At 44.4% G+C, this 71,743-nt stretch overlaps 1 protein-coding gene across 3 annotated transcripts; it reads right to left on the bottom strand.

Annotated features, from left to right (window-relative positions):
- Positions 1–15,918: 15,918 nt before the first annotated feature.
- Positions 15,919–31,448, bottom strand: LOC110219719 (cell adhesion molecule CEACAM21-like). Of its 3 annotated transcripts, none has more exons than XM_021003311.2 (7): positions 31,138–31,448; positions 29,874–30,230; positions 26,171–26,279; positions 24,207–24,271; positions 21,193–21,254; positions 18,706–18,747; positions 15,919–18,074 (listed from the first exon to the last, which is right to left on the bottom strand). In XM_021003311.2, the coding sequence occupies exons 1-7, from the start codon at positions 31,199–31,201 to the stop codon at positions 17,982–17,984; spliced, it is 792 nt and encodes a 263-aa protein (XP_020858970.1). In that variant the 5' UTR covers positions 31,202–31,448; the 3' UTR covers positions 15,919–17,981. The 3 variants fall into 3 exon arrangements, with proteins under 3 accessions (XP_020858970.1, XP_020858969.1, XP_020858972.1); XM_021003310.2 differs by having other exon boundaries at positions 26,171–26,282; positions 31,138–31,447; XM_021003313.2 differs by lacking the exons at positions 15,919–18,074; positions 18,706–18,747 and adding an exon at positions 18,805–20,176 and having other exon boundaries at positions 26,171–26,282.
- Between the last annotated feature and the right edge of the window lie 40,295 nt (positions 31,449–71,743).

Consider the following 71,743-nt stretch of genomic DNA (forward strand, 5'->3'; position numbering starts at 1 on the left):
GCTTTTCTGTTTCTGCCACCTGAGGTGGGCCATGAATGTGGATTTGGGGCAGGGAACATATGGGCCCTAGGTAGCAGCAGGCTGTGAGCGTGAGATGGGTAACCAGGATAACCAAGAAAAACCAAGAGTGGAGAAAGCAGAAGGAAGATCTTGAAGAGAAGGCAGGTATGAAGTCTCATCACCAGGGTGGGGGCCTGCTGCGAGTCATTTGGACTACACTTAAAAGACGAGTCTTCTGACTTCAGGCCCCACGCTCTGTCCACTGCACCACCTAGCTGCTCCATGCTTGGCACGGGGGCGTGGGGAGATGCAAACCAGGTAAGAAGCAGTTCTTGCACTCATGTTTTGGTGCAAATTTTGATTTAAATTAGATGTTAGGTGTTTATTTTATTTGGGGAAAAGCACTGTTTCATCCTTTAGTACTAATTAAAAAAAACCTTCTGGGGAAAATCCCAGAGGGCTTTTGACTCCCTGCATGTGTGCTGTGTTCAGGGTGAGCGGAGTGGGGGGATTCAATCTTGGTAACTTCTTTGAAAAAAGATATCCTTCATGAAATCATTGCAGGAATGGAGCTAGACAGACAAAGGGTCAGGGAGAGAATCTACACTGATTTTTTTTCTTCCTTTTGCACACCCACACCCCCAGCATTTTGATGTACAGAGACAACCGATAGAGAAGTAATGAGGATGCCATTGTGAACTTTCTTAGATCCAGTTTTTCAAATGCATGTTAAATGTAGCGTGATCACAACCACACCATGCTGTTTGCTTGGGCCCTTTTCTACTTCCTTCTGCCTGCTGCTCCCCACACCCCCTACCGTTTCACTGGTTTCTTCTTTCTTTTCTTCTTCCAGTTCCTTTGAATCACCATCGATAGCTACCAACTTCTTCCCACAGCTGGCTCCCTCACCAAAAAACAAAAACTCTCCTTTATACCAAATGGAGTAGGCAAACAAAACAAAATAAACGCCAACAGGTAATATGTGAATTATTATTCATATGTGCCATCCGTTCCTTATTCCAAAGCATCGATTTAAACGTTTGTGTCGAGAACACCCTGTTACTTCCCACATGCAGGGGACAAGAGACTTTGGACCTCATAATCTGCCAGTTAGAGAGTTGATTTCAGGGTTATGATGATTTTACTGGTGTTGCCTGAGGTCTGGCCCATTGGGGCTGATGGGCTTCAGCCCCTAAATTAGTTGTGTGTGAGGGCTATACAAAGTGGGTACATTTTTGTATCAGGAGGAGTTTGTTGTTGGGAAGAATTTCTCTCAATACAAGGTAGAAGTTTTTATTAGATACCTATATGGTGCAAAGGCACTGTCCTATGTGCAAGAGGGTGTACAAAGACAAAAGCAAAAAATGTTTTTGTGCTGGCCCCAGCCTTTACATTCCAGGAGAATGTTAGCTCCCTCTCCTTCTAGGGAACAAAGGGATTTCTGAGTCCTGTTTTTACCTTGGAGGACACTCTGGCAAACAGCCCCAATTTTGGACATCTTTTCTTTTCTTTTTGGTTTGTGAATTGGAATTCTTCACAAGCATAATTTTGTTAAATTTGGATTTGGTGCACTAGAAATTAAAAAAGATGGAAACTGGGTTTTGCAGGAGCATAGATTTAGAGTGAAGGGACCTTTAAAGTCATCTAGTCCAACCCCTTACATCTTATAGATAAGGAAACTGAGGTATAGAGAGGTGAATGATGTACTTGAGATTGCAGAGCTAGTCAAGTGTGGAGCCAGAATTTGAACCCAGGTCCTCTGACTCCAAATCCCTAGTGCTTTCCACTCTATTGGGCTGCCTTAAGTGGATTTTAATTGAATCTATTTATTCAGAATTAACATTGGTTCTGGATGCCATTGGTTGAATTACTACTGATGAGGAAAGAGGCATCCATTTCTTCAGAGACAGAACATATAACAATGTTCTTTCTTGTGGTAGGTTTCTGGCTGTTTCCCCCAAGAACTGTCAAATTATCAGACACAGGCACAGGACAGTTAGGACACATGGTTCTAGAATGCCGTGGGATTTATTGAGGGAATGAATCCAGGATCCCCGCTGGCTCTACTTGCAGATTTCTTAGATTCCATTCAGCTAAGGGCAGAGATTTGGGGGGCGTGGCATAGTGGGATGCCTGGTGCTTCCTGGTGGATTCTGGATGGAGTAGATAAGGGACTTGTGGGGGAACTAGTGGCAGATGTACGTGGGAAGTAACAGGGTATTCTTGACACACACATTTTTAATCAATGCTCTGGATTAAGACACAGATGGCATGCAGATCCAACGTATAGATTTCAAGGTGTCTTGAAGCAGTGATTGTTGTTTGCCTTTCTTTGTATCTCCAGCACTTAGCACAGTGCCTGACACATAGGACATACCTAATAAATGTTTGAAAACTGGCTGATTGACTTTAAGGGGGTGCCCAGGATATGGTAAGATCAATGAATTTTATGAGATGAGATTAAGGAGAAAGTTAAGGCCACAGAGTGCAGTTACCTGACCATGACCGTGTACGTAGGGATTTTCCCCAAAGGCTCTAGCCCAGGAATGGGAAGGAAGGGTGACATTGATTGCCAATGGGCTGTGGGCCAGCCCAGTGACATGTGAGAGGCATCCTGCTTCTGGTTGAGAAAAGATAATCCCACTTCTCAAGAGGATGTCACAGGACTGGTGGAGAGGAGATTTTTTCCTGTTGTTCGGTCATGTCTGAGTTTTTGTGACCCAGTTCAGTGTTTTCTTGGCAAAGATACTGAAGTGTTTTGCCATTTCCTTCTCCAGCTCATTTTACAGATGAAGAAACTGAAGCAAGCAGGGTTAAGTGACTTGCTCAGGGTCACATAGCTAGTAAGAGTCTGAGGCCAGATTTGAACTCACTTAACTTCAGGCCAGGCACTCTATCCACTGGATCACCTACTTGGCCCTGGAGAGGGGATGGGCCAGTCATATATAAAGTATTTTGTATCCACTGAAAGGCTCAAGCAGCATAACATAGAGAAGTCAGGAAGACCTTGGTTTAAATCTTACCTTTTGGCTATGAGACATGTCAAGTTATTTAAATAACAGTACCTTTGGTGTCCCAGGCAGCTCTCTAAGGCTGTTGAGTGCAGGTTCTGATCTGCATTGGTGGAGGGAGTTTCCACACTGGGAGTTCTTTGCAACGAAATCACTGACCTGTTCAAAAATAATACTTAAGGTCTTTAAGGGGGGGAGGTTGATCAAGGGACCTCGCCCTTATCAATTTGAGGAAGTGATAGGGCTTGGATCTTTGTTAGACAAGCTTCTGTAGTGCTTACCAGAGCTATGCTAAGAAGGCACAGGGAATGACTTTCAGAGCAGCTTCTCTTGCCAGCTGCCACTGTCGACTCCTCTCTACATTTCAGGCTGTACATCCAAAATAGAGAAAACCTGGGAAAAGAAATGAGATTTGGGGTTTCACAGCTCCCTTTTATAGACCAAGGGGAAGAGATTAGCTCTTCCCAGAAGAGTCTAACAGTTCTCCCTCCCCTCCCAGCTATCATAGGCCATTCCAGTACCTGGTGACCAACCAGTTGAGTTCCCTGCATCCTCTCAGCAAAGCATTGGGGCTCATTTCTACCTCCATGAGCGGTGTTGTTCAGACAAGGGTCCACATCCTGTAATTTTGTTGAGTAGATGAACCAAGTTGACCAACACTTTCTCCTCACACTCACCTGAAGTCACATCACTCACTGATAAATTACAGGGCCAAGATTCCAACCTAGAACTTTAATCCACATCCCTCCGACAAGGTGTCAAAAGTAAGCTGAAAGACCCTCTGGGGTATTTGCTATGAGCTTGTTAGCTTTGTTTTAAGGACAATGCAGCTAGATCTGGACCATGATTGTGGAACTTTGTATGGACTATTAGACTCTGCTCATTCCTTAGTTTTACTGAACAGCTCTCTCTTTATTTCTGTTTTTCTCTGTCTCTCTCACATCTTCGTTACAAAGGATGGTTGGCTCTCTGGGTAGGGGAGGGGACAGAGATATATTTGGAAATGAAAGTAATCTAAAAATAAAGTAAGTCCATACTTTTTTTATAAAAAAATAGCACACTGCTGCTAGCCTGTAATCTCAAGGATACAGGGGAAGACCTGATAGAATGGGGGTCGTTGGCAGTTGTAGGTGAGGTGACTCAATAGGATTTAGGATAGAACCCAGAAGAAAGTGGGCACAGTCCTAAGAAGCATGCAGGAAAGCAGAACCATTAAGGTCAGATCAAGATAACCCAAAGATGAGCCAATGTACTGAGAGGACCAGGATGGGGAAGTTACCAGAACAACAGAAGAATCCCCTCCTCCCTTCCCATCCTTCAACTCCACCATTGACACTTATCCTTCCATGACCTTTAGACATCATGCCCTTCAGTTTCTTCACCTGTAAAATAGGGACATTAACTGTGTACCTACCTCATAATGTGGTTACGAGGCTTGAACAGAGAATGTCTGCAAGGTGCTTTGCAAATTTTAAAGCCTTTTATACAGGTCAGTTGTGCAGCTACATGGCACAGTGGATAGAGTGCCACGCCTGGAGTCAGGAAGACTCATCATCTTTAGTTCAAGTCTGGCCTCAGATACTTACTAGCCATGAGACAATGAGCAAGTGACTAAACCCTGTTTGCCCCAGTTTCGTCATCTGTAAAATGGGCTGGAGAAGGAAGTGGTAAACCACTCCAATATCTTTGTGAAGAAAACCTCAAAATGGCATCATGAAGATTTGGACATGACTGAAACAACAAAATACAGGTCACTTATCATGGTCTGTCAATTACTGGTGACAAGGTAAGAAAATTAAATTGGCTTTTATTAATTATAAAATAAACTTCACAATTCTTTAGAATTTTGTGAATTTTTTTTAGCATCAATATGCTTTTTTTTTTTGCAATCATTTATTTCACACAATCTGACATTGACTTCCCAAGATTTTGACATGGGTTCTTCAGCTCTTCATCATGAAGCCACATTTTTATCACATTAGATATTAGGTGTACCTTTGATGTACAATCCATTTGCCTAGATCTAGTTTTGATTATTGCCTATAGCATGTCAAGGGAGTTCAAATAGTTTTCAGATCACCAAAATATGTTTATCGCCATCTCTTGAATAGCTTTTCATGATATGCAGCATGGAGCTAGGGTGTATCAGGTATCCCTCTATTACCGTCACTCAGAAAGTTCTCCTACTCAGTCCATATCTGCTTCCCAATCAAGACTCTGGTAGCTGTTGTCTAAAGGCCTCCAGGACAGCCTTCTGTTCAATGAGTCTAGTCTCTGGCTCATAGTCTTTCTCTTCTCCCCAATTCCTGCCCTCACACTTCGATATATATTGATACTATCCCAAATACCCTAATCTCACTATCCCTCTACCTCATTTTCCATGATCTAGTCCTTTTTTTTTTTTGGGCTAGGCAATGGGGTTAAGTGATATGATCTACTCCTAAACCATACACAAAGATGGCCACATCCTTGCTCTTGCCATATGCACAAATGCTCCACTTTCACGTCCATGAACTCTGACATTCCCTGGACCGATCATAGTCAATTGTCACCCCATTACTCCTTCCGCTTTGCAACCGCAACCTTGTTTTTCCTCCAAACCGTGACCTCCATGTTCTTGACTCCTCTTTTCTTCCCCAAGTCATTACCTCTGCACTAACCACACTTTCCTCTTTCCACATTCTACCTGGACCCCTTAGTGAACCCATCTACGCTGTCCTCTGCTCTGGAGTCCTTGGCTCTTTTATCTTATCTAAGATCTTATCTGTCAAACCTCAGTCTTGAATCACTCCCACCACCCACTGCCTTAACTCTTCTACACATACTGTTGAACAAAACTGAAGAAAATCACCTAACTGTTCTGACTGGGTCCACTACAGGTTATATTACACAGCCTCAAATAGGCCCTTACTGCTGCAAGGCAATTCTTTTACATCTCTCTAACACACTATCTGATTCACCATAGTGGCTCTTCCAAACCTTTTCATCCCTCCTCAAATTCTCCTAGCTCCCCCTCCCTCCACCCTCTCAGCTATGAGATTTGCCCTGTATTTCACAGAAAAAATAGAGGCAATTCTCTAAGTGGTCCCTTTTCTCTCCTTCTCTTCATCTTCAAAAATCCTCATTTGAATCATACATCCCCAATAGCCACCATTCCACATCTCTCTCCTCCCTTTTCTCCTAGACAGAATACTGTCTATAATCTAGCCCTCCAATTCCTTTTATCTCAATCTTTTCTCATCTCTGTGCAGTCTGACTTCTTACTTCAGCATTCAATAGAAACCACTCTCTTCAAAGTTACCGATGATCTCTTAGTTGCCAAATCCAATGGCTTTTTTTCAGTTCTCATTCTCCTTGACCTTTCTGCAGCCTTTGGCACTGTTTATCACTCTCTTCCTTGATACTCTCTTCTCACTAGTTTTTCATGACGCTGCTTTCTGCTGGCTATGCTTCTACCTATCTGACCATTCTTTTGTCTCATTTTTAGTCTCCTTTACAAGTGAAGACATCAGACTCCTGATGTCATTGGTCGTCTTCAAGAAATGAAGGACAAGCATCAATCTGAGTAGTAGTAGCTGCCCTCCAGGGAGGGGAGGATCAAACAGGCCAGTTCCAGTTGGGCAATACTGCTATTTCTTTCTCCTCCTCCATCCATGTGGGGAGTCTTACCCTATCCAAAGCAATATAAATTTTGATTGCTTATACTTCCCAAGATATCCTGGGGTCTGGGGACTAGAGGTTTTCCTCCTTACTTATTTATTCTATCATTAAAAAAAAGTGGAGGCAATCAACTCTTTTGTCTCATGTAGTTTTCAGCTATGATTTCTTGAAATATAGCTTTGAAAAACCAGGCTTTGATCAAACCCATTGGGATTCAAATGGAGCTACTTGACTATACCTTTAAACCCAAATCACTCTGGTTCTCACTGACTGGCCAATAGTAAGTTCCAGCCCAAGCCTCACTTGCTCATTGTTTGGGTTTTGATGGTTCAGAGTGAGCATAAATAGCAATTGTTTCTGTTCTGGCCAGAAACCCCGAGAGTCTTCCCCTCCCAGACTGATTCTTCCGTGAAGGCAAACTAGGTCATCTTTTTACCTTATTTCTTTTCTTTTCTTTTTTCTGCTAGGCAATGGGGTTAAGTGAGTTGCCCAGGGTCACGCAGCTAGTAAGTGTTATGTGTCTGAGGCCGGATTTGAATTCAGGTCCTCCTGACTCCAGAGCTGGTGCTCTATCCAGTGTGCCACCTAGCTGCCCCTTCACCTTATTTCTTACCTAGCCTTGAATCACTGAATGGGTGTTGCCTCAGACAAACGGAGACCTGGGAAAGACCTTAGCTTAAAAAGGCCAAGGTCTACATCTGGGGCCATTGCCCTCAGTCCTGACCTATGTCTTACCATTGGACTCAAATGACTCTGGAGGAGAGAGGGAAGCTGGTGACTGCAGAGCCCTTCCTCACTTAAATCCAATTCCCTTTCAAGTCAAGACATCACCCTCCTTATGTCATTGATCCTCTTTGAGAATGAAGGACAGACAACAACAGCAGGTCTCCTTGACTGGATCTTCATCTAGATGTCAGATACCTGTGGATGTCCCACAAAACTCTCTCCTGGGACTTCTTCTCTTCTCCCTGTATGCTGTTTCACTTGGTGATCTCAACAGTTTCATGGATTTAATTATCATCTCTCTTCTGATGCCTATGTATACTTACCCTTCCCTAACCTCTTTGCTGGCCTCCATTCTCACGTCTCCAGCTGCATATTGGGTATGTCAAACTAGATGTGCCAACTCAACATGTCCAAAACTAACCTTGTTATCTCTGTTCCCAAACTTTTTCCTCTTGCAAGCTTCCCTATTAATATTAGGGCACCACCATCTCCCCCCATTTCCCAAGCTTGAAACCTAAATGTCATTCCCAGCTCCTCGCTGTTACCTCCCCCCCCATATCAAATCTGTCGCCAACACCTGTTTTTGCCTTCACATCGTCTGGTACGGCCCCTTCTCTCTTCTGAAATTGCTGCCACTCCGATGTAGACCCCCCACCGTGTCACCCCTGGATGATTGCAACCGCCTGGTGGTTGGTCTCCCTTCAAATCTCTCCTCGCCGCAGTCCATATTCTACTCAGCTGTTGATGTGAAGCACAGGTCTGACCACATCGTCCCCATTTCTATTCAGTAAGCTCCAGTGGTTCCTTCTTATCTCTAGGGTCAAAAATAAAATTTTCTGTTTGACACTGCCTTCAAAATCGGCACCCCCCAGCCCACGCTTTTCCAGTATTTTGACAACTTGCACTCCTCCTGGCCATCGATACGGTTCTTAAGTATAAATGCAGCGACACTGGCCTCCTTGGTGTTCCTCATACAAGGTACCCCATTTACCAAGTGCAGGCATTTTCATGGGCATGGGGCTGTCCCCCAAGCTTGTAATGTTCTCCTTCCTCATCCTCACCTCCTGGTTTCCTTAAACTCCCACTAAAATCCCACCTTCTCCAGTAAGCCTTGCCCATTCTCTCTTAATTCTTGTGATTTAACTTTACTGATTAACCCCTTATCAGTGTATCCTGTATGTAGCTTGTTTGTAGCTAGTTGGTGTTGTCTCTCCCATGTTGACTGTGAGTTCCTTGAGGGCAGGCACTGTCTTTTGCCTTTCTTCATATCCCTTAAACTTAGCATAATGCCAGGAACATGGTAGACGTTTAATGAATGTTTATGACTGGCCAGTGGACAGATGTGTGGCAGTATTCCATCTCCACTTGGGAATTTCTGCAATACCAAGACGATTCTATTCAGCTAGGTGGTGAAGTGGATAGAGCGCTGGCCCTGGAGTCAGGGAGCCCTGGCTTCAGATATGATTTCTGTCGCTTATGAGCTGTGTGACTCTGGGCAAGTCACTTAACCTCTGCCTGCCTTAGTTTTCTCATCTGTAAAATGAGGATAATAACAGCACCTACCTCCTAAACTGTTGTGTGGACCAAATGAGATTATATGTATATGGGTGTGCGTGTATATGCATGCATGTATGTATGTATGTATGTATGTATCTATACACACATATGTATACATATACATACATATATAATACATCATATATAACATATACATATAATATAAAACATGCTTTGTAAATCTTACAGCACTATATAAAAGCTGACCATCATTATCATCATAATCAATTCTACTTCTCAGTATATCAATGGGTTCATCAATGGGGACAAGATTTCTTGGCCTGTTGGAAGCAAAAAAAACAAAAACAAAAACAAAAAACTTCGAACCATTTTGGGGGTGGATATTTTATAGAAACAAAGATACTCAAATTTCACGTGCTTACCCGGACTTCTGAAAACAGTTCCGGCATAGCCCTGTTTGGAAACAGTGTTTCGTTAGTAAAAGGGAGATTGTTTCTCAAGCCAGCAAATGGCAGAGCTGGGATTCAAACTCGGAACGTCTGACCCCACACCTCACACTCTTTCTCCAGCACTGAGTTGCCTCCTGTCTGCTCCCTGGCGCCATTAGTCTTCTCACTGCCCTCTGAGACGCCTGGAGCACTGACCACCCCGAGACCCTGCTGTGTCAAAATTCACAGGCATGGAGCCCATTGCTACCTGGAGAACAACGGTGTGGGCAGAACCAACCATGTACAGTGCAATGTGGAGCAACTTGGGCTCCTTGGGAGCACCCCAGGACTTGCCAAGTTCCGTCCAGCTTGACCTCCTCCTCCTCTCCCCCTCCTCTTCCTCCTTGCTGCTCCTCTTCCTTTTCCCTCTTTCCTCTTCTTCTTCTTTCTACCCTAACTCTTCTTCTTTTCCCTCCTCTCCTCCCTCCTCCCCTCCTCTCCTCCTCTGTCACTCCTGGCTTCTTTGCCTCCTCCTCTTCCTCCTTCTCCTCCTCCTCCTCCCCCCTTCTCCACCACCTCTTCCACTTGGGGCCAACCTGTCGAGGTGAGCTTCTATAGGAAAACAATGCCTCCACTTCACACACTTGCTGCAATGCTTTGGCCCCCATGATCTTGCTGGATCCTTCAAGAGAAACAGGGCAGAGCTGGTTCTCTTCCACCCTTCTTCCCATTTTCCAGGCAGGGGAAATAAAGGGGCAGCTGGTACAACAGACAAAGAGGTTTTGTTCCATGGAGACTCTGCTAAGAGGAAGACAAACCCTGAAGGGCTGGGCAGGGGGAGGCAATCTGGGAGGCCGAGGAAACTGAGACCAGAAGGGGACCTTGACCATCAGAGCCTCATTCTATTGTCCTGTGGCCTGGGCAGCCTCTCTCTGCTGTAACACTGCCAGCACATGGGCTGTCTGCTGCTGCCTGGCCCCTCCTCCCCATCCCCAGCTAAGCTGAGGTTTCTCTTTGAGAGAATAATAGTCATAGAATATTAAGATTTTGAAAGAGGGTCACAGGCAGCTGGTCTTCTTGCTGAATACAACTATAAAAAGTATAAGAAAAGCCATCCTGTGGCATTTTAATTTTTAAAAGGAAATTTTGTGAGAGAAGCAATGTATTATGATTTCCAGTAAAATCTAAAATATTGAAGCTGGGAAGGCCCTTAGAACGGGGGATGTCAGGGCTGGAGGAACCTTAGGGAAGATACTTGGTTTAAAGAAACACTTCACCAGCAGCAAAGATGAAGAGGTTAGCCAAGTCAACCATTCATGTGAGCTAGATTTGAGGTGATGGCATCTTCTGGGCTGTGAGATCCATATGAATGAAGGAAGTCACAGCACCAAGAAGCAGCTGAGGCCTGCCAGGACTGCCCTGAGAGGCTCTGACCCCAGGCCTAGGAAGGAGATGATACCTCCATCCTCTGCCCAAGTAAGACTCCACCGAGAGTATTGGGTTTAGTTCTAGGTGCTCCATTTTAGTAAGGATATTGTCAAATTGGATAGTACCCCAAACAGAGGACTCAGGGCGGTGAGAGCACAAGGTCTCGGCTTTGAGGATGGGCTAATAACAGAGGAGTCCTCCAGCCACACCCCAGCAGTCCTTGGGACTTCCTTCAACTGTGGGAAGGCCTGTTGTTTATGTGGAAAGAATTAGATTCCCTCCCTGGCCCCGGAGGGCAAAGCTGGGAGCACTAGATAATCTTTTTCTTTATTTCATGGATTCTTTGTTCCTACCTGGCAGCCTCTAGTAGTGAAATTTGGGAGAATCCAGACAAGAGATGAACAGGTTGGGTAGGTGTGGATGAGATGCAGTGTATGTGCTTCACTGCAGGCAGCATTCAAATTGATGAGATCACCAATTCATTTCAGGGTTTGAGAAATATTGGTAGCTAGAATTTCAATGGAAGATGGCAGCTAGGTAGAGCAGTGGGTAACATGCTGGACTTGGAGGCAGGAAGACCTGAGTTCAAATCTGGCCTCAGATACTAGCTGCATGACCTTGGGCAAATCACTTAACTCTGTTTGTCTCAGTTTCCTCAGCTGTAAAATGAGCTGGAGAAGGAAATGGCAAACCACTCCCGTATCTCTGCCAAGAAAACCCCCAATGGGGTCATGAAGAGTCAGGCATGGCTGAAAAGGACTGAAAAACAAAGATGAAAGATACAGATTTAGGCAGAAACTGGAAACAAAAATCTTCCTAGCAGTCAGATTATTCCACAGTAAAACGGGCTGCCTTGGGAAGTGGTGGGATGCTTGGTTCTAGATGTCTCCTAGCAAAGGCTAGACCATCAATTTTGGGGGAGAAGTAGGAGGGATTCTTGATCAGGAATGGGTTGAATTCAGCAGAAGCCAGAAGAGGTGGCGAGTAGCAGAGTGCATAGAGTGCTGGAGTAGGAGTCAGGAGGTTCTGAGCTCAAATCCACCCTGATGCTGACCAGCTTTGTGACCCTGAGCAGGTCAGTCACCTTTGTCTGCCTCAGTTTCCTCACCTTAAAATGGGGATAATAATACCATCCCCCAGGTTGTTGTGAAGATTACTTGACATAATACTTGTAAAGCTCTTTGAAAAACTTGAAATGCTATATAAATGCTGGCTATTATCCTTATCACTAGTATTATTCCATCTCTGACTCTAATAACAAAGCCCAACAGCTCAGTTAACTGATTGGATCTTCCTTATTTCTCCTTCTCTAAGTGATCACCACCCATCTGTTTAACAGCTCATTCCATGATCTTGCTGGGAATGGGTGCCAACCTCAATGGTTTAGCTTTTGTGGAATCCACCTTCCTCACCATTAGGAAAAAAAAAAAGAAATTACAGCAACAATTCCAAACATCTGGCTCCTCATCTCTTCTCTACTCTTCCTCCAAGATCACGCAAGGAGAGAAGTAACATGGCCTTGGATAGAGAGAGCCTGGGATTTGGAGTGAATATACCTGGGTTTGAAACCCAGTCCTGCTTTTTCTTGTTCCAATGACCTCAGGGAATTCACTTTTCCATCTCTGGGACTCAGTTTCCCCTTCTGTAATATGAGGGGATTAGTGTCATAGCCTCTGAAGTGCCTTCCAGTTCTAGTTTCTTAGCACCGAGGGCCATGGTCAGCTTCTTGGCTGTTTTTGGTGGCCAGGCAGATGGGCAGTGTGAAGACAAGTCATTTCAACTTTTAGGTTCTTAAGACTTGGATTCACTGAACATCATTAGGACTTCTCTTTCTCTCTCCTTCCTCAAAACTTCGTGTAATCACAGGTGGAAGGGATCTCTCTCGAGCATGCCTTTTTGTTCATGTTTATTGGCTCTCCTCTAGTAGAAAAATCATTCTTGTTGATAGAAAATAGAGAAGTAGAATGGGGCCCTGAGTCATTGTTTCCTCTAAATGTCTGTTAATGTTACACCATTGCCCCAAGCTGATAAGCCCTATTACTTCCTTGTTCTCTTCTAAAATATATGGCTTGTTATTTTAAGATTAATTTGTCATGGGCCACACTTCAGCCTTGGCTTTCCCAGTACAATCCAGTCTTTCAGACACTACAACAATCTCGACCTCAAAATGTAATTCTTCACAGATGGAATAAACCAAGGCTGACCTGCTCTGGTTCCATGCCTTTTCATCAGTCTCTCCAGGCTACATTGTAAGCTCCTCTAGGGCAGTGAGGGAATTAAAGGGCAAGTGATTAATTGTGGGAATTGAGTGAACCCCACCGACTCTATCTTATGACTCAATTCTGGATCTAGCTCAGTTCCCTTTTTATTCATTTATGGGTCTGGTCCAATTTATTCAATTATGGGAGTTGTGATAAAACTTTGATGCATTATTGATCTCAGCCCAGCATGGCTAGGAAGGAAGCTGGATCACCCTTACCTGCTGCTTAGGGACCCTTAACTAAGGACCTAGGTTATGCTGACCAGAAACCTGATCAGACCCAAAGACTGATGGAAGGAGTTTTCTCACAATTGTACATCTCAAGTAATCCATATGTCTTATTTGAAAACTGGTCCCATGCTGTTCAATCAGTTATTGTTTCCATGTTCCTTTGACTGTTCATGGACACTTGGGGGAGAGTGGGACACCTCACTCTCTGAATTCAGAGAATTGCACCTTTTTTGATCTCTACCTCCCACCTTGGAAAATCCCTAATCTTTCTTCCATTTAGAAGTCAGATTGCCTAATTTTGCATCTGGGTTAATTGTTTTCTTTTAATTAATTGATTTTATTTGATTGTTTTTAATACATAAAAATCTGTCTTATTCTGTATTCAGGGTCTTTGGACTAAGAGGGAGTCCATTGATCCATTTATTATGCCTATTTGGCTAATAAATCATGTAACTGATTGCTTCCTTAATTATTATGAATTATTCACAAGAGCAGGAACTATTCAGCTTTTGGATTTAAATCATCAAATCAAGTCAAAAGCATTTATTTATCTATTCATTCACTCATTTATTTATTACTTATTATTCATTCATTCATTTATTTATTCATATCCATTTATTATGCCTGTTTGGCTAATAAATCATGTAACTGATTGCTTCCTTAATTATTATGAATTATTCACAAGAGCAGGAACTATTCAGCTTTTGGATTTAAATCATCAAATCAAGTCAAAAGCATTTATTTATCTATTCATTTACTCATTTATTTATTACTTATTATTCATTCATTCATTCATTCATTCATTCATTTATTTATTTTTAGGCAATTGGGGTTAAGTGACTTGCCCAGGGTCACACAGCTAGTAAATGTCAAGTGTTTGGTCTGAGGCCAGATTTGAACTCATGTCCTCCTGACTTCAGGGCTGGTGCTCTCTCCACTGCACCACCTAGCTGCACCTACTATGTGCCAGGCACTGTGCTAAGCTCTTGGGTTACCAAGAAAGGCGAAATAAGCTCCTGCCCTCAAAGAGTTTATAGTATGATGTAAGAGACTGTATAAAGAAGACAGGGTAAAGTGGAAGTGCCTTGTAAATGCTGAGCACAGTGCATGGCACACAGTAAGCACTTAAATACTTGTTCACTGCAAACTGGAATGTGAAGCCAGAGACCTGGGTGCGAGGGTGACCTCTGTCACTGACCCATTGTTCGATGTTGAGGCCAAGTACCTTTTTCTCATTATTTCTTCATCTGTAAGATGCAGGGCTTGACGAAATGACCTTTGAGGTCCCCAGCACTTAGTACAGTGCCTGGCACATAGTAGGTGCTTAATAGAGGTTTGTTGACTGACTGTGAGTTAGTTTTTGTTAGTCTCTTCCAGTTGTCACATTCTGTGTTCTACATGCTAAGGCCCCTTCCAGGTCCGAAATCTTGTGTTCTATGTTCCAGTATGTTTCCCTCTGCTCTGACATTCTGTATTCTCCATTTGAAATATTCTAGGGTCCCTTCCCACTCTGATATCACATCCATCTGCTGCAGATTCAAAGACAGGAAAGATAGAAAAATGAAGGAGCCATGACTTGGTCATCCACTTCACTCTTGGAGAACAGCAGGTCCTTTCTGCCCCTTGAAAGTGACTGTTCTGGACTGGAATGTGGTCACTGTGAGGGACTGAAGCAGAGACATTGCCCTGGCCCCTCTGGCTTCACTTTGCCAGGATGCTGCCTTTTTCCCTTCGGCGCTTCTGTGCACAGGGAGTGTTCCTCCTTGGGGACAATGAATGGGGGGTGGAAGGTCCCTTGCAGCTGCTGGTCAGAGGAAGGGGTGAAATCTCCTTACACAGGTGGAGAGTGAGGAGATCTGGACTCCAGGGCCAGTGTGGGCCCTGACTCCTTGGAACTCTGGTCCCTTGTCTAGGTCTTTGTGGCTTCAGCAGTAAAATGAAGGAGTAAGGAAGGATGATTTCTCAGGTATCTTTGGATCAGACACACAGTGTTCGGAAGGCTTTGACCAGGAGGGAATAAGCATTTATGATACCACCTACAATGTGTCAGGCACTGTGCTAAATGCTTTTCAAATATTACCTCAATTTGATCTTCTAAATAACTCTGCAAGATAGGTGCTATTATTATCCCCATTTTACAGTTGAAGAAATTGAGGCAAAAAGTTTACGTGACTTGCCCAGTGTCATAAAGCTAGTAAGTGATTTGAACTCAGCTCTTGTTGATCCCAGGCCCATTGCTCTAACCACTGTGCCAACAGCGGTATCTGTTTCTTCAATATTCAGTATTTTATGTTCTAAGGCCCCTCCCAGCTCTGACATCCCCTGTTCTAAGGCCCCTCCCAGCTCTGACATTCCCTGTTCTCAGGTGTCTCCCATATTCTTAGGTTCTATGCCAGTAAGGAATCCACAGAATCACTCTCCCACAGTGTCCCCTTGGAGGCCAGTTCTCCAGCTTTTTCAGAACAGCCCATTTTCATGGCTCCATGGCAGAGCACATGAGCAAGGCAAGCCCCATGAATCATCAAAGGGCAGATATGAAAGGTATTTTAGGGACCATTTAGCCCCATGCTTATAAGTCAGAGCACCAGAGCCAGGGAGAGCATGGCCCCACAGCCAATCAACCAATCAATAAATAAACATTTTATTAAATGCTTCACTTATGCCCATTTCATTTCCCCCCAAGGGGGGGGGAGGGAGAATCCAAGGGAAAAAAATGAAATAGCTGCTACCTTTAAGCAGCCTGAATTCTCACATGGGAGAAATCATATACATTTTAAAGTATACTGTGGTCAGAATAAGTACAAGATATATACTTGGTAATTTGGGGAGGGAGGGCACCAACAGCTTGGTGGTGGAGGGAGGGCAGGGGATGCCAAGAAGGATTCCCAGTAAGCAAATGTCAGAGCTGGAGTTGAAGGCAGGGCTTTGGGCTCTTGGGCCAGAACCTTTTCCATTAAAATGGAATTCTTTCGACTCCACTCAATTTTCCCTTTATGGAGTGTGTGGTCAGACTAGGGCTTAGCTTGGGTCTGTTTCTTCTCATCTTGTCTTTAGTAGAAAGAGGGGCCAGCTAGCCATTTCTTCCCCCTCCCCCAACATTCTTCAGCCTCTTAGACATTTCCTCTTCATTTTTAAAGCTCCCAGATCTGGCTCCTGAGTGATGGGGTATCATCCAGAGCTTTGGAAACCATATCCAGATTTGCCCTCTTGTTTGGGGTGGTGGTGGTGGCAGACCATTTTTACCACTAACACCAATTTACCTGGAATTTGTCTAGATCCTTCGATGTACAATTCAGATACCACCTTCTCTGGGCAGCCTTCCCAGGAACTACTCCCTTTGGACCTCAGTAACACTTAATGTGATGAGTCAAGGATGGCTCTGAAGTTACAAACCTGGGTGCCTAGTAGGATAGAGTTGGCTTCAACAGAAACAGGGAAGCCTGTAGGAGGTACCAGCTTGGGGGGATGGGGAGGAGGTGGCAGAGGAAAGATGTTAGGTTCAGTTGAACAAATCATTTATATATTTTGTTTTCACATCACTGACATTTCTAAATCTCTCTCCTCATCCCCTACACAAGCCGCTGCTTGTAACAAAGAATAACAAGAAAGAATAAAAAAATGAGCAATACAGCAAAACTAACCAACATATTGAGTCTGACAACACATGCAGCATTCAACACCCATAGTCTCCCACCTCTACAAAGAAGGGAGGGTAGCGCATTCTTTCATACTCTCCCCAGGGACAGGCTTGGTTACTGTGCAGTTACTGTGCATGATTCCCCTCCCCCTTCTAAATATTACTTACTATGCTCTGTATCAGTTCAGGTAATTCTCATGTTTCTCTGCCCTTTTCATACTTATCATTTTCTTTGGGGCAGTAATTTTTCATTCTATTCACATTCCACAATTTGTTCATCCTTCTCCCAACTGATGAGGGCCTAATTTGTTCCCAGTTATTTGATTGGGGTGTGTGTGTGTGTGTGTGTGTGTTTTGCTAGGCAATGGAGTTAAATGACTTGCCTAGGGTCACGGAGCTAGTAAGTGTCAAATGTCTGAGGCCATATTTGAACTCAGTTTCTCCTGGCTCCAGGGCCAGTGTTCTATCCAGCCATCTAGCTGCCCCCATTCCCAGTTATCTGTGACCATAGAAAAGGGCTGAGATGAATATTTTGGTGTATGTGGGAATTGCTTTCTGTGACCTCCACAATGTAGATCACTAATAGTGGCATTTTTGAGTCAGAGGGTATAGGGATTTTAGAGGAAAATATAGAGGTGTTGATATTATTGGGTTCATGGAGCAAGGTTCCCTTGTCTGAAGTCCAGCCGCAGCGTGATTGGGCTTCCATCTGGCTCAGGCACCTGTAGTTATGGCCTCTTTCCTTTCTGGATGCCTCTCCTCTTCCCAGCCCTTACCCTTTTTTCTCTCTCTCTCTCCTGATGGGTTCCTCCTCGCCTCCAGTCTCCCAACTTTCTCCCCTGAAAGCTGCCTGTGAACCCCCACCCCCCTTTAGTGATGGGAACTGGTTAAGCTGTGAAAGCATCTCTAAGGACAGGTTAGAGGCAGAGAGGTATAGAGGATAGGGCACTGGATCCAGAGTGGAAGACCTGGATTCCAATCCAACCCAAGACACTTTGTAGCCATGCTCCTTGGGTTCTTTGTGTATAGAAACGAAGGGCTTGGATTCTAATGGCCTCTGAGATTTCTTCTAGCTCTACAGTCTAGGACTTGGTGATTTTCCCTTTTCCAGGGGCTGGAGGTTTCTGACAGGGCGTGATCGTGTCATAAACATCTGCTTCGATGATGTCCAGAGCCTGGGGTCAGGAGAGAGGAGATGTCAGGGACATCCAAAACCCCCCTCCTCTGTTTTGGACCTTCTGGACTTCAAAATTCTGCCTTTACTGCTGTCTCCCCCAGAAACTTTGCTCAGTATCTACTGCCTCCCTGCCCTGATCACACTCCCACCCATGAGGCCTGCTCATCATCCCTCCACAAGACCTGTTCCCCTTCTCCCATTCATGAGTCCTTCCTAGAGCCTACAGTTTGTGAAAGGGCACAGGCCCACTTGCCTTCGTTCCCCGTCTGGCCCTATTTCTGACCTTTTGGACTTCAAAACCATGCTCTCTTATTGGGTTACTTCCTTCCCTCCTATTCTTCCCTCCCTCCCTTATTTTCAGCTGAATGTAAACTCCTTGAGGACAGGGATGATTTTTTTGGGGGGGTCATATTTGTATCCCCACTGCTTAGCACAGGGCCTGGCACATAGTAGGTACTAAATCATTACTTGTTTCTTTTCTTCCAGGGAGGGAGGTAGGCACTGAGAGGGTCTATTTCCCCATTTATCTTCTTCCCTCCATGCTAGTCCTGTTCCTGGGCCCCATAATTAGCCAGCATTTTCTCCTCTCTTTCAGTCCCCAGGAGAGGCCTGGCCCCTGATAGATGTACCTGATAGATATCCTCAGAGGCAGCAGAGGAGGAGCCCTGGACCTGTGGAATAGGAAAAAGGACTTTAAGGAACTTCAGAGCTGGAAGGATACTTAGAACAGAAAATATCAGAACTGGGAGGGGCCTGAGAACAGGGAATGTCAGGGCTGGGAGGGCCCTCAGAACAGGGAATGACAGGGCTGGGAGGGCCCTCAGAAGAAGGGATGTCAGGGCTGGGAGGGCCCTTAGAACAGAGAATGTTAGAGTTAGGAGAGACCTTAGAACAGGGAATGTCAAGGCTGGGAGGGCCCTTAGAACAGAGAATGTCAGAGCTGGGAAGGCCCTTAGAACAGAGAATGTCAGAGTTAGGAGAGACCTTAGAACAGGGAATGTTAGAGCTGAGAGGGCCCTTAGATCATAGAATGTCAAAGCTGGGAGGGGCCTTAATCAATCCATCCACCAACCAGGCCACAAGCATTTATTAATCTCTTTCTATGTACCAACCGGCTCTAGGCACTATGGATACAATAACAATGATAGTCCCTGCTCTCGAAAAAGTTACATTGTAGCCATTACAGATTCACCGAGAGGAGTGTATCAAGAAAGCTGCCATGTTGGTATTTGAGTCCAGCCTGGAAGGGAGACAAGAGGCTGTGTGGAAGGGAAGTAGTGTATTCTGGGCATAGGGACTGCCAATACAAAGCCCTGGAGGCAGATGAGCAGTGAAGGGTAACAAAGTCAGTTTGGGAGAGCTGTTAGTGGTATAAAAGGGAGGAGTGTGTAATAGGATCGGAAAGGCTGTGTGGAGTCTACGTGAAGGACTTTGAAGACAGAGGAGTTTTTGTCTGATCCTTTCTCCCTCTTCCATTTGGCATCTTAGAAGACTCCCTTCTAAGCTCAGCCCTAGCACCAACTTTTGCAGGAAGGCTTTCTCACTCCTCTCCCCACCTCCACTTCTTGAGGTAATAGGGAGCCACTGAAGCTGCTTGAGCAGAGTTATATGGGCAGGGAAAATCACTTTGGTAGCTGTATGGAAGACTGATTTCAGAGCAAAGTGACAAGGCAGGGAGGCCAATTAGAAGGCCTTTATAATTGAGCAGGCCAGAGGGGATGAGGCTCTGAGTGACTGTGGTAGCTCCCTGGGTGGGAAGAAGTTACATGGGAGAGATTTTGTGAGGGCAGAAATGGCAAAACTTAGCAACTGACTATGTTGGGTGAGTGAGAATGAGGAGAGGACAGTGACCCCAGGGATGGGAGCCCTAGGACTGGGAGGGTGGTGGGACCCTCGACAGTAACTGGGAAGTTAGGAAGAGGGGAGAGTCTGGAAGGAAAGAGAATGAGGTCCGTTTTGGTTTTGTAGAGTATGACATGGCTACACAGCGTCCAGTTGGAGACGTCCATGAGTAGGTTAATGAGAGAGAGCTGGGTTTGTTGTTGTACGTCCTTCATTCTCAAAGAGGACCGATGACATCACAGGGCAACGTCTTGACTTCTGCATGGATTAGATGTGAGTGAGGTAGAGCTGTGCAAAGTCATCAGCTTCACTGTCTCCTCCAGAGCCATCGGAGTCCAGTGGCAAAAAAAAGCCCAGACAACTGGTGATGGCCCTGGAGACGGGGGCTATTATCTTCATTGAGATGATAACTGAGCTTAGAGCTGAGAGAGACCTCAGGACACAGACGATCATCAGAGCACAGAATGTCCGAGGTGGGAAGGACTTAGAACACAGATTGTCACAGATTAGAAATCACTTACCTCCAAGGAGGGGCAGGAACCTCTTCCCTACCAAGGCATCCCGTTCCACTTTCAGACACACCTAACAGGACTTTTTTTCTTCACATCAAGTCTACATTTCCTTCTCTACAACTGCACCTGTTACTACCAGTTATATGCCAGGGTGTATTCTTACCTCTGGGGCCAAGCAAAGGTGAATCCTGCTTCCATATGACCTGCCTTCAGCTAATCAAAGATGGCTGCCATATCTACTCCCAAACCAAGTGTTGTCTTCTCCGGGTTGTTGCCATAAGTTCTTTCCATTGATCTGTTCAGATGGCTTGGACTTGGGGCCTGTCCCCCTTCTGAAGACCCTTTACTGGATGCCTTAAGCTCATAGGCATTCTCCAGGGATTATCCCACCCAAACTCCCAGGGCCTTCAAGTGTCTCCAGTTCTGGGTGAAGGGCTCCCTTCCCACCCCATGACTGTTGTTATTGTTGTTGCTGAGTCATTTTCACCAATGCCAGACTCTTTGTGACCCTTGTTTTTGGGTTTTCTTGGCAAAGATGCTGGAGTGGCTTGTGATTTCCAGCTTGTTTTAAAGATGGCAGAAAGGGCTAAGTGACTTGCCCAAGGTCACACAGCTAATAAGTGCCTGAGGTCGGATCTGAACTTAGGTCTTCCTGACTCCAGGCCTGGCATTCTGTCTGCTGTGCCATTTAGCTGCCCCACCCTATGATAGACACTCAAAAATCCCTGAAAAAAGTGCCTGAAAGACACCCTCTGTCCCTACCTGTAGAAGCCGAGGGCAGCCTTGAAGCAAAGCATTATTCATGTACAGGGTGGAGTCATCACCTGGAGGGAAGGAAATCCAGACAGAAGATCTTGGTGTCTTGGAATGCCATGAGAGAATGACTAGGCAGAGAAGGAAGTGAGGGGAAGCTAGGTGGCACAATGGATAGGGGACTGGACCTGGAGTCAGAAAGATCTGAGTTCTAGCCTCAGAAACTTCACTGGCTGTGTAACCCTGAGCAAGTCCCTTAACCTTGATTTGTCTCAGTTTCCTCAACTGTAAAACGGGGGTAATAATGGCACCTATCTCCCAGAGTTGTTGTGAAGATCCAGTGAGTTAACTGTAAAATGCTTAGCACAGTGTTAGGCATACAGCTGGCACCAAGAAATGTTTGTTTCATGTATAACCTCTATAAAATTGCTTGCCTTCTCAATGAGGAGGGTGGGGAGAGAGGAAGACAATTTGGAACTCAAAGTTTTAAAAATGAGTGTTAAAAATTGCTTACATGTAATTGGGGAAAAATAAACTACCAAAAGAAAAAAAAAAGAAATGCTTGTTTCCTTTCTTCTTTCTTTCCTTACATTCCCTGCAGCTATCTGTAGCATATCTATAATAGAAGATTCCAAGGTGGGTCTCCAACAAGGTTTGTATGTCTATGGTTCTAGGAATCTCTGGGTGTAGCGTTTGTAGTTCTAGAGTCTATGGTCTGAGATTCCACGATGGGCCCTTCCTTAGCTCCTCCTCTCAGCTCTGAGTCCTCTTTCTAGAGAAACTCCAGAAAAACATAAACTCCTTAAGGGCAAGGACTGGGTCACTTTGATCGTAAAGTTCTATTCTGATGGGTGCCTCATCATGGCATGGAGGGAACCCTGAGTCCTACAAGGCTGTGCCTATGAGAAGAGCTTTCCAATACAATTCCAGTAAAAATCTGTACCTGTTTTCTGATGACCACCCTTGCTAAATAAGCACATCCAAAGAAATTATTGGGGAGATAATGAGCATTTCTGTACCTTCATTAGTTTCAGAGGATGAGAAGATTAAGAAATTCTACCAAGAACTCAATAAAACCTACCAAATTAAATCAATATCCACTTTCCGACTCAGTGACTTCAATGTTAAGAGCAGGATGAGGGAGGAAAACATGGTTTAGGAATAAGAAATAAAGAGGCTGTTTCTACTTTTCAGGAAGAGAATTGGGAGATATTTAGATATGATGAGCACCAAACAACATCACAAAATTGGAAATTGATTATATTCTAACGGAAAGGAAATGATTGGTTCCTAGTGCAGTCAGTGTACAGCCAGATCACAAATATGTTAGAGATAAACAGCAAAAGCAAATTAAAATAAAAAATAAAAATTGGAAGACATAGCATGCAATGGAGGTAACTCCAACCTGACCTTCTTAATGCAGCTATTGATGCTGAAACATGGGAAATGGATAAAAGAAATAACATCGACATCAATATGGAATGTTTCCTTTTTTTTTTTTTTTTGGTTTTTGGTGAGGCAATCAGGGTTAAGTGACTTGCCAGGGCCACACATTTAGTAAGTGTCAAGTGTCTGAGGCTGGATTTGAACTCAGGTCCTCCTGACTCCAAGGGGGGAGCTCTATCTACTGTGCCACCTAGCTGCCTCAAGAATATTGCCATTTTCTAATGGAATTTAAACAATGAAAATCAATTGCTACAAAGAGGAAGCTAAAGGAGCCTAGAAACCCTAGCAACAAATAGTGGCCAAAAAGAAAGTTAAGACAATAATGAAGTCTTCAACAAAAAAAAAAGAAGTGGGGCTCAATGAGAAAAAAGGGTTTAAAATATTAGAGAGGAACAACTTTTGTCAGGAAAAAGAAAAAAAATGGAAGGAAAAGAAAGAAAAGGACAAGTTTGCACTTAGAACTCAGATGAATGTTGAGCGCCAGAGATGAGGGCAGTAGCATTAGCCAACAATGAGTTCCATATGCACTATCAGCCAGGGAAGTGAAGATACTCTATCTTATAGGTCCCAAGTTTGCCTGGCAATGGTGATATCCAGGGAAGGGATGAAGACCATCTGTGACACATAGGCAGCTAGACTCCTATGGTTTGAGTGAAGTAGGGTCTGAAACTCCTCCAGGAAGAGGTATCGGGGGAAGCAAAATTGTAGCTCTTGCTGGATCTGTGCCGTGTTTAATCTTCAATGGCTAGTGGTAGGAGCACCTGCAGAATGAAGGCCTATATGAAGAGATATAAACCAAGAAAAGGGAAGACGATCCCCAGAAACTTTGACTTAGAAACATTCCTTAGAGGACACCTACTGTTCAGAGAGAGATAGAAGTTGGAGCAAAGTAATGAAGCCCTGGGCTGTACTGCAAGGATTCTAACTAAGGAAAGAGAAAACAACAGATAAGGTCCAAGGCAGGCTTCTCTTTTTTGTTTGTTTGTGATGAGGCAATTGGGGTTAAGTGACTTGCCCAGAGTCACACAGCTAGGAAGAATTATGCCTCTGAGGCCAGATTTGAACTCAGGTCTTCTTGACTCCAGGGCTGGTGCTCTATCCACTGCACCAGCTAGCTGCCCTGTGTAAAGAGATTCTATTGACTCAAGATGGTGGCAGGAAGTGTGAGACCTAAGTGTGAGACCTAAGCTCGAAGGAAAAGGCTGCTAGCACTAGCCCATGTAAGCACTCATTTTACACATAAGCAAACTGAGCCCCAGAGAGCTGAAGTGTTTTCCCAAAGGTCACACAGTTACTAAATGGAAACACTGAGTTTCCACTTTTGTGAAGGGGCAGCTCCAAGAAACTTCAGTGACGTGAGGATGAGAATGTAGGTCCTGCTGGTACGTCATACAGTATAAAATATCAGGGTAGAAAGGGCCCTCAGAGACTGTCTAATCCAACTGCTTAATTTTACATTTGACCTAATTGAGGCCTAAAGAAGGGTAGGGAGCAAAGTCATACAGTCAATCAATGACCAGTTGCCATTTCCCTATTTTTTCTGCAGCATCACACTGCCTATCAGGGGCCATACTCACCTTCTTTCTGGGCTTGACGAATCCTCCTTCCTAGAATTGGATTTCTTAGGATACCTTGAGAGGCCCTGAAACAGTGGGACAGAAGAGCCATGAATAGTTATCTTCCTTGGGGCCCCTTGGCTTGGGGGTAAGTGAAAGGGAGGTCCCTGGATATTTGGGAGGGTCCAATAGCCATGAGGAGGGGATGTTAACAGCCATGCCTTGAGACTCTGATATGTGCTACCACAATTTGCTGGCCATATTCTCCTAGATCAAGGTCCCAGCGGCTTCTTGGCCTCCTGAACTCACTATTTCCCCCAAGAATTTTGCCTCCATGCACACCCTCTCCCCCTCAACTTCCTTCTTTTTGCTGAAAATGCCATCATCCAGGCTGGTAACTGCAGGTCAGATCTTCTCTCTCCCTCGAGCTCCATCCAATTCTTGTTCTGCCAATTCTCTTGATCAGCCTCTGCTTTCCATTTGTGCAGTCCCTGCCCCAGTTTGGGGTCTCATCTCCCCGTCTAGACTTTTATAAGATCTTCCTGACTGCTCTCCCTACTCCGGTGTCTCCTCTCCAGTTCCATGCTTTCCACAGCTGATAAAAATTCTTCTAAGGCTCAAGTCTGTCCCCATCACTCCCTTGCTCAAGAACCCTCCAGGGTGTGCTGGCCTATAGGACAAAACACAAGCCTCCAAGACTGGCATTCAAAGCCCTTTTCTTCTAGATCTTGACAGTGGGACTGATGACTTGCTTCATTAGTGCTTCTCTTCATACAGCCCAAGATCACTGCAGGTTTTTCAGCTGCCATGTCAAACTATTGATTCCTACTGAGCTTTCAGTCCATGAAAACTCCTAGATTTTTTCAGATGAACCCATGTCTAGCCATATCTACGCCATCTTTTTCATTTGTGAGATTAACTTTTTGAACCCAATTGTAAGATTTTACGTTCAACCATATTAAAATTATTTCTTCTTTCCCTCCCTCCTTTCTTTTATTCCTCCTTTCTTTCCTCCTTCCCTCCCTCCCTCCCTCCCTTCCTTCCTTCCTTCCTTCCTCCTCCTCCCTCCCTCCCTCCCTTCCTCCCTTCTTTCCTTCCTTCCTCTTCCTCCCTTCCTTCCTTCCCTTCCTTCTCTTCCTTTCCTTCCTTCCTTCCTTCCTTCCTTCCTTCCTTCCTTCCTTCCTTCCTTCCTTCCTCCCCTCCCTCCCTCCCCTCTCTCCCTTCCTTCCTTCCTTCCTCCCTTCCTTCCTTCCTTCCTCCCTCCCTCCCTTCCTCTCCTTCCTTCCTTCCTTCCTTCCTTCCTTCCTTCCTTCCTTCCTTCCTTCCTTCCCTCCTTCCTGCTGCATCTCTGCCTTAGTGAACCTTGGCTCCTTTGTTTTGGGGAGGCAGGGTAGAGCTGGGACGATATCAAGGTCTCCTTCCCTACCTTTCCTCCACTGAGGAAGTGAGAGACTGGTTTTAAGAGATGATTAAGTGTGGGGGAGGAGAGGGGAAATGAAAAACCTAGAGAAGAGGAGAGGGAGACTCCAGAAGTGGGCCAGAGTGCAGAGAAACAGGAGTTTTGGGAAGGAAGTGAGGCCAAGACATAGAAGCTACTGCATAGAGCTGGGAGTGCATTTCTGTTACTAGGGAGGCTGAGGCTGGTGGATTGCTTGAGCTCCGGAGTCTGGAATGGCAGTGCCCTGAGTCAATTTCTTATATTTGTTTTCAGCACTATCCAGTGCTGAAGGAAGGCCCTTGGGGAGTGAGTGCCTTTCAGGCTGCTCCAGGCAGAGCAGACTGGCCCAGGTAGGAAATGGAGTTGGTTGAAGCTCTCCAAGTGGTCAGCCCATGTGTGGCTGTGGCACTTCCAGCCTGGGTGAGTTAGGGAGACCCAGTTTAAAAAAATAAATGAGGAGAGGGAGTGGAAAATAGTCCTGAGTTCTCTCCTCCAATTTGAGGAGAAGGTCTTGGAGAGAGGGAAAACCAAGGAAATCCCATCCTACCGTCCAATCTTTCTGATGCACAGGACGTAGATGAAGGCCCCAATTATGGCCACCTCAGTCACAGCTCCAACCAAAATGCCAGCTTTGATAATTCCTGTGGAATGCAGATCTGCTGCAGAAAGGGACAGAAAAAATGAATAAGCATTTATTATGCACCTACTATGTGTCAGGCACTGTGCTAAGCACTTTCACAAATATTATATAATTTCATCTTCACAACAACCCTGGGAGGTAGGTGCTGTTGTGATCCTCATCTTATAGGTGAAGAAACTGAGGCAGACAGGTTAAGTGACTTTTCTGGGGTAATACAGCTAGTAAGTATCTGAGTCTAGATTTGAACTCGAGATGTCCTGCCTCCAAGACCAGTGCTCTATCTACTTCTCCACCTAGCTGTCTGAGAAAGGAGAGAAAAGGAGCTTAAACTGATACTTTTTGGGTGTGGGTGTAGGGAATTGAGGAGCCCAGGGAAAGATTCCCTGTGTAAAGCAGACTTGGCCTGTGCACCTTACACAGTGCCCCTTGGTAGGGTTGCATTGTCAGCGTCTGGAAAATATCCAGTGACACCTGAGTATAGGACAGAACATTAGACCCAACATGCCTGACACCGAGCTCATTGGGTTCCCCCAAACTGGTCCTCCCTTTTTTGTCCCCCTCTCTTATTTTTCTATCCCTGAAGTTAGAACTAGAATCCTCTTTGAATTTAACTATGCCCTGTCCCTCCACTCCCATATCCAATCAATGGCTTTGATGTTTTCCCTAATCTCATAGGTATTTGTGCATATTCTGCTCCCTTTTCTCTGCTTCTATGATGGGTCTTCATCTCTTCTTCCCTAGACTATGGCAATAATTTCCCCCTTGGTCTTCCTGCTCCTGGGCTTTTGACTTTCTCCAATCCATCCTTCCCACCACCTCCTAAATAATCTTCCTAACTTCCTATTGGGATCATGTGACTCCTCTACCCTTCAATGGCTTCCAGTGTCTACAGAGTAAATGTCAAACTCCTGATCCTGGCATTCAAGACCCTTCACAATCTGGCTCCCACCAACCTGTTGGATCCTTTGATATGTTTCAGTGTTCCATCTGTACTCAATTATTCTACTGCCTCGTTATCATGCAACCTTCTGTCTCTATGCCCTTGCTTAATCCATCTCCCATGTCTTGAATGGACTACTCCTCTCCTTCCCCCAACACTTCCTTCAAGGTTAAACCCTGGCAGCTGCCTCTTTTAAGAAGTCTTTCTTGGTTCCCAGAACCTCCCCCACTTAAACTGAATTAAAAGCACTAAAGGAGAAGCAGTAACCACCCACATATCGGGGGCCCTTGGACTTCCTATACTTTTTCTCCTAATACCCTATGAAATAGGGGGTGCCAGGATTTGTAGCCCCACAAAGGGGGAAACTGAGGCTCAGGAGGTGATGTGACTTGCTTGCTGAGTGTCAGAGCTGGGATTTGAGCACCGGCTTCCTGACCCCAGATCTATAACTTTTCCCACTGTATTACATAGCCCAATCCAGCATGAAGTTAGGGTTTGAACCTGGGAGAGCTCATCCCTCTTTTTCTCGGCAAAGAGTCCCAGCCATTCTGCTGCCTCTGGTCTTTCCTCTGCTAATTATCTACAATTTATCTTCTACAGCTTGTTTGTATGTAGTTGTTTGCATTTTATTTCGCCTATTGGATTGTAAGCTCCTTGAGGGCAGGGACCATCTTTTGCCTCTTTTTGTTCCCAGCACTTAGCACAGTGCCTGGCTCACAGTAGGCATTTAATAAATGCTTAGTGATTGGCTGTTTGGTGAGAACTCCATTGAGAGGAAGGGTCATGGTATGTTTCCTTTCTCAGATTCAGCTCCTCCCTTGGGCTCCCTCGTTGCCCTCTTTCTTCCTGGGCCCCCAAGGGAGTCTGGGAGCCTGAGCTTCTTTTCCTCAACCTCCCCAACCTGCCCCCTCTCACAATATTCCACACTGTGCCTAGTACTCATGAGGTGCCCAGTAAGGGCTTGTGAATGATAGCCCAGCAGGGCCCTCTCCCAGCTGTGACTTGCTCTGGCATCAGCCATAGAACTGCGGCCAGTGCTACCCCTCAATATGAGGAAGCAAGGACGGGGACACCTGTAGCTGCCAATTATGGCTGTTCCCTACTCTGCAGATTCCAGAATTTCAGTATGAAAAGCCGTCAGGTGGCCTCTGTGGCACCTTCCACTTCTGAGTTTCTATGGCTCTGTGCCTCAGAAATAATCGAATTTAAATCACAACACTAGTAACCCTTTCTCCATTTTCCCTGACAAATCATCAGCTAGGTTTCTTTGAATACCTCCAGTAATGGGGAGCTCACCACTTATGGTGAGAGTCCATTCCCTGATGGATGGCTCTCATTGCTGTGGTCCTTATTTGGAGCCCAAATAAGTTTCCCTGGAGCTTTACCCTATCACATTATCTACTAAGCTATAGGGTCATCACCTCCTCCAGCTGAGGCTCAGCCAGTTCCCTCTTTGAGAAACCTGGACTCTTCCTGGCTGTTTCCCTGGAAGATGGAGTCAGCCTCTTCCATAACTCTGATTCCAACCTCACCCCCTCACCCCAAACACACACAAGTGTTCACCATGCCCTGTTCCTGAGATCTGGCTCCTCCCCCTCCAGGCACTGGGAGTCTAGGCACGAGGCTGGATCTGGCTGATATCCTGTCCTAGGCAGCCATTCTGCTCTGAGCCCTGGGGGAGAAAGCTATGCCAGGCTGGCGAGTGAATCCCCCAAGAAAGGCTCCTGTCTTCCATGGTCATTGACATTGACCCCACATTAGGACAGCTTCAGGAACCCCGAGCCTGCCTCAGCACAGTGGGAGAGGCCAGTCCAGCTCCCTGTCCTGACAGGGAGAATTGGCCAGCTGCACCACTTACTTCCCATGTCCCCTGGGGCAATTCCCTTATCTCTCTGGGCCTCAGTTTCCTCATCTGTAAAATTAGAGCCTTGAGCTAGGTGGCTCAGTGTATAGAGCACTGGCCTGGAGTCAAGAAGACTTGAGTTCAAATCCAGCCTCAGATGCTTATTAGCTGTGTGACCCCGGGCAAGTCACTTCCTTCCTGCTTGCTTCAGCTTCCTCATCTGTAAAATGGGGATCATAATAGCATCTGCCTCCCAGGGTTCAAATGAAATAATCATTGTAAAGTGCTTAGCACAGTGCCTGGCACGTAGTAGTCACTATATAAAGTTAGCTATTATTATTATTATTTTCAAGGGATTCTGTTGAACTGTTTTTTACCAACGGAGGACTCAAGCATCCCCTGACTGACTGTCCCAGGTTTTCTAGTGAGACTAATGCAGGATCTGGAAGCCTGTTTTCAGACCTGGGGTGGCTCCCATCTCCTTAAAACAGGACACACTTGTCAGTGTCCAACTCGTTTCACTTTGGATGGCACGTGGAAGGGGCAGTTACTGAATCACTTCTCTCTGGCCTAGGTCTACTTTCCTACTCACACTTCCCAAAACTTGGCCAAGGGAGAGAGGTGTGGGAAGCCATGTGCCATCTGGCCCCTGGGAGCCATTCCCCAGGCAGACCTACACTTGGGGGCTCTGGACTCTCAGGACTCCTCTCCCTGGGGCAGGTCCTGGCTTCTCCTCGCTCCTGGGAGTAGGAGCTTAGGAAAGGCCTCTTGCCCCAGACAGAGAGGCTATTTCCAAGTTGTGGCAGCCTTGGAAGGGGGGTACTCACCATACACCTGTAAATGTGTGCGAGCTGTTGTTACTTCACATTCTGAGTGAACCACTTGTAGGATGTAGTCATCATTGTCACTGAGGGTGAGGTTGGGGATGAGCAGAGAGCCGTTAGGGAATATCACCTCCCGGCTGCTTTCTGGCTCTTGTACTCTGGTCTGGATATGGTAGCTGGTGATCTGGTTGGAGGATTCTACTGACTTTCTGTACCAGGTATATCTGCAAGCCATCTTTGAGAATCCCTGGATGGACAAGGTGACTTCGCTGCCCACCTTCCCATAGGGAGGGCTTGCCACAACACAGATGGTGTCACCTTGAGCAGATGTTGCCTGGATCCAGCAGCTGAAGATGGAGGCTGAGAGAGGAAGAAGGAGGCAGAGATCAGCAGGGTCCCCTACCCTCCTGAGTGACTTAGGTTACTGAGAGGTTCTGTGTACCGAGGGTGAGTGTGTGAGTGTCTGTCTGTATCCATCTCTGCAGAAAAGCCATGCATTTGGTCTTTAACAAAAAGCATCCCCAAATCCTACCTAAATAATAAAGACCTCTGCACTGGCTGCATTGGGATTTGAGTCAGAAAGTGACTGACAGAATGTTAGGCCAAACACTGCAGAGAGAACTGGTGAGTAAAATGGTGGGGCTGAGGCTGAAATGGGGTCTTAAATTACAGGATTCAGGGCTGGATGGACCCTTAGAGATACCATGGGGTCCAATATCCTCATTTTGCAGATTAGGAAACTGAGGCCCAGAGACTTTAACTAATCTGCCCAATGTCCCATAGCAAATAGCAGAGCGGCATTTGAACCCAGACCTTCTGGCTCCCTTTTCTTCTATACCCTGTGCATACATTAAAGCTGACAGTTTTACTCCCAAACAGGCCTGAGAGAGAGGTTGGGAGGGTATAATTCTCCCCATTTTGCCAGTGAAGAAATGGGTTCAGAGAAAGTCAGTGACTTGTCCATGGTCATACAGCTGATAAACATCAGAGCTGGGATGTGAATCCGTGTCTCCTTTGACTCTATGTTCATCCCTTTGCCTCTGTAAAGATGCCCTGAGTCTCATCTCAGGGTATGGCCCTGAGCTACTAGTTCTACCCCTGCCCCTGGCTCAAGAAAGGCTCCCATGGCTGCATCTGGAGAGATTGTTTCTGGGACAAGCCCCCAAGGACTAGTCTGGGGCTTGGGCTGATTCTCTTGTCTGGGCAGAATCTCCCAGCCTCCATCTCTCTCTTCTTGCCACCCCACCCCATAGAGCTGGGCTCTCACCTGTGATCAGGAGCCCTTTACAGGGGCTGTCTCTCCTGTGGGGAGCTTCTGAGAGACGATCCATAGGTCTGTGTCAGTCACCCTGTGTAATTACCCCGTCGCTCCCAGGAGTCTCTGCCTCCCTGTCCTGAGCCCTAGAGCAGACCTTGGAAGTGTCCTTGTTGGTCTACAGGCTTAGGGCTGCCTTTGCCTGGGAGCCGGAGGTGGTCTCTGCTTTATTTCCCTCACCTTCTCTAGGGAACTGAGCCTTTCTCTTTTGGGGGCTGAAGCTCTACTCTCTGCAGGGATCATATGGGCTTTACAAGGCAGGCACTAGGTCTCTGACTTTCTCCTCCCCTGCCAGTGACTGTGGTTTCCTGTCTCCCCCAGGGAGCCCCTCCCCCACTCAGATGGAGAAAGGGTTTTGCCCCCCAGGGGACTAGGTAAAGCTCAATATTTCCTACTGCTCACTTTTGGTCATACCTGTTACCCCAGTCTAACTCCAGTTACCTCTTTCCCTTCTAGAACAGGGAAGGACCGAAGCCTTGACTGAACCTAGAGCCCTAGGGGAGCTGGGTTCTTGCTCTGGGCTTCTCCCAGGACCTGCCTGTTAAGCTCCTTCCCTCTACCAGGCCATGCCAGGGTACCCTGGCCCTCCATTAGACACTTTACTGTGGCTTCTGTGAGAGTCCAGTAGGGCAGTGGAGTAGGGTAAGATTGTTGTTGGAATATTATGGAGTTCCAAATAGGGCTACCCTTCTCTATAGTGGGGGACAGATGCAGGATTTTCTCCCTCCTGGAGTGCAGGAGGGGCTTCTCTGGTGAAAAGGGTAGGGCCCCAAAGGGTTGACACTAGGGACAAGGAGAAGCCTGGGATGCCTCAGGGCATCTCTGGATGTTTGCTCCATTAGCTTCATCCTTGGGCTCCTCCCTGAATTTGAAACTGAGTACAAAATATAGTAATAATAGTAACTGTTAACATTTGTATAGCTTTAAGGTTTGTTAACCTCTTTACAAATATCTCATTTTATTCTCACAACATACCCTGGGTGATAGATGCTATCATTACCCCCATTTTACAGATAAGGAAACAGAGGCAGGAAGAGATTAAATGACTTGCCCAAGGTTACACAGCTAATAAGTGTCTCAGGCAGCATTTGAACTGAGGCCTTTCTAACTCCAGGCTCAGTGCTCTCTATGCACTGTGGTGCCCCCTAGCTGCTGCAATGCAAATGAGAGTCAGCCCTGGCTGATGATATGACTTTAACCACCAGCTAGCATTGATAGTCACTCACTGGAGAGGTGCATACTCACCTTGGAGGTCTACTCATGCCCTACTACAAAGAAGCGCTGAGTTAGTGCTGAGCTGCCTATAGTCCTTGGGGAGTCTTCAGTTATCTACACCTCATATTCATTCCTCTCCATGGAAACAGCATAGGCTGTCAGAGTACGCAGATATGAACTTAGCTCTGAGCCCCCACCCAGGCACTGGGAAACCACATTGTCTTTCTAGAAGCAATTGCCAATGATATGACCTTGGTATATTGGCATCTACTTTGAACGGAAGCAGATAGTGTAACAGCAAAGATCAATAATCCACGCCTTCAGTGCTTTACTTTGCTTTGCTAATCATTTATCAGCTACAATCATTTTGATAACATAAGAAATGGAGTCCCAGATAAAAATCTGTGCATAACTGAAGCCAAGATGTAGTCCCCAGTGAACACCTGTGTTAGTTAACCTTGGAGGTATAACTAAATCATTATAAAGTGTGTATCAAGTATGTGACCATAATAATCACACTATATATTAATCTATCTTTATATTAAAATGATGAAGTAAGAAACCCCTGTAAAGGGACATCAAGGGAAGAATAAATATAGGATGTCATAAAGTTAAAACATAAAAACTTGCAAAATGTAATCTTGTGCCATACATAAATCAGTTTTTAGAAGACTCTGTTGCACCATAATAAATCAAGAGATCTGTAAATAACAGTGAATTTTGTATCTTGGAGTCTCAGACTGTACTGGGCTGACTGTAGAGCCCACCTTTGTTTCTCTTTAAAAAAAGGTTGGTTTCTTTGCCCAGAATGGCTTCTCAGTTTTTTGTTTTTTTACAGTAGGCAAGCTTCAATTCTAAGTATAGTTTTTAAAAAATTCAGCATGAGGCTCATAAGTTAATAAGCAGCATTTGCTATCAAGGAAATAAAGCATAATAGCCAAACATTGTGAGCTTGCCCATTTTCTTAGCCTAGGGAGAGTCTGCCAGACTTATAAGGACCCAGGAATCCTTAGAAAAGGTAGTTTGAATCTGCTCCCAAGCTAGCAAAGGAACATGATAGCAACATGGTTCCTACAGCCTATTCAGCTTGCAGTCCCAATGGACCCATGATCAGGTGCCAAGGCTGAAACTCTAGAGGACCTCAGAATCTAGGTATGCCAGTATGAGGAACGGGCTCCTCTGGCTCAGCCTGGTCATGGGATTTAATTCTAGCTGTTCTGTCACTGGCAAAGACCTTTGACATCCTCTGCCTTCTGCTAGCCCATCACTGAGTAGGCTGAGTGGGTTTAGCCCACCATTCCTGAAAAGAGAATGTTGCTGCCACCATTATTTACCTTCTGGTCTTGACCATTAGCATGGCATCCTTCATCTGTAGTGGCATTTCTCTCCTCATTTATCATCTCCGCTCACCAGTGAGTCAGTCAATAAACCCCACCACTCAGCAAATCAAAAAATAAGTTCTTTTGTTTTTGTTTGGGCTAGCAATGGGGTTCAGTGACTTGCCCAGGATCACACAGCTAGTTAGTGTTATGTGTCTGAGGTCAGATTTGAACTCAGGTCCTCCTGAATCCAGGGCCAGTGCTCTATCCACTGCACCACCTAGCTGCCCCCAAGATTTCCTCTTAAGAAAAGTTACTTTGGTTTGTTGAATGGATTAGAATGAGGAGAAGCAGGGAGACTAATTAGGAGGCTGTTGCAATAAGCTAGGTGAGAAGCGATGAAGGTCCAAGCTAAGATGGAAACAACAAGAGTAGAGAGAAGGCCTTGCATATCAGAGACGTTGTGAAGGTAGAAATGAGACAGGGTAACTGATTGGAAACGTGGGTTGAGGTAGAGTGAGGAGTTTGCAATAATACTCAGATTACAAAACTGAGAACTTTTTCCATCTCCTCCCTGTGAAACATTTTTGGTCCCTTGCAAATACACAGGTTATACATGAATATCTCTGAACATGTATCATGAACATCACAGCTTAACTTGTAGTCACAAGGACCCAACCCAGCTGCAAAGTAGCATGTGCATGGTATGTACACAAGTGCACACACATATAACATCCATAGTAAGATCACATGCAGCCAACATTGGTGTGCACCCAACATAACACAAAGCATTAGACTAATCTTTGTTTACACCGACCAAATAAATATGTGGAAACGTATGACATGCATATATAGAATAATATATCCATAAGATATCATTGTACCATAAGGAGCAAAGAATCCTAAACCACAATAACGTCCTATGGTTTGCTCTGGCCCCACCTCCTCTGGATCAGGTTTGCTACATCTTCTCCTCAGGATTCTCATTACTTGAGGGGGTTGGGGTCTTTGCCATCAGTATGAGCCCTACTGGATTTGTTCTACCCATTTTGGAAAGTCCAGTGACTGGAACCTTAGTTTTATATAACCATTTAATAGCCATTGACTTTTGCAAAGGGATATTTATTTCACAGATACCACAAGAATAAACACACGAACATTTTCCCCAACATCTCAATGGCATCCTTTCCCCCTACACCACCTTGAGTCTCTAGAGATGGGGAGATTCAACTCAAAATTTAGCGTAGTTCCTCGATAGCATTGGTCCCAAGTCCAAGTCCAAAGCCAACATTGTGGTCATCTTCTATTGGGCGAGAGTCCTGGATCTTTGCTCCTCAGGATAATAAAGCTGGGCTGGCTGCAACAACTCGCCTCCTTGGTCTTTGTGGCTTTTGCTCTCAGCCCAGATTGGAGACTTTCTGCACAGTCTCCACAATTTCTGGCATCTCATAGTAGGAGCTTAACAAATGCTTTTTCGCTATTTCCACCTTCTGAGATGCCGAAGTAGAACTCAATGAGCAGGCCTGGTTTTATCTGAAAATTAACAGAGATAGTGGAAAACTCTTTGTGTGACCTCTGGTAGCATTGTATAACCATACTAGAATGTCACTTTTTTGGGGGGTGCGGCAATTAGGGTTAAGTGACTTGCCCAGAGTCACACAGCTGGTGAGTGTTATGTGTCTGAGGCTGGATTTGAACTCAGGTCCTCCTGACTCCAGGGCCAGTGCTGTATCCACTACACCACTTAGCTGCCCTGAAACATCACTTGTTAAGCCTTTCACTTATGGTGAGTTGAATGTCTCCAGCTTATAGGTTTCTTTGAAGGTACTGATAATAATAATAATAGCTAACATTTACCTGGTATTTTAAGGTTTGCAAATCACTTTTCATGTTATCTTATTTGATCCTCATAACAACCTTGGTACTATTGTTATTCCCATTTTACAGATGAGGAAACTGAGGAAAGAGCAGATTAAGAGACTTGGGTCACATAGCTAAGTAGGTGCCTGAAGCAGGTTTGAACTCAGGTCTTCCTGAGCCATCCAGCCACCTTCTGGTAAGACTCAGTTCTTGACTCCTTGGATTTTGTTCTTCAGTGGTTTGCTTTTGAAATCTCTGCCTTGGTAACAGTGGATGCTGGCAGGGAAACCATTTACAAATTTAGCCACCAGGTAGCATTGATCATACTCATTAGGCAATGCCAAGCCCCCTCTTAGAACGTACACATGCACTGTGAGGCAGAAGTGTTGGTCACTTTGTGGTTCTCAGAGAGTCAACGACCTTCTGTCTCTCATCTCTGCGTCTGCCTGTGGGGAAGCAACTGACTCCTTGTCAAGGGATGTGTATAGGCTGAGATTTCTCCAACTGGAACTTAGTGCTAGGTATCCACTGTCAAATTCTGTCTACCTTATTTCTGAGTCAGTGAGGTGGTATTATGGAGAGAGGGCTTGGACTTGGAGTCAGGAAGACCTGTGTTTGAATTCTGATTTAGATATTTGCTAGCTATGTGACCCTGGCCAAATCACTTCACCTCTCAACCTCAATTTCCTCAACTATAAAATGGGAATAATAATAGCACCTCCCTCCCAGGGAAATTGTGAGGAAATAATGAGATGACCCATGTACAGGACATGGCAAACCTTAAAATGTTGTACAAGTGCTAGTTATTATTATCATTATTGTTCTTTGTTTTGAGCTTACCATATGTCAGTGAGTTCAAGTCATGGAGGATGAAATAATGGAATCAGTGGGTGCAGTCTGTGCACAGAAGCAAGCAAGCAGATAGCATTAAAAATGCACCCCCAAGATAGCCTGATGTCTGATAAAACAATAAAGTAGCTCCACAGGAGTAGCAAGCCAACATCTTCCCTAGACCCTTGAAGTCAACGTAGGCTCAATGGGAACCGAGGAACGCAAGGCAATGTGCAGTTGGAGCCCTCCCTTGAGCAGGCAGAGAGTAACACCAGCATTCTCCCAGAATCATTGGTTCCCACTTCCAGGAAGACCAGTCCTCAGGTGGCAACATCAAAAGTCTAGGGTGACACTATGCCTTGGACTCAAGCCTTGGGGATGGACTCAAGGGAACGTGCTCCCAGACTATGATGTAAAACCTGCCTTTGATGTCTTGTCACATTTCAGGGATCTCTGCCCTCATTTGGGGGTAGCTAGCTCATCACTGAGCAAGATAAGTGAACTTGGTGGCTGGCTCCAGGAAAGGGAAACCTGGCGCCACCATTATGCCCTAGACGGCCACAAGACCTTGCTCCTGAGTGAAGAGGAGGGTGAGGGAGGTGAGAGCTGGGTGGGATGCCAGTCAGCGTGGGGTCTGTCAGGTGTGCTTCCCTGATGGGTAGCGATTGTGGCAGGGGGGCCACCAAAGGGCTCTCAGCCAGCCCATCTTGCCTCACTTCCTTCTTTTCCCTTACCCTGGCCAGAGGACAAACATGGCTGAGGGGCAGGGCCTAGTACTGTCTTGCTTAAGAGGATTTCTTCACTCACTGTTTCCCCTCTGCTGTGGTTGATGATGTCTGTGTCTCCCTGGTACCTCAAAGAGTCTTAGAATACAGGGGTGGGAATTAGACAAGCTACCCAATTTTCTAGATGGGGAAACTCAGCTCCAGAGAATGGAAGGAACTAGTCCAAAGTCCCACAGTCAGTCAGCATCAGAACCAGTGCCAGATCCTGGCTCTCTTGACACGATGAATTCTGATTTAGACACTCATTAACGTCTATGTTCTCTTTACTGGTCCATGTTCTCTTTTCTGGATTACGCTGCTTCTCAAGGGACATACTTACTGTATTCTTGGGCTGGACCTGGTTCTCTTAACAACTTTTATGAGATCCTTAAAAAGACTCATAGGGCAGCTAGGTGGTGCAGTGGATAGAGCATTGGCTCTGGAGTCAGGAGACCTTGAGTTCAAATCCAGCCTCAGACACCAGCTGCATGACCCTGGGCAAGTAACTTAACCCCAATTGCTTCTGGGTGGGGGGGAGAAAAGGACTCATGGTGAAAAATGCTATCCACCTCCAGAGAAAGAACTGATGGAGTCTGAATGCAGATGGAAGCAGACCATTTTTCACTTTTTGTATTTTTTTCCTTTTGGACCTGTGTCTTCTTTCACAACATGACTAATATGGTAACATGTTTTGCATGACTGAACAGGTATAACCCATATCAAATTGCTTACTGTGTCAGGGAGGGAGGAGGTGAGGGAAGGAGAAAGAAAATTTGGAACTCAAAAAAATTTTTAAATGAATGTTAAATTCTCTTTACATGTAGCTGCAGGAAAATAAAATATTGTTTTAAAAAAAGGACAGGAGAATTGTAAGCTTCCTTTGGGGCCACCTGAGTTGGGGGCATGCAGAAGGGAGGTCTCCCAGCACCCTGCATTGGACTCTGGTCCAAGATCCCCAGAGAGGAGGTGATTACAGCTGTTATTTAAGACCTTTTCCAGCATCTTACACTGCCTGCTGGGCATCTCTGCCCAGATTAAGGTCCCAGTGGCACCTTACACTCCATATGTTCTAAGCAGAGAACACCATCTTCTTCAACTAAGCTTGTCTTTGACTTCTCTGTTTCTGTTGAGGATACCACCATTCTTCCATTTACCAAAGCATCAAATCTCAGATGACATATTTTCTCCTCTCTGCACCCCCAATCATTTGTTGATTCCATATTCATACCGTCTCTCTTCTTCATCTCCACCTTTCCATGAACACGGCCACCATCTTGGTTCAGTACCTCATCACTGTTCTTGCCTAGATTATTATAAGAACCTCTTAACTAGTCCTCCTGCCTGCTACTTTAGTCTCTTCTCTCCTGTCTGTTTTTCACACAACCAAATAAAGTAAACTTTCTAATGCCCAAATCTGACCATGCCAATATCCTGTTCAAAGTTCTTCAGTAAGATGTTATTGTCTATGTACTAAAATACCAGCTCCAAAGATTAGTATTCAAGGCCTCCGTTATTTGGCCCCAGTTTGATGTAGAATACAGGCGTATATCCAGTCCCTTGTTCCCGACACTATGCTTCCTTCATGCAGCCTATGATTCCTGAAGCTTTTCTGACCATCGTATGCTCTGCTGATTCATATTGAGCTTGCATTTCACTGACACCCCCTCCAAACTCCGTAGTTATACTGCCACCATCTTGTACTTGTGTGTCTGATTTTTGAACCTGCTGAAGTTTTTACATTTATCTGCATTAAATTTCCTTGTTTCTTTCCTTGCTTATTTTCCTTTCTTCTGTATCTCACTCCTTTCATTCTTTCTGCTCTCAAGCATTCCCAAGCTCCTTTGTGTTTCTTCTCTCCCATACCCAGCACTCTAAATCTATTTTCCTATGATCTCAACTTCCTTTCCTTCTTCTTCCTTTCTTCACTCCTCTATCCTATCCAAACTCGGGTGCTATATCCTCCAGGGGGCTTGTCTTGGCCCTTCGTCCTTTCATTTCTGTGGGTCCTTTCCCCCAACCCTTCACTCTTTACCTGCCTTCCAGGTCTTGTTTTCCCCTTCAGACTCTCCATTCTTCTCAAGTGTTCCCCATTGGTTTCCCCCCTCCATTCCCCAGAGCTGGGCTCTGCCCTTTCTCCCTGGGTTTGCCATCCCTAATCTCTGCTCTCTTTCTCACTGGTTTGCCTTTCATGACCTATTGGGGAGGCTGGGAAAACTGCTATGTCTTGTCTCCACTCAATGGGGGAAAGCGAGACCACTATTTTTAAGAGAAAATAAAAGGATGAAAAGGAAAAGGACACCCAAGGCAGAACTTGTGGTGAGAACTGGAGCTTGAGAAGGAAGTAAAACCAGGGCCAGAGTGGATGTAAATAGTGATCCGTTCTAGTTTCTGTACCCCATTTGGGGAGACAGTTTGAGAGGGAAGGGAGAGATGCCAGAGAACATCTTTCTAATGAAGAGGAAATAGATGAGGCCATTACAAGTCCTACCAACTGCAGTGTCAACGATGGCCTCTCCAGAGAGGGAGGAGTCACCATCTCTGATGATGGAAAGAGAAGAGAAAAGAACCCTGAGAACATTAGCACTGCCAATAGTTCCCTGTGGCACTCTTAGATGGTTTGGATCACCCCTTCTATAGACTAGATGCCTCAGCTGCTGCCGATCATAGCGTGGTGGCTGGTATGAGAGCTCATTCATTACCTCCCATCCCTGACTTCTGACTCAGTCTCCTACTCATCCCCTGTGTGCTTCTGACCTTGGCCAGGCTCTGTTTTCTTACACAATCTCCATTCTCTGCTGTGGTCTGGACATTGCCCAGTGGGATGTTGGTAGCCTTAGACCTCCTGCACAACCCCTTTGTGTTGGCCCTGTGGCTCTCAATGCTCTTAGTGGTATACAGTTGGGTCCTACTCTAGACTTCCGTCTTTTTCCTAGGTTATGACAATTGTTTTCTGACCGATTCTATTTTTGTGCCTGGTCCCTTAGCTCTCCAATGCATCTTTCTTACCCCTGACCAAGTCATTTTCCTGACATATCATTCTGATCCTCAAAGATCTTCTGTGGTTCCCATTGTCTACAGAGTAAAGCATAAAGTCTTGCTCCTGGCATTCAAGGTCCTCCACGATTTGGCACCACCCTGCCTTGCTAGTGATAGCTCATACTTTCCCTTCCCCATATCTTCCATGCCACACAAACAGCCTCTGAAGTAGACAGCTCTACCTCCTTTGGGTATTTGCTCATGTTATGTGACACCCTCTCTCCCTGTCTTTGCCACTTGAATACCTACCCATCCTCAACTCCGATGTCATCATCTCCAAGTTTTCCCTGGCCCTTCCCTGCACCCTTATCAGTGGACACCTTTGACCTCATGCCTCACTTTGACACTTTTGCATCACTTATCATATAATTTTGATTCGTTCACCATATCATTTGTGTAGTATAGACATGGGGGTTTGTATTTGAGCCCTTCACTAGGCTGTAATCTCAGTTGAAGGTTGTCTTTCCCCCAGCGGTATATACACTGCCCCCAGGAAGCATTCAATTAGTCACTGAGTGAATGAAATTTAGAGAATGCACTCCAAATGTTCAAACAGACTACTTGCGTCCGGCCTGCGGTCGAACATTCCGAGCTTATATTGGTCTGATCAGCCACAGTCAGACACACCGTAACTTCACTCTAGCATAGTGATGCCATTTTGATCCTTTTTGAGAATGAAGGACAGCAAGCAACCAAAGAGTGAATGAATGAGGTTGTACGGTAGTCTAGGCTAGCGGTGTCAAACTCATATACAAAACACTAAACTGTATGTGAGGATCCCTACAGGCCACATATTGACTTAGAAAACCACATATTAACATCATCTATGTTTTATTGTATTTTTGTTTACTTTGTTAAGTACTTCCCAATTACCTTTCAATCTATCTTGGGTCACACTTGGGAGTGTTGTTGGCAGCACGTGGCCCCATATGTTGAACGCTTCTGGTCTTGAGCATCTAAGCTTATAACAGGAGTTGGGTGGGTGGCTCTCTGGCCTCTATCTCTACTAAGGATGAATCATATTTCCCAAAGGTGGTATGTTTCTACATGTCTCTGCTGTGAAAAGCTGCCCTCTCCCCACAGTGGGCCTGAGCTTTATGTTTTTTAACCTATTTATTTACTATGTTTGGCCTTCTTATTCCAGCCCCAGACCACTTTTCTAGATAGGTCCCATGGCATTGTGTGGTCAACGTTGTGTGATCAGGTCCTTATATGAGTCTATCTGTGAAAAACCTTACTGGTCTCCCAGTAAAAGAGGCTCTATCCAAGGACTAATGTACCTACTACTATTCTACACTTTACCATATGGCACTCAGGGTTTGAAATCTGGTCTGGTGACAGTGGATCCTGGGCTCTCCCAGTAAGGCTTGTCACGTGGGACTGAACAAAGATCTCTACAAAGGCATGAGGGACTGTGTGAGGATGCAAGACCCATCTAAGGGCACAAACTAGAGGATGGGATATTACAACTTGGAGTGAGGAGACTGGCCACTGTTCATGTTTACAGAACAAGAGGCAAGGACCATATTCCTCTTCTGCTTATCTAATATCCCTTGTGTTTCTAGCTGCTGTGCTCTGGAGAACAGCTAATTTGGGTTGTGACCCAAAAGGTGGTCTTTCCTATTCCCTCTTATCGATTCTACCCATCATGCAAACTCTATTTCCTCCTTTAGTTGCACTCCTTTTAACTCACCCTCTTCAAAGCCCTGCAAGATGACCCAACAGTCCTAAGGGGTCAATCTTCAGATCCCAGAGCAGATCATGGTAGTGTCATTAGGTCACAGATACCTCTGATGGCTGCCCACATGTCAACTGGCCTATTCTCATTGAGGATAACGTTGATCATATCTCCAAAATGATGGTCCTCCATTAGACTTCAATAAAACCCTCAAGGCTGGTTCCCTTAATTGGGACCCTTGGTCCTGGATCACCCCATCTCCAGAAGAGGGAACCTCTTCTTGGACTTCTTAGAGTGAGGGTGGAAATCCTGGAAGATAAGTCTCAGTCCAGAAATCTTTCTGAGAGGATCAGTTTGGTTTCTTTCCCATATCACAGGGCAGCCGTTGCCTTTTATGGGACAAAAGTAGGGAGACTGGAGAACTAAGCTTAGCAGAAATGTTTCCATCTTTACAAACTGTCTTGGAGGCAAAATCACAACAATCCTGTTTTTCTCCCTTTTCGTAACAATCATAAGCTATTTCAATTCTCCGTGTGCAAAGAGGTTTTCACCACATCATCCTGTTCCTGCTGATGGAAACTCACTTGCCCTTGCTCTGAAACTATTTTTAGACATCCTCTGAAAACAGAGGCCATCTCCCACCTGTTTTAGCAATCTGACCTGCCAGCCAGAGATTTCTTTCTGTTCTACAATATCTGCAAACAGAAGCATCTGGAGGACCTCACTATCCACAGTCAGTCAGTCAAAAAGCTTTTGTTAAATACATATTGTGTGCCAAGCATTGCGTAAAAACAGTCTCTGCCCTTAAAAAGCGAGAGCCCTCTTCAACAGGGACTATGTGCTGGATCCTCTCCGCCAGTGGTGATACCTTTGGCCCCACACATCTCCCCATTTTATGCCTCATCTGATATTTTTGATCACCAGTGTCATTGAGCATAATATTTCTATGGCTAACTCTTCCGAGGAATTTTGAATGATTTGGGTATTTGGATGGGAGACACTGGGCAATGAAAGAGCCTGAAAGGAGGCCTTTTGTTTGAGGAAATCAAATATTTTTTTACAGTTAACAAACAATAAGCACAACATAATCTTATCTCCTCTACATTGTTAAATTGATTGTGAAAAGGTCAAGATGCTATATGGGGCAGTTAGATGCTGAAGTGGATAGAGTGCTGAGCTGGGAATCAGGAAGACTTACCTTCCCGCATTGAACAGGAAAGAGAAATGAAAGATATTCAACAAGGTTTTGCATTCCTACATGGGAAGATGGTACTTGTAGGTCCTAGGAACCTTACTAGGATAGTTAGAAGGAGTATACATAGACAGAAGGCATGGGTGTGAATTGATTATGGAAGGATGGTACTAAAAAAATAATATTAAGAGGTGAAGATACAGGATTGCACTGGGAGAAAGGGAGAGATATAATGGGGTAAATTATCTCACATAAAAAAGGCATGAAAGAGTTTTTACAGTAGAGGAGAAGGTGGGGGGTGGGCAACACTTTAGCCTTACTGTCATTGGAGTTGGTTCAAACATGCACACTCAGTTGGGTATAGAAGTCCATATTGCCCTATGCAGAAATAGGAGGGGAAGGGGAGAAGAAAAGGGGAATTATTAGAAGGGAGGGTGAATTAGGGGAGGTGTTGGTCAGAAGCAAAACATTTTTGAGGAGGGACAGGGTGAAAGGAGAAAGAAAGAAGAATGGACAAGGGAAAAAATAGATAGAAGGAAATACACAGTTAATAATTATAGCTGTGAATGTGAATGGATGAACTCACTCATAAAATGGAAATGAATAGCAGAGTGGATCTCATGATTTAGACATAAAGAATGCTACCATAAGCAAATTAGGGAGCATGGAATAGTTTTCCTGTCAGATATATAGATAAGGGAAGAATTTATTCTTCCCCAACTGATGAATGGTCAAAGGATATGAAAATGCAGTTTTCAGATGAAATCAAAGCTATCTATATCATTTTAAAAAGTGTTCTAAATCACTATTGATTAAAGAAATGCAAATTAAAACAACTCTGAGGTACTACCTTACACTTATCAGATTGGTTAATATAACAGAAAAGGAAAATGATAAATGTTGGAGGGGATTGGGGAAACTGGGACACTAATGCACTGTTGTTGGGGTTGTGAACTGATCCAAACATTCTGAACAGCAATTTGGAGCTATGTCCAAAAGGCATATGTATATTGCCTTCGACTCAGTAACACCACTACTGGGTCTGTAACCCAAAGAGTTGAAAAAGGGGAATGGACTTCTATGTACAAAGATATTTATAGCAGCTCTTTTTGTGTGGGCAAAGAATTAGAAGTTGAGGGGATGCCCATCTATTGGGTGAATGGCTGAATAAGTTGTAGTATATGATTGTGATGGAATACTTTTGTGCTATAAGAAGTGGTGATCAGGATGCTTTCAGAAAAACCTGGAAAGACTTACATGAACTGATGAAAAGTGAAGGGAGTAGAACCAGGAGAACTTTGTACACAGTAACAGCAACATTGTAATACTATCAGCTATGAATGACTTGGCTATTTTCAGAAATACAATGATCCAAGACAATTCCAAAAGTCTTATAATGAAAAGTACTATCCAACCCCAGAGAAAGAAATAATGGAGTTTGAATGCAGATTGAAGCATACTTTTAAAAAAAAAAACTTTATTTTTCTTGGGTTTTTTGTCTGTTTTCTTTAACAACATGATTAATATGTAAATATGTTTTGCACGACTGTATATGTATAACCTATATCGAATTGCTTGCCTTTTAATGAGAGGGGAGAAGAGAGAGAAGGAGGGAAAAAATTTGGAACTCAAAATTTAAAAACAAATGTAAAAATTGTTTTTACATGTAATTAGAAAAAACATTAAACTGAAAAAGGAATGACTATTATTTTTGAAACATGACTGTACCCAATTCATTAGTGATTCCACCCAGTATTTTTTTATATCTATGAAGGTGATAAGCACCTGATCTGCTGTCAATCAAGTAACTGACAAGCATGGAATGAAATATGCCTTTTATGGAGTTACTCCACTAGAGATTCCTGAGTGACCAAGTTTGTGGGACATTGGATATCCCTGGCTGGAATTGTGTTTGGACCATTAAGCCTATTTGAGGATTATTTTCTGAAGTCAAGTGGGAAGAAGAGGGGCTAGTCCACTTCTACAGAGTGTCTGAGAATTTAGGTTGATATGTAACCAAAGTTTGAAATGAAGACTTGATGGAGAAACTATCTGATATAGTTTTGGTGTGGTTAAAAAAAACCCCACAGCTCAAAGTTTAGGACACAAGTAAGAAAAGTTTTACTGACATTACAAACCATGGCAGACAGAGATGCCACTTGGTTTAGTCAAGTGAGCTCTCCCCCATACGATTTCTAGTCAGGTCTCAGTGAAAGTAATGAATCTGTGAAGTATTCAAATATGCATTATTCAAAGTTATAATAATATATAACATAGTTATTCGTTCAAGTCCAGTGGAAATATGCTGTGTGAATGAAAAATGAAAAAGCAATTCTCAGTTATGCTCTACTTGCTAAGTCCAACTCTTGCTCAGCATCAGATAACAGTGTTTGGAACAAGGGGAGACAAACGGTGTTTAATTCTCCATCTCCCACCTCCATGCCTCTATATTAGCTATGACTAACCCCTATGCATGAAATTCATTCCCTTCTTACCTCAACCTCGTGGAATCCCTCTCTTCCTTCAAGATTTAAAAGGAATAGCAAATTATACATGATAGATTTGCAGTTTTCTGTGCAATCATCTTTTTTATTCTAACATGTTATGGAAATGCTTGTTTCATTTCACAAATTAAAAATTAAATAAAAATTTAAAAAAAGATGGAGTTCAAGCTCTACTTTGAATTCCTTCTTGGTCCCTCCCCCCAAGTGTTAATGTCCTTCCTTCCTAACTACCTTATATGTAACTACCCTGTATCTGGTCTTTTTGTATTTATTCTTTCGTGTATTTATTTATTTATTTGATTCTTTATCTCTATCTACATTCATCCGTCCATCCGTCCATCCGTCCGTCTGTCTGCTTGTCTGTCTGCCTGTCTGTCAGTCTATCTATTTACCTATCTATCTTTTTGAGACTGTCTCCCTATTTAGTCCAGGCTAGAAGCTCATCAGCTACTCATGGTCTGATCTCACTTTTGACTGGCATGGAAGCTTAGGCTGTTTCATTCATCCCTAGGCATCTTGGTACCCAACCCCACCTTCTGTGTATTGATGCTTAACTTAATACTGACAACCAATGGACTTTAATCTTTCTGTAGCTCAGAACTCCCAGGATCAAGAGATCCACCAGCCTCAACCTCCCCATGGTGAGGATTATAGATGAATGTCACCATGACTCTCTATCTCTCTTCATATACATGACAAGTATATACACACAATATACATGTATGTGCATGTACACACATGTAAGCATGGATATAGGCATATATATGTATATGTATCTATGTGCATATATAGATATATGTACACATTGTGTATGTGTGTGTATATATGTGTGTGTGTGTGTGTGTGTATATATATGTATATATATATACACACATACCTACACACATACACACACACTTGTCTTCCCATTAAAGAGTAAGGATTATTTCATTCTTTGTACATATACTCTCAGCATATAGTAATTATCATTCCTCCTAAACCTTCTTCCTCTACCTTTCCTATTGCTGTTGAAGGCCTCACTGTCTTCCTGGTCCCTCAGGCTTCCAACCCAGGAGAAATCCTGGACTCTTCACTCTCTCTATTCACCCCTCCCATATCCAATATGGTAACAAGATTTGTTGATGTCATCTTTGTAACATCTCTCCAATACATTCCCCTCTGTCCTTTGACACAGTCACCTCCTGGTGACCCTGGTGCAGGCCCTCATCACCTCATCTATTCTCCATCCAATTCTTCCGTGAAACTCTTTTAGTGCCAGTAAATGACCTTTGACAATTGGTACCAGGAATAGGATGTTTGCACAGAGCAAGTTTGGGCAGCATGTTTAGCCAAGGATGGGCATCGTTCTTTCTCTTTCTCCTCCTGCACTTCTCCCTCCATCTCTATTGTTCCCTTTTCTCTCCTCTCCTCTCCTAGCTGGCATGATGAATACAGTGCTGAGCCCAGACGTAGGAAGACTTGAGATTAAATATGGTCCCAGACACTTATTAATTGTGTGACCTCAGGTGGGTCACTTAACCTTGGTCTGCCTCAGTTTTCTCAACTATAAAATAGGGATAATAGCAGCACCCATTTCCCAGGGTTGTTGTGAGTGTCAAATGAGATCATATTTGTGAAGCACTTAGCATAGTGCCTGGCACATAGTTGATATTTAATAAATGCTTATTCTCCCCATTCTCTCTCTCTCTCCCTCCCTCATCTCTCCCTCTCTCTCTCTCTCTCTCTCTCTCTCTCTCTCTCTCTCTCTCTCTCTCCCTCTCTCTCTCTCTCTCTTCCCTCTCTCCTCCTCTCCCTCTCCTTCTCTCTCTCCTCTCTCTCCTCTCTCTCCCTCTCTCTCTCTCTCTTCTCCTCTCTCTCTCTCTCTCTCTCTCTCTCTCTCTCTCTCTCTCCTCTCTCTCCTCTCTTCTCCTCCTCTCTCCCTCCCTCATCTCTCTCTCTCTCTCTCTCTCTCTCTCTCTCTCTCTCTCTCTCTTGTCTCTCTCTCTCCTCCCTCATCTCTCTCTCTCTCTCTCTCTCTCTCTCTCTCTCTTCTCTCTCTCTCCCTCTCTCTCTCTCTCCTCTCTCTCTCTCTCTCTCCCTCTCTCTCCTCCTCTTCTCTCTCTCTCTCTCTTCTCTCTCTCTCTCTCTTCCTCCCTCCTCTCTCCCTCCCTCATCTCTCTCTCTCTCTCTCTCTCTCTCTCTCTCTCTCTCTCTCTCTCTCTCTTTGTCTCTCTCTCTCCCTCCCTCATCTCTCTCTCTCCCTCTCTCTCTCTCTCTCTCCCTCTCTCCCTCTCTCTCTCTCTCTCTCTCTCTCTCTCTCTCTCTCTCTCTCTCTCTCTCTCTTCCTCCCTCCTCTCTCCCTCCCTCATCTCTCTCTCTCTCTTCTCTCTCTCTCCTCTCTCTCTCTCTCTCCTCTCTTCTCTCTCTCTGTCTCTCTCTCTCCCTCCCTCATCTCCTCCTCTCTCTCTCTCTCTCTCTCTCTCTCTCTCTCTCTCTCCCTCTCTTCTCTCCCTCTCTCTCTCTCCTCTCTCCCTCTCTCTCCTCTCTCTCTCTCTCTCTCTCTCTCTCTCTCTCTCTCTCTCTCCTCCTCCTCTCTCCTCCCTATCTCTCTCTCTCTCTCTCTCTCTCTCTCTCTCTCTCTCTCTCTCTCTCTCTCTCTCTTTGTCTCTCTCTCTCCTCTCCCTCTTCTCTCTCTCTCCCTCATCTCTCTCTCTCTCTCTCTCTCTTTGTCTCTCTCTCTCTCTCTCACACACACACCCTTTTTTCTGACTTTTTGTGACTCTATAGTTTATTGTAGTTTTGTTGTCATAAGGGAGGGAAAAAACGATGTTGCAGACCCTCTGGTCAATATTTTGGAATTGCCTGGTGCTATATGAATCTTTCTCTAGGAAACGGAGAAGATCCCTTTAGATATGAAAAACTACCACCCTGGTGGCCCTGTACGGAAATGCAGCTAACTGAAAGGCTGCTGGATTAAGCTGGTTGTTGTCCACTGCACTTAGGGTGTTGGAAGAGGAAGACACTGCTTCCAGGCCCACATCAAGGACCCTGAAAGGTCACATGCCACCGCTTGGCTCCCCGCTTCCATTCACTTTAGAAAATGAAGGCACTAACCTGAAACTGTTGGAGAAAGCATCTGGATAGAGGAAGGTTGTATTTTCTTGTGAATCATAGCACCTGTTGGCTGTATGTCAGGAACTCAGTAGGTCATTAGGGACACAAAGATAACAAATCCCTGCCTGCCCTCTGGGAGCTTACATTCTCCTGTGGAGATGCAACCTACCTTCAGGCAAGTAAATGCATGGAATATATAAAGGAATGCAAAGAAATTTGAAGAAGGAGGGAAGGTTAGCAGCCAAGGTTGTGGTGGGGGAGGACTGGACAGGCCTCATGGAGGAAATGGTGCAAAACCCACAGACAGAGGAGGGGCTCCCTGGGAAGGCAGGAAACCACAGTAGCTGGGAGAAGAGAAGGAAGGAGAGTCAGAGGCTCAGTCCCTGCTCTCTTTTCAATCCTGAAGAGAGAGAACTCAATCCTCTAGAGAAAGAGAGAGAGACAGGCTGCATACAGGGACAGCCGGGAACCTGGAGACTGCCTCCAGGTCTGCACTTGGGCTCCATACAGGGAAGACACAGCTCAGGAGAGCACGGCAGAGCTTCCTGGGAGGGACATAGGCAGTCACACTTAGTGGGTGGCACAGACCAATGGAGAGCCCCTCAGAAGCTCTGCACAATGTGGGCAGCCCCTGGAAGGGGCTCCTGATCACAGGTGAGACACTGGCTCTGCTGGGGAGGTAGGGAAGGGAATGAGAGGGAAAAAGAGATAGAGCCTAGGGGATTCTACCAAGACAAATGAATCAGCCCAAGGACCTGGAGGAGTCTGTTCCAGAGACAGTCTCTGCAGAGCCAGCTCATGGGAATCGTCTCTTAGTCGGGAGCAGAGGGAGAATGAACAGCATAGTCCATGCCCCGAGATCCCAGGACAACATCCTGGAGCTGAGGAATCTCTGGAGAGGCAAAGGGAAGGACATGAAGTCAGAGGAAGTTTGGGTTGGGATCCCAGCTCTGGCATTTACTAAGTGTGTGACCACGGGCAAGGTCATCCATGTTCTTTGAGCCTCTCTTTCCTCTCCTATTAAATGGCCACGATCCTACTTGCAGGCTTTCTCAAAGGATTGTTTGAGATCAATATGCTCTGTAAGTTTTAAAAGTGTGCATGGCATGGTGGAAAAGGCATTAGGCATTAGTCAGACAATTAGAATTGTAATCATGTTTCTGCTTATTACTGGCTTAGGCATGCCAGGTAACTCCCCCAGGCCCGTTTCCTCCCTGCAAAACTGAGTGCACTGGACTTAGGGATCTGTAGGGTTCTGTTCAGCTCTGAATCCTGTGATCTCTGATCTCATCTTTAACCTCAGCAGCACCCCTTTATACACTGGTTACTGCCTCAGTGTCCTGCCCACCATGACATGATGTCAGACAATAGATCATGTTACTGAGAAAACCCTCAGACTCTGCAGTGATGAGGACAGATATATACACCTATGCCCCATTGAAACATGCCACCCTGAACACCCAGCAGACTTAGGTCAGGCCTAGCAGCCCCCATCCCCCCTCTTAGAACCACCCAGGTCCCTGATAGATGTGCTGACCTATTCCTTCTTCCTCCTCTCAGCTGCTGTCCTTAGCACCTGGATCCAGTTGGCATCTCCTCAATTTCTAAAATGAAAGTGGAGCTCAGACCGCCCTATGGCATGGTGGGGGGCAACATCACCTTATCCATCCTGGGGCTCTCAAAGGAACCTCGAAGGTACACTTGGTTCAAAAAGACAACAGATGGGTCCAACAGGATTGTGACCTACAATGTTCAGACAGGACAGCAGACACCAGCCAATGGTCGAGTGATTGTATTCCCCAATGGCACTCTGCTCATCACCAACCTCACCCTCGTGACAGTGATGAGTACATAGTGGAGATTTTTTCTACAGTTGATGGTCTGGGAAACTATCAGTTATCTCTTCTAGGGGTACATCTGGAAGTCTATGGTAAGTTTTCACTTCCCCCAGCCACCATACCATTAAGACCATGCCTCCAATATTCTCCCTCCATCTGGGGATGAGAGACCTCCCAAGGAGAGCAGGGAGAATCAGAAATGTGCCCCAAGGAGAGAAGGTCTGGGAAGTAAGAACTTCTAAACCGGATTTGCCTGGGGATGAGTCACAGAGGTGAGATGGGGGGGGGGATCTCACACTTTCTTTCTCTGTTGGCCCTGGGGGTGAGATGTGGGACTAAGACCTGAGTTTTGTGCCCTGAGGGAAGCCCCCTCCCAGGCACTAACTAGCTGAGACTCTAAGTAGGTCTTCCCTCTCCCTTCAGGGCTCACAGGGGACTGGGATGACTGTTTCCTGGAAGCCAGGGGAAGGGGCAGATGAGAGCCCCCAAGAGTAGCTTCAGAGAACCACCTCAGGGTCCAGTGCAGATAGAACTGAAGTGTGTGCACAAGAGCGGCTCTGCTCACACCTGCCTGAAGGATCCTTTGTTCCTATGTTATCACCAATACGTTTAGCCCCCAGGGAGAGATGGGCTGAGTCTGCAGCCCCTGAAATAGTTCTGGTTAATTCAGGGAAGCCTAGCAGGAAGGGGGCAAGGAAGGGTCAGAGGGAAGGCGTCCGGACTGAATCAATGCATGCTCCCTACCATGGGCTATCCAAACTCTCAGGGGGCAGGTGGTCACTGACTAGTCTCTCCTGTTTTCTCAGGAGCAAAGAAGCCACTCCAGGTAGAAAAGTCCCAGAGAGAGGGGGCTTTTGGGCCTACCTTGATCCCATTAAAATCATCCTGGGACAGATAAGGATCCTGTAATTTTTGTTGCATAAAAAGGATTCATAAGGATTGTATATTTTTAGAGCAGAAAGGAACCTTAGAAGGCATGTAGTCCAACCTTCTCATAACTGGGGCTTAGAGAGGTTTAGTACCTTGCTAGAGGTCACACAGAGAGTAAATAGCAGAGATGCATTCCCATAGCACTGAGCGGAATCCTCTCACATCCTCCCCAATCCAAACCCCCGAGCAAGTATTTGATGTTTCATTCCCTTTCTTCCTCCCCCCTTCAACTTTCTTTGGCCAGGCTGAGGAAGTAGGCTGGCCCTCTGAGGGCTCAGAGAGATCTCTGATGGCTCCCGTTCTGTGCAGGCAAACAAGCTGATCTGACCTAGGACGACATCAAAGACAGCACCAGGGGACAGGAGCAGGGTGACTGCCTGGGGCTGTGACCAGTTTGATCCAGGCTCATTCTTGGGCTCCAGGTGCCCTGAGGGAGAGAAAACTGAGCTATGTGGGGACACTGAAGGAAGAACTAGAGTGTGGCTGCAGGTGATAGGGTCTAGACCCACTCCACCTTCCAGGGGAATATCCAGGAGGGACTCAAGTTTTGCTTCCAGGCTGAGCTGGAGGAGAAACAAACAGAGTTAAATGGGTGATGCAACAGGTGGAAATTGCAAAGAGGCTCCTTTGGCCTCCAAATAAAGACACTTTCCCATCAGTGAAAGTTACCTAATGTGGGTGAGCTTCCTCAGGAGATAATGAGCTCCCTATGGCTGGATCTATTTAAGGAAAATCTAGACCATTTGTTGGGGAAGTTGGAGAAGGGATTCCCATTCAGATCTGGGTCCTATTGGATGATGCCTGAGCACAGAACCATAGAAACATGGAGCCTGAAGAGATCTGAGAGGTCTGAGCTCCTTGGAAGTCTGAGAGTCTGCTAGATGGGATGCCGATGATGAGCAGGGGGGTGGGCTTGGGGCAGCTACTGAGGCTTTCAGAGTGCTCTGCCATGCTCTCTCCTATAGCGCACAGTGTGGGAAACATCCCTAGCCTTCTGTGGCTAGCTGGGGCTGGGGGACAGAGGCAAGTCTCAGCTTGGAGAGTGCCTTGTTGGGCGTCCCAGGCACTTCTGCCCCTCACAAGCGCCCAGCAGACCCTGTCTGAGCACAGGGGATGGTAAAAGACACTGAGTATGGGAGGAGCCAGGGGGAAGGAGACTCCAGCTTTTTGAAGAGTCTGAAAAAATGAGGACACAAAGACATCCCCAGGGACTCCTGAAGCTGAACCTCTGACATAACAGATCTTCAGGATGGAGACTAAACAACTTCCATCACAAGTGGTTCTTATGGCTTGTTATTCTGCCATTCTTCAGTCATGTCCAACTCTGTGAGCCCATTTGGAGTTTTCTTGGCAGAGATACTGGAGTGCTTTGTCATTTCCTTACCATTTTACAGATGAGGAAACTGAGGCAAACAGGACAAAATGACTTGCCTGGGGTCACACAGCTAGTAAGTGTCTGAGGTTTGAGATTTGAACTTAGGAAGATGGGTTTTCGGGTTTTCAGGTTCCCATCGACTGCGCCATCTAGCTGCCCTTTTTATTCTCAGAGGCAGCCAGAAGTTTGCCCAACAGAAGCTGAGCTGGACTCACCTCTGACCTCCAGCCACTGCTCGCTGGGCAGCCCCATGAAGTGGGGAGAGCTCCAGACTGGGAGTCAGGAAGGAAATCCAGCTTCTGACATTTATCTGTGATTTGGAGCAAGTTGTACCACCTTAGAGCTTCATTTGCCTCATCTGTAGAGTGGGGATATTATTCCTGGACCTACCTCAGAACAACCTTGTTCTCACTCAGTATATGCACCATCTGTTTCATTGAATGTAAGTTTTTAAATCAGGATTTAGGGATTATTTCATTCTTTGTGTCTCTAGCACTTAGCACAATGCCTGGCACATAGGAGGTGTTTGGTAAATGCTTGCCAGTTTATTGATTACCTGTGTCACAAGCTGTGATGAGGGAAGCATCTTAAATGCAATAGAAAGGTGAATTGTTCATATGCCTTGGATTTAACCCAATTCAACCATTTATCAAGGGCCAGGGAATCATCAAGGGCATCATCATAGAAGAAAGTGAATCTGAATTCAACCTTTAAGGATGTTGGGGGTAGAGATAGAGGGAGAAAGGAAAGAGAGAGAGAGAGAGAGAGAGAGAGAGAGAGAGAGAGAGAGAGAGAGAAGGAGGGAGGGAGAGAGACAGACAGAGAAACAGAAAGAGAGACAGACAGACAGAGACAGAGACAGAGAGAAGGAAGAAAGAAGAAGAGGAGGAGGAGGAGAAGAAGAAGAAGAAGAAGAAGAAGAGAAGAAGAAGAAGAAGAGAAGAAGAAGAAGAAGAAGAAGAAGAAGAAAGAGCTGTGAAAATAGAAGACAGACAATAATCCAATTTGGATGGAATGTAAAATGTAGAAAAGAAAGGATATGAAATAACACTGGACAGCAAGACTGGAGCAAGATTAGGGAGGGTCTTGGATCCCACACTCAAGAGTTTCTACAGTGCTCCACCAGCAATGGGGAGCCATGGGAGGTCTTTCAGTAGGCAAGGGTCATGGTCAAAATGGTGCATTAGGAAGCTTACTTGGGCAGGGGTGGAGAAGGACAGATTGGGGAAGTGAGAGAGCCCAGAGTTCAGAAGACTGGCTCAATGAAACAGTTTCTAAATCCTACTGCAGAAGCTTAGGTTCAATGCAGCAGATCATGCATGTGCTGAATGAGTACCAGGTTGTTCTGAGGTAGGGCCAGGAATAACATCCCCACTCCACAGATGAGGTAAATGGGGTTGGTGCTGAAGGTATCAGTAGGAGCTGCAGGTGGGGTTGGACACGACAGCCATTGCACAGGTGGAATGAACACAAATCAAAGGGCCACAAGGGAGAACATCAAAGCTGTGAGTTGGATGCAAGGGTGGATTCACTTTCTTTCTCAGAAGCCATCCTTGATACTTCCTTGGACCTTTAAGAAGTGTTGGTTGGACTGGTTGGAATGGAAAGAGCTGAGTGGAGTGTCCCAGTGAGAAATGCCTCCCATTTCTACTGCACTCTAAGATGCTTTCCTCACAAGAGCTTGTGAGACAAGCAACCAATACACTGACAAGCATTTATTAAGAGAAGGAAGAAAACAAGAAAAGCAGCATGAATAAATGTTAGTTTCCTCTAACACACCTGCTATGTTCCAGACTCTGTACCAAACACTTTACCAACGTTATGCTATTTGAGACTCACAACGACCCTGGGAGGTAGGTGCTAGCTACCATCGTCTCCATTTTATAGTTGAGGAAGCTGAGGCAAAGAGTGGTTAAGTGACTTGCCCAGGGTGGGAGGAGCAGAGCTGCAGGTAGAGGGAAAGATAATGAGTTGTCTCAGGTCCACAGAGTTTGACATGCTGGTTCTATACCCAGAAATCACAGATTGTTTGCCAGACACCTCACAATCTGACCCTTCCTGCTGAGGGGCCTCCGATGTAACACAGACACACAGGCCAGATCTGCTTCCTGTCCTGGTTTGTTTTCTCAGGGCTCCCACTTCTGTCTCCCAAAGCCCTTATGGATCCTATTATCTTTTCACAACAGATTCAAATTCCGGAGGAGGGGTGGTCGCTGGCATTGTGATTGGAGTCCTGGCTGGGGTGGCTCTCATTGGGGCCCTCATCTATTTCCTGTACATCAGAAAGACTGGAAGGTAGGATGGCATTTCCCTTGAGTCTGTCTCCCTGAAACAAGGACTGTCCATCATCCCCTGGTACAGCTGCCTCCCTCCCCTATCCTCCCAAGCAGGGAGTATTTTGAAGGGAAGCTAGCTGAGTTTTTCTTCCTGAAACAGCCTGTTTCTTCTCCTCACTAATGGCTCCCCTTGCATGGAGCCTAAATCTACTTCTTTGTAACTGCTGACCATTTCCACTTGTTCTGCTTTCTAAATCCAAAAAGAGGAAGTCTAACATCTAAGTGCTAGGGCAGTGTTATTCAATCCCCTGAGCTCTTGGACCCACAATAATAATAATAGCTAACATTTATGTTGTGCCTCTATGTGCCTGACACTGTGCTAAGTACTTTATAATTATTATCTCATTTGATCCTCACAATAGCCTTGGGAGGTAGGTGCTATGATTATCCCCATTTTACAAATGAAGAAACTGAGGTGAAGTGATTTGCCCAGGGTTACATGGCTAGTAAGTGTCTGAGGTTGGATTTGAACTTAGGTCTTCCTGACTCCAGGCCCAACACTCTATCCAGTGCACCACCCAGCTGACCTTCTTCATACTTAACCCCCGGGTAGGTGACCCCATGGAGGAAGGCTGCTCATGGCTCTCCTCTCTTGCTTTTTCAGAGCCTCACAAGGGCTACTGGGAGACCCTGGACCAGGAGGGAAAACTCAACCAGCTCAGAAGCCTAGTGAGTATGGCCCCTAGGAGGCAATGTGATGCAGTAGAATAAATATGAACTGAGGAGCCTAAGGTCTGGCTCTGACTTTGACTTTGACTTACTCTGTGACTTTGGGCAAGTCCCTGCCCCATTCCAGCTCTCAGTTTCCTCATCATCAGATATTGCTTCCCCATTTCTTGACCTGTATAGCTTCTCAGAGACCTTTCCCATGCTCTTGTGTGGCTCTTGCCACCAGTTATCCACCGACAACATGTCAGAGTTGGCCCCCATAGAACCAACCTCACTTCTGTTTTTTTTTTTAAAGGAAAACTTCATTGACAACTGATAGTTTCACATCTCCGCTTGTTAAGTCTTTGATGATCAAGAGAGTTTCAAAGATCTTTTAGTCTCCTCATCATGATGATTGATTTACATTGGTTAAACTTTCTTAGGATTTGAAGACTCATTGTGGTAATGTCTGTTCCTTTATGTACTTCCATGTTTCAGCCCCAATAGTTACTTTAAATAGGCCAGGCTATAGTTAACTTTCTTGCTCACCATTTCTTCTTAGGTGGCGTAGTAGGTAGAATACCAGAGTTGTAATCAGAAAGACTTGAGTTTAAATCAGACACTATCTGTGTGACCCTGGACAAGTCACTCAGCTTCATCTCTAAAATGAAAATTACAAGGACCAAATTATTAGTTTTACGTGCTTCTCATCTGTAAAATGGGTATTATAATAGCACCCCTCATTAGGATTCCTGTGAGGATCAAATGAGTTCATATTTGCAAAGTGCTCTGCAAACCTTAAAGCACTTATACAAATGTTAGCTAATATTTATTCTACTTTGGTAATGATTTTGCATTTAAGAAGCTGGTGGTCTAACTGTCCACAGGCAGAGGATCTCACATTGGATACTGGTCATTTCTTTTCTGTTAGAATAAAAAAAAATTGCTGGATGATATTATTTGGTTCTTTCCTGTCATGCCCAGAACCCTCTGTCATTCTTCTATAAGAAAGCAGTCATGACACGTAGGTGTGAGGTTTGTGCAAAGTCTACAAGTCTGTAGAGGCTCTTGTTTCTTACTCCATGAAACGTGTTTTCCTCCCCTACACTCACCCCACTTTGCATTGAAGTTGCTGAGTGGGGAGGTATATGTTTCTTTCTATTAGAGGGTCTTACTGAGTTCTTGATAGGATATCTTCTCTGTTTCTCTCCAGCAGACAGTGGAACATGAAACTTCATGATTTCCCTGGTGGTCTTTTTGAAGATGTTCATCATGGGCCCTGCAGCAAGTGATGAGCAAGTAGTTTCCCAGACAATGATGTTTCTCAATGCATTGGGATGAAATCCCTTCTCCAGCTCCTTTATTTAATAATAGCTAATCATTTTATTTTCTCATAACAACTCTGGGAGGAAGGGGCTATTACTGTTTCAATTTTACAGATGAGGGAACTGAGATAGACTGGGGTTAAGAGATTTGCCCAGGGTCACACAACTGGTAAGTGGCCGAGGTTAGATTTGAATTCAGGTCTGCTTCTAGGTCCAGTGCTCTATGTACTTTGGAGTCATTACCTGCTTTTATTTGCCTCTCCAAGGAGATCCTATGAACATTCTACAGTTTTCCTATTTATCCTATAGATATCCTATTATCCTATTCCACAATTATCTCTTCCACATTGTGACTTTCCCCATCATGGTTTCAATATATCACAGGTTGGCATAAGAAATGAAATGGGATTTGGTGGGGGGGGGGGGTTGTGGAAGCTGCAGATGACATGAGAAGGTCTGTAAATGACACAGAAAAAGTTTAGAAACTGAGAAATGCATAAAATATATTTGTAGTATAACACCAAACCAAATTTTATAATAAAGTACTGTAAACACCCTGTAAAAGAAAAAGAAAAAATTCAGACTTTTTCTCTTATATGAAGGGAAGGCCAAAACATTTTACCTGGATTTTCCAGCTCACAGGGGTGCCATGCCTCTGACCCCTTCAATGTGGAAGGGGTAACCATATTTAGTTCTAGTTCCTCTTCTCTTGTGGTTTCACTGATAGTGAGTAAGACAGTAAGATAAGTCAGAGAGGGTAGGAATATTAAATCTGAAACAATTCCGTTTCTTCCAACCATTGCAATTCCAATTCTACTAATAAGCCAGTTCTTCCTATAGCATTCAATTTAATTCATAATCATTCATCATTCTACCCACTTATTGGTGATCGGACAAGGCTTTCCTGTTTAGAGGACCAGAACTTCAGATTTATAAGCCTTCTAAAAAAGGTGTGGCTCTGGGTATCCTTTGGTCTCTGAATCTTTCTGTTGGTGTTTTGATGTTGTTGCAGTTTTATAAATTTTTTATTTCACTTTTAAAAATATGATCAACATATTTTATGTTTATTGGGAAATATAGACTAGTCCTTCTTTTGACACTAGTGCCATAATCTCTTTTTTTGTTGTTGTTGTTTTTACACAATATAGTCAAACTGACATAGTGTCAAGCCTGCCCTGCCTGTCTGGGCCACCCCTTTGATGTTCTTTCTGCTCTCTTCCATTTATTTTTAAAAATTAAATTAATTTTTTTTTTTGCTTTTTAGGCAATTGGGGTTAAGTGACTTGCCCAGAGTCACACAGCTAGTAAGTGTTAAGTGTTTGGTCTGAGGCCGGATTTGAACTCAGGTCCTCCTGACTTCAGGGCCAGTGCTCTATCTACTGCACCACCTAGCTGCCCCTTAAATTAATTTCTTGTTGCATTTTAAGTTCCAAATTATCTTTCTCCCCACTTGCACTAGAAAAGGTCACCATTTCTCTTTCTCTCTCTCTCTCTCTCTCTCTCTCTTTCACGCACACACACAAACACACACACCTTTATATATGTATATGTGGGCAACTAAATGGCACAGTGGATAAACTGGACCTAGAGTCAGGAAGATCTGAATTCAAATCTGGCCTCAGACACATACTAGCTGTGTGACCTTGGGCAAGTTAGTTAACCCTTTTTACTTCAATTTCCTCTTCTGTAAAAATGAGCTGGAGAAGGAAATGGCAAACCACTCCAGTTTCTTTTCCAAGAAAACCCAAAATGGGGTCACGAAGAATTGGACATGACTGAAACAACTGAAAAACAATATATGTACATGTTTGCATTTATATTTATAGATATATCTATGGGGGAGATGCAAAGGAGAGGATTCCCCAAATCTCTCCTCCCCTCAAGGTGAATCAATTTCTCATAGAATTTAGGCTCAATACATATTAAGAAGACTTACTGTCTTGGTTTTTCTCTCTGTCTAGGCCAGGTTCTGGAAAATATTTGCTGGCTACAAGACCAAATCCTTCTGCACAGGTAGGGACAATGAATCTCTTTCAGTCATTGTCACTGGTTTTTTTTTTTGGGGGGGGTGCTTAGCAAAGGGTGGGAAGGGAGCCCTTCATCAAGAACTGGACATACTCCTAGGCTCTGAGCCCTAAGCACTTTGATGGTGTGAAATGGTTGGATGGGATGATTTCTGAAGAATGCTGCTGATGGGAGAGAGGTAAGGCCAAGATCACTCACCATGAGGATCCATGGAAGGATCTGATGCTAGTCAATACGCAGAAGAGAAAAGGTTTAGAGGGGAACATAGTCATGATCTTTCAGGGTTTTAAGCACAGCCAAGTGCTTGCCCCCAGAAAGGAAAACTAGAAGCAATGGGGGTGGGTGGTATATGCAGATAGGACAATTTAGGTTAGATGTAAATAAAAACTTATTAAGTAGATGAAAATGGAATGGGCTGCATTGAGAAGTGGTGGGCATCTTAATTCAAAGAGCAAAAGATGGGAGACTCATCAGAGATGTGGGAAAGTGGATTTTTGCTCTTTTGTGTTTGGGACTGGTTGGCTTCTGAGATTCCCCTGAAGTCTGAGATTCTGGGATCTCTAAAAATCTTTGGTGATCTGATATGTTCTAACGCTCCTTCTAGCTCAGACATTCTATGTTCTAAGGTCATTCCCAGATCTGAATTCAATGTTCTAATATCCTTTCTTTTCATCTTCAAATAATCAGTTTAACTAGACTAGTAAAATCAGAAAGCATTAGACATTTGTATCATAGAATGCAACATTCCAATCACTTCTCAATTTCAACCCCCATGGCAAAACATCACTTTAAGGTTGGGGTTCCATTTTCACTCACTTAATTCTCCCATGTAGCAAGAAGAAAGGGTAACCCAGACGTTCAGTATTTGAAGCTCCCGTTTCAATGGAAGAGAAATACTTGGTTTGACTCCCAATGCATTATCACACAGGAACTGGGGAGCATTGAAAGAGGATCCAAATAAACTCATGATTGTAGCTACTTATGTGAACACTGGCTCCAGGCTCTCAGAATTCTATAGCTTATGAACTTTGCCATTAAGCAATGAGCAAGTGTTTAATAAGTGACTATTGTGTGTCCGGCACTTTGCTTGGTGCTGAGGATAAAAATGCAAAGAACGAAAGAATGATTTTGCATTCCAATGGGGAGAGAAGTGCATGTAAAATATACATGGTATAAGTATAAAGTTAATACTTACATGCATATACATAAAGTAATTAAAAACAAAGAATTTGGGAGGAGGGCACTAGAATTTGGGCGATTAGGAAAGGCTTCATGACAATGATTCTTAAATTGTACCTTAAAGGAAGAGAGGAACTCTCTGAGGCAGAGGTAAGAAGGAAGTTAATTCTAGCAATAGGGAATGGCCATTGTAAAGGTTTGGAGGCAGGAAGTGCAATGTTAAATGTGAGGACCAGAGAGGACAATTTGTCTGGATTACAGGGTGAAGGAAGAAAAATAATGTCCAAGGAGACTAGAAAAACAGGTTGGGGCCAGGCTGTAAGTTTTTTTTTAATTATTATTTACTTATTTTAACATTTATTTTTTAAAATTAGGTTCTGAATTCTCTCCCTCCCTTCCCTCCCTCTCCCACTATTATAAACAAAAGAAATATGATATCAATTATACATGTGAAATCATGCAAATATTTCCATATTAGCCATGTTGTCCCTCTCCCCCAAAAGACAAGAAAAATAAAGAATGTGAAAAAGTATGCTTTGATCTGCATTCAGACTCTGTCAGTTCTTTCTCTGGAGGTGGATAGTATTTTTCATCATAAGGCCTTCAGAATTGTCTTGGATTACTGCATTGATCAGAATAGCTGTCATTCACAGTTTGATCATCATACAATGTTTCTATAACTGTGTACAATGTTATCCTAGTTGTGCTCACTTCACCTCGTGTTAGTTCATGTAAGTCTTTTCAGGTTTTTCTGAAAGCATCCTGCTCATCATTTCTTATAGCACAATAGTATTCAATACCACAATTTGTTCAACCATTCCCCAGTTGATGGTCATCCTTTCATCTTCCAATTCTTTGCTGCCACAAAAAGAATGGCTATAAATATTTTTGTACAAAGAGGTCGTTTTCCCTTTTCTTTGATTTCTTTGGGATATAGGCCTACCAGCAGTATTGTTAGGGCAGCTGGATGGAGTAATGGATAGATGCCAGATATGAAGTCAGATGAGTTCAAATCTGGCCTCAGAAATATACTAGCTGTGTGACCCTGGGCAAATCACTTAATCCTGTTTGCTTTAATTTCCTCATCTGTAGAATGAGCTAGAGTAGGAAATGAGAAACCATTCCAGTATCTTTGCCAAGAAAATCCCAAAAAGGGGTCACAAAGAGATGGACACAATTGGAAACAATTGAAGGACAACAAGTGGTATTGCTGGGTCCAAGAGTATGCACAGTTTTATAGCCCTTAGGGCATAGTTCCAAATTGCTTTTCAAAATGGTTGGATCTGTTCACAACTCCATCAGAGCTGCATTAGTGTCCCTATTTTTCTACCTCCACTTCTGCATTTGTCGTTGTTCTTCTTTGTAATGTTAGCCAGTCTAATAGATGTGAGATGATACCTCAGAATTGTTTTAATTTACATTTTTCTAATAAATAGTGATTTAGAGCACGTTTTTCATATGATTATAGACAGCTTTAATTTCTTTATCTGAAAACTGCCTGTTCATGTCCTTTGATCATTTATCAACTGAGGAATGACTTGTATTCTTATAAATTTGACTCAGTTCTCTATGTATTTGGAAAACAAGGCCTTTATCAGAGATACTTGCTGTAGAACATTTCTCCTAGTGTCCTGCTTTCCTTTTAATCTTGCCTGCATTGGTTTTGTTTGTGCAAAACTTTTTTTTTTGGGGGGGGGGCTAGGCAATGGGGTTAAGTGACTTGCCCAGGTCACACAGCTAGTAAGTGTTATGTGTTTGAGGCCGGATTTGAACTCAGGTCCTCTTGAATCCAGGGCTGGTGCTCTATCCACTATACCACCTAGGTGCCTCCCGAGCAAAACTTTTTAAATGTAATTTATGTTATCCACTTTACTTTTTATAATGTTCTCTATCTCTTGTTTGGCCATAAATTCTCCTGTTATTCTCAGATCTGACAGGTAAAATTTTCCATGCTCCTCTAATTTGCTTGTGATATCACCCTTTATGTCTAAATCATGAAACCATTTTGACCTCATCTTGGTATACATTGTGAGATACTAGTCTATAGCTAGTTTCTGCCAAAGTGCTTTCCAGTTTTCCCAGCAATTTTTGTCAAAGGGGAAATGTTTGAGAGTTCATCTGAGTTCTTGCCTTTCTTCCTCCATCTTCCTAATAACCTTTTGAATTCTGATATCTACAAGATTGTGACTGACTGCTTTTTCCTCCTCTGTAGGGCTTGGGCCCCACACCCACCTCCTCTGCAGCAGCCCCTGAAAATGTCTACCAGGTATATGCACAGGGGAGGGGGCAGGTCTCATTTTTGGTCTGTTACCCTGAAAGTTGGGTTAAAGAAGGCAAATAAGTTAGGTGATACATGATTATATAGTTTATTCCCTTTTAGCTAGCGAATCGTGTTAACATGGAAGCCAGAATGTGATTCTGACTCGGAGATTAAGCAAAATGAGAGAGGTTTCATACAGTTTAGAGTGAGCAGACTCAGGATGTCTGTGTTACAAAAAAAAGGTACAGCCTCCATATGTTTCTTAACATACAGCATATAAAAAGGAAGTTACTTAATTGCATAGATTGTAAATACAATAGAAGAATGTCAAAGTATCAATCAAAATTATAGATCCAGGATATGTGTTTCCTCTACATAACGTATGTCTATAGGATACAAAAGAAGGAAAAGTCTCATTAATCAAGAGAGTGTCTGGTCCCAGACATCCTGGGCTCAGTGATGACAAACAGGAAGAATGTTGGTGAGCTCCATCTGGTCCTGAAATTTGCTGACACAGGAAGGGGTGTTTTCAGTTCACTCAGAGAGAAAAAGATTAATTCAGGTTTTGGCCCCTACTGGGGCCCAATTGATCTCAAATGATTATCAGGTCCAAGGGAGAGGCAAAAATGCTGATTGGGAATGAATTTCTGATCAATGACAGAGTCCAAGAATATGGCTGGGATGGAGGAAATGAGATAATGGACGTGGCAGAAAAGATCCCTTCCCAGGCTTCACCTCCCCTTCTCCCCCTGAAGTTAATCATGTCTACTGTTTCCATTTCCAGGCACTGGATGTTTCCCAAGTGGCTGTTTATGAAAGGTTTGCTGCCGGGAGCAAGCCTCAAACCGAGGAAGGTGGGAGGAGTCCCTAGAGATGATATCACAACCTGACTGCTTTCCTTGATTAAGGTAAGATTCATAGGCAGCTCTCAGGGGAGAAAGAGACCAGGGGCAGGAGAGAAAAAAGGGTCAGTTTGAGCCTTCCAAGGCATCCGAGGGATCAGGGGTATTCAAACCTTACAATAAAGAAAAGAAACTTGTGATGTGTGTACCTGAGCTGATTGACAATCCAGGTACCTATTGATTGGATTTTAGGTAAGGAATCTGTGTTCTGGGAACTGAACTGCTTCAATAACATAATATTTTCCAATCTTCTTTCTGTCCTCTAGTTTCTAAGGAAAAGTTTAGTCTAAACAGTTCCACCTTTGTTTCTGCTGAGCTAAAAGGGAGATGACCATCAGGTCTCTTCCAGCTGGACAATTCTATGGTTCTAAAAGTCTATGTATAACCTTGAGGAATCTCTGCTGTGTCCAGAAGGTTGAAGCATTGGGCCACCGCTTATCCCACCAAGGGCCCCTCTACTGTGGATCCAAGTGGTTTGGACTAGGTTCAGCCCTGAAGGAGCCTGGTCTCTAATGAGAGGTGGTAGCTAGACTGCTTTAGTTTACATAATCCCAGTTCTTAAGGAACAAATTTAATATAGTTTAGTTTAAGGCTTATGTACTGGTTATCCCCCAAAGGGGTGAAGAGTAGAAGCATGTATCGGTTTACAAGATGATTCAAGTGTGGGACAAGTACTTATTTTTCTATATATGAAAGAAATGAGAGATACAAAAGACTCATGGAACACATTAACATCTTAAAACAAGATTCACCAACTTCACATATAACTACTATTGCAACCTGCTATAAGAGGATATTTAAACCTCGTAATAACATAAAGCAGTCTACAAGACTGATGATTAAGCATTTTGAATTTTGCCTAGGTTCTGTATTTTCCAGACAATTCTTGTTGCATGTCTGCTAGTGCAACAATTAGTTTGGGACCAATACTCTTGTCCTATACACATGGAGACTCAGGATGAGAAGACCGATGATCTTTTAAACACAAACTATTCAGGAAAGAACCCTCTATTCGTTAAAAACAAAAAACAAAAAAACTTGGGAAAACTAGCAATTCTTCCAGCAGAAATTAGGCTTAGACTAACACCTCAGACCATCTTTTCACAATAAACTCTGAATGGATACACAACATTAATATTAAAGATCATACTATAAAAAATTGGAAGAAAAGCACATGCTAAAACTAAGGGCATGATATGCATTCTTTTTTTTTTTCAGTCAAAGACAAGATGTATTAGAATGTCTGACATATTGGCTGGACTCTTTTTTTTTTTTTTTGACAATTGGGATTAAGTGCCTTGCCCAGGGTCACACAGCTAGTAAGTGTCAAGTGTTTGGTCTGAGACTGGACTTGAACTCAGGTCCTCCTGGCTTCAGGGCTAGTGCTCTATCCACTGCACCACCTAGCTGCCCCTAGACTCTTAAGGAATCTAAGCATTTGTATTGCTAATGCAAGCCGGCCAGATCTTAAGAATCTGAGCCCATGGCTAGATTTTAAGAATCTGAGCCAGGCTATGCAGCCTTCACAAAACAAAAGATATAGGCAATTACATAAAATAAAACAAATATCTTTAATTACATGAAACTGAAAAGTTTATGTTTATGCAGCTAGGTGGTACAGTGGTTAGAATGTTGGAACTGGAGGTGGAAAGATTTGAATGTAAATCCAGCCTTAGACAGTTAACTAGCTGTGCAACCCTGAGGAAGTCACTTAACTTCTGTTTCCCTCAGTTTCCTCATCTGTAAAATGGGTATAATAACAGCATCTACTACCTGGGGTGGTTGTGAAGTTCAAATAAGATAATCATTATAAAACATTTAGCACTGTGCCTGGTACATGGTCAGTGCTATATAAATGTTAATTATTATTCTTTGTAGAACACTTTACAAACCTTAAAACACCATATAAATGTTAGCTATTGTTATGTATAGACAAAATGTAGATAGCATAAGAAGGGAGTTCATTGAATAGGAAAAAGAATCTTTGGATCAAATTTCACTGATAAGGATTTGGTATCCAAAATATATAGACAATTAATAGACAATTAATTAATATATGTATGTACACACATATTTGTATATGGATATACATTTACATATATTTTAGTATATAGATATATTTATATAAGTAAATAGAAAACCAAAAGCCATTCCTCAATAGACAAGTAGCCAAAGGATATTAACAAACAATTCTCCAAAGAGGAATTGTAAAGAATTAACATGGAAGAATGCTCCAAATCACTACTAGTAAAAGCAATGCAAACCAAACACCTCTGAGGTTTTACCTGGCCCTGCAAATTGGCAAAGATGACGAAAGATGGGAATGGTCAATTTTGGAGGAGTTGTGGGAAAATAAGCACACTGGTGCTTTTTTGGTGGAACTGTGGATTGGACCAAATATTTTGGAAAGCAATTTGGAATTATGGAAATAAAAATGACTGAAAGGTCAGAGATTTCATTATCAAACTTACATCCTAAGGAGGCCACTGATAAGAAGAAAGTCCCCACATACACCAAAATATTTCTAGCAGCATTTTTTGTGATAGCAAAAAATTGAAAGCAAAGTTGGTGCCCTTCGATGGGGAAATGACTTAACAAAATGTGATGCATGGATGTAATGACATATGACCGTGCTGTAAGAAATGATGAATATGTGATGACTACAAAGAAGAATGGGAAGATCTTCGCTTTTGCCCTCCTTTTTTGTCTTTTAAAATGCTATTTGTTATATGGGGCTCTCTGGGAATGGAGGAAGAGACACTGGGGAAAACTCTAGGGGGAAACTATGGCTATGTAAAGAAACAAAGGACATCAATAAAACTATTTATTATTATTATTATTTTATTGAGAGACTATGGAATCAATAGGGTCCTCTTCTTTCATGTCACTCAACTCTTCCTGCTCATGGAAACTTGTCCTCTGGCCATGTGTCTCCTCCTCATAGGAAAGTATCTCAAGTGGCCACTACCCTTCTATCCTCCCTCTTTCTCTCTTCTGGGGGGCTGGGTGTGGGGAGGATAGCCTCTCCAGTTTGTCCTTCATACTCTCACCCTCAATGGCGCTGACCTCCACATGGTCCTCATTTTTGACACCAGATACCACATAGCAGCAACAGAAGGGCATAATCAGTAGTGTGTGGGAAGTGCTACCCTTCCCTTGGTGTTCCTCCAATGCCTTCTTCAGTCTTGGCTGAGAAGTTTCCCTAAGTTCCTTACCTAGGGAACAGAGAGAGTCCAGAATGTGCCACATTCCCACAGAAAAGAGTTCACCTGGTTCAGCAACTGGTGGATGACCTTGGCATCTTTAATGACCGACCAAGTTCGAAGTGCTCCACAGTGCCTGCTCCCACTGCCTTCATGGCCTGTTGGGACAAATTGTTCCTCTGGGGAAATATTTACATGCTTGGGGTAGACCCCCACCTCCAACTCACCAGGGGGTTTAAGGTCCATAGGTTACCCTCCACCTGGTTTAACCCATATGCAGAAAGTTTTCCCAGAATGTGGCTGCTCTGCATGCTACAGCACCTTGGAGCCGCAGGTGAGAGTTGGGTGGCAGGTAAACAGCAAAAATGGAAAGCAGCCTTGAAAAGAGCTAAGCAGCCCTCACACCAGACGTATTAGTTTTCCCCTAACACCCCACATACCCCAATAAAACTAATACAATGTAGGCAATGCAAAGGGCCAAGGAAAGTTTGAGACAAAAGGTTCTAAGACAATCTGAGGAGGAGGCTGGCAGCTGGGGAGAGGGACATCCAGAAGGGCTTCCTGGAGGAGGTAGAAGCCCAGCTAAGCCTGGAAGAAGAGGATTTCAGCAGGGCCCCTCCAGTGCAAATACAGGAGGGGATGATGACTGGTCAAGAAGGAAGGAAAAACACCTGGACTCTCAGAAATTCTCTGTCAGGTATGGCTTGAACTAGATGGGACCACTGTACCCTAGTCCAACTCTTAAATTGGATGATTATGTAAAAGAAGCCAAGTTTGCCAGAACACCGAGATCCCAAAGAGGAGTGCGATTTTAAAATCCAGCCATGAAAAGATGTGGTGGATCGAGACATTCTGGGTGGAGGGAGAGAGAACACCTGGAAACAACTTGCTTCCCTCCAACTTTCTGCAGTGATGTTCTGAGACCAGAAAATGCTGGGCACTGCCTTGGGGGTTTTGCTTCTGGGGTCCCTGGAGGAGCACAAGGTCTTTGCCTGGTGGCATTCCCTCCCTCCCCCTGCTGCTGCTGGCTCCAAATGGCTCCTGACACATGAGGAGTTTGCTCCTTGCCTTGACCTCCTCCCTTCTTGTTGGCCATCCCTTCCGATGCTTCCTGGGTGTCCTGCTGGCCCCACTCTCTTCTAGCTCAACAAGGCAGGGGTTGTCCATGATGAATGGCTTCCCCTGGAATCTAAAATCACCAGCTGCTGTTCCTCCTCTTCTCCAACATGGAGCTGCCCTTGGGCTGGTCACAGCTGGCCCTTTGGCCAATGACAGCACCTAAAGCTGGAAGGAGCCTCAGACACCTGAGCTTCAGGGCACTCTGGCTGAGTTTTTCTCCTTCAATATCTCTAGGACTCCTTTTTTTTTTAATACACGTTTCTTTTATTTCATCATACACAAGACAAAAGGCTGTGTTGTATAGTGAAAAGACAATGGATTCTGACTTAGGAAGATCTGAGATCAAGACCTGTTCAGACAGTTTTGCTACTTCTGTAGCAATGGGCTGATCACTTCATGTGTTAGTCTTGAGCACCTATCTAAGAGTGGAAAGAGGGTTGACCTTGGAGTCAGGGGCCTGAGTTCAAATCTTGCCCTGCGAGTTGCTGTCTGCATGATCCCTGATGAGTGGCAACACTTGGCCTCAGTTTTCTCATCTATAAAATGAGGTCATTGGACTAGATCAGGGGTTCTTAGATTTCAGGGCTTTATAAATTTGGATAGGAAAAAAATCTAATATTTATTTTTAATAACTTTGGTTTCCTATGTAATCCTTTGTATTCCATTTTATAAATTTAAAACCGTGATTCTGAGAAGGGTCCATAGGCTTCCTCAGACTGACCGATCAAGGCGCCCATGAGACAAAGATGATGAAGAGCCAGCAGTCATGATGATCTCTGAGGTCCCTGCCAGTTCTGAATGTGTTACCCTATAACCCTATGAACTGTGATCAAAGGCTTGGAGGTGGGAGAGCATGAGACGTGTCCTGGAGGCGGAGGGTTATCATGTTTGGTCAGAGGATATAACATAGGTGGAAAGGAGTGGGATGAGATAAGGCTGCAGAGGAAGGACGGCTCAAGGGAGTGTAGGGGCCTGAACACCAGTTAAAGGACTCTGACCCTGAGATGGTAGCTAATAGTGAGCTCCTTGAGGAGAGGAGTGCCATGACCAGATCCTCACACAATTCCAACTATTTTCACAGTGGTGTGATGGATGGGTTGGGGGGGCACAAAGAAAGGTAGAAAAACCCTGCTATGTCGTAATGATGAAATCCTCCATTTAACCCTGAAGAAGAACCTTAGATATCATTTAGTTCACTCCCCTTATTTTACAGATGAGGAGACTGAGTGCATGAGAGGGGAAGGGGCCTGGTCAAGGTAGGAAGTGGCAAAGTCAGGACATGAACCCAGGGCCCACTGACTCCAAATCCAAGACTCTTCCAGTGTACTTCATAGTGTGTAAGGATGGCCTATGTCCTTCTCTGTCATCTCTACAATCAGTCCTCCATAGCTCCTGCCACATGTGCTCAGGGCATCCTGGCAGAGAACATTACTTGAAAGCCTTGCTATAGCCTTCTCTCCCTCCAGGCAAAGCCCACTTAGTGGGACCTGCCTCCCCATAAAAACATAAGAGCTCACACTTGGACGATTCCTTAAATATTGCAAAGAATTGTACACAGATGAGCTCATTTGATCCGCCTAGCAACTCTGTGTGGTAGGTGCTATTATTATCCCTATTTCACAAGAAGGAAACTGAGGCACAAAAAAGTGCTTAATATATTCTTGTTCCTTATTCCCTTAGTTCCTTAGTGACCTTAGTCACTAGGTTATGCAAGTGCTTGACCCTGTCTCCAAGGGGAAATAGACCAGGACAGAACACGCCATCTCCAGTGTTTCCCATTCAACTTCTTGCCTGAAAGCATAAATACAGGGCAAGAAACAACGAGACCAACTTATTAATCCCTAAGGATATTATAATCGATGCTGTTCTTTCTTCTCTCAGAGACAAAGTCTCTTGGGTTGACCTCGGTGGGACACCAGGAAGAGGTGCTCAGATCCGATCGGGAGGGCAGCTTTTCGTTGCACGTTGGGAGAGGACATGTAAAGAAAGAGCCTGGCTCTAGGGAATATGGTCAGAGTTATAATGAACATCAATCCACTTCCACCAACTTTGTCCTTGGTAAATATGGAAACCAGTCTCCTTCCATCCTCCAATAACCTTAGAAACTATCACATACAGTACAAGCTCGTTCGTCATTCTGCACACATTTAGGTACCCACTATGTGAAGAGCACTGTGCTAGTTACTGAGGAAATACAAGGTTTAGTTAAGACTCCATTCCTACTTTCAACAAGCTTACAATTTAATAGAAAGATGAGACCTTGACACAGGAAACTGATCCATAATATTACACGATGACTATACGGACATTGCAGCTGCAAAACAGTGTCTGGAAGGCCTGGGGTGGGGGAGGGCGGGAACTCAATTCCATTTGGAGGTTGGGCAAAAATCAGGTCAGGTTGCATGGAAGAGGTATCTTTTGAGTTATGTTTTAAAATATGGGTCCAGAGTTCAACATGTGAAAGGGGAGAAGGGAAAACATTCTGTTTCAATGAAGAAATGGCCTGAACAACAGTTCAGAGGTGGGATAGTATAGGGTGTGTTTGAAACTGGAAAATATACCAATGCAGCTCGGGCAAATGATGCAGAACCAGGAGACGTATTAGAGAGGATTGCTACCATTTTGTGAAGGGCCTTCAATACCAGGCCAAGGACACTGAAGGTTACTCAGTAGCCAGTAGGGAGTCACTGAGGCTTTGTTAGCAGAGAAGAGACATGACCACACACACGGCTACTTGAAGGATCAATAGAAGGAGCCAGGGAAGGTTAGCCTAAAGAAAAGAAGACTTGAAGAGGAGAGGAGAGTTTTCTCCAAGTACAGAAAAAGTTTAGAAGCTCAGAAATGTGTAAAATACGTGTATGGCATTGTATAATATCGATACGTTTTATCTTTCAGTATCATAATAATTTAGAATTCTTCTCTGGCATGAAGGGAGGGACAAAAACTTTTACATAGGTTTTCTAGATTGCAGGGCCCCATGCCCCTAACCCCTGTGATGTGGAAGGGATAAATGTATTAGTTCTTGACTGTCAGGACTGTTTAGTTCTCTATTCCATGAATAAGTGAATAAATAAATGAAAATGCATTTATTAGATGCTTACTGTGTCACCTGAATTTTTCTAAGTGATAGGGATACAAATATATATAAAAGGGACCTCGCCCACAGTAAGTTTACATTTTAATAGGGGGAGATTCCACATACGGGGGAATGGTAAGCAGGTATGGACATGTCCCTTTGGAAAGTTACAAAGATCTTAAGTGGAGTCAAGAGCAAGGTTAGTGTTGATTTAATTTTGGTCCCAGAACTTGAAAGCAGGAGAGAAGGGGAATAAACTTGGGAGTCCCAAGGGAGGAGTACCAATTGTGAAAATGTTGAGCCCTGAAAGGCTTGGTTTATGGATCAGGCAGCATGGCAGCTGATGAGGGACAGTCTGGGATGGGCTGATTTGTGACTAGAGCCTCAAGTCCAAGCTTGATGATCACTTAACATAAGAGTTGTAGAGAGGATTGACATTCCCTGTCTGGACTGGACAAGGTGTGCCCTAAGATCTCTTTGAAATTTAAGGATTCATGACTGTGGGGTCTCTATAACCCCTTCTAGTTGTGACATTTTATGGCCTAGAGTCTCTCCCAGCTCTGACGTTCTCTAACCTAAGATTTCTCCTAGCTCTGATCTTCTCTATGCAGAAGTCCTATTGACCTCTGACATTTTAGTTGTCTCTGACTTCTGATTTGCCTTCTCTAGAGCTTGGATTCCTCATCTGCCACCACATCTGAGAGTTTCTACCAGGAATGTGCATAGGGGGCCCAGACCTCACACAGACACTGAGGGAGATGACAAAAATTCTGGCTGAAGAGCTGAGGAACTGAGCCAGGATGGAGGGAAGGAGATAAAGAGACTCCTGGGATTTCCTTTCCGTCTGAGA

The sequence above is a fragment of the Phascolarctos cinereus genome, unplaced genomic scaffold (genome assembly GCF_003287225.1).
Source record: "Phascolarctos cinereus isolate Bilbo 61053 unplaced genomic scaffold, phaCin_HiC Scaffold_726;HRSCAF=1367, whole genome shotgun sequence".
Lineage (NCBI taxonomy): Eukaryota > Metazoa > Chordata > Mammalia > Diprotodontia > Phascolarctidae > Phascolarctos > Phascolarctos cinereus.

Excerpts from the sequence above, each read along its gene's own strand:
- LOC110219719 (XM_021003310.2), bottom strand. The coding sequence starts at position 31,201 with ATGGATCGTCTCTCAGAAGCTCCCCACAGGAGAGACAGCCCCTGTAAA. Across the intron at positions 30,231-31,137 it reads TAAAGGGCTCCTGATCACAG|CCTCCATCTTCAGCTGCTGG; the intron begins GTGAGAGCCCAG and ends TTCCTCTCTCAG. Across the intron at positions 26,283-29,873 it reads CACACATTTACAGGTGTATG|CAGATCTGCATTCCACAGGA; the intron begins GTGAGTACCCCC and ends CCCTTTCTGCAG.